Source organism: Haliotis rufescens, unplaced genomic scaffold, assembly GCF_023055435.1.
Source record: "Haliotis rufescens isolate VD_foot unplaced genomic scaffold, xgHalRufe1.0.p SCAF_17, whole genome shotgun sequence".
NCBI lineage: Eukaryota > Metazoa > Mollusca > Gastropoda > Lepetellida > Haliotidae > Haliotis > Haliotis rufescens.
In genome coordinates this window covers 31,846,000-31,906,743 of record NW_025963857.1, presented here as the reverse complement: position 1 = coordinate 31,906,743, position 60,744 = coordinate 31,846,000, and the positions used below count along the sequence as shown (strand labels likewise).

The following is a 60,744-nucleotide window of genomic DNA, read 5'->3' as shown; positions in this document are numbered from 1 at the left end:
TTGGTGAGTTTGCCGATTGATGGTATCGGCTGATGGAAAGTTGCTGATCAAAATTAGCATTATTACAACTGTAACAGACGTTTTCATGGTTTTTACTTTATATCATCCGACTACTGGGACCGGAGACTGATTAAAAAACATCAGGTTGGAATGATAGTCTGACACCAAGTTCCACTCACCCGTATATGTATCTTGATAAACAGCAATAAAGTTTGTGCAGGGTTTCATCATTTAGACGTATTTGATTATCCCCTCTCCTGACAATAACGCCTTCACAATAACTCATACGTCCATGAAGTGCAGTACATACATCAATCCGAATACCCTTAATAAGTCCATTAACCTGATTTTGCAGACATGAGGTTGTTGTGTGTCCGTATGACCTGCGATGCATAAATCCCTTTTCTATAGAATGCGAAAATCTATATTTCATTATGTTAAAGTCCGACACATTTTTGTCATTACGAAAACAATGAAACAACCAAAAGAATCAGTCGAACGTATCCGAACTTTATTGGAACATAACAATAAGTTATACCCTATACATTTACATTTAACATATAAATATTTACGTTTTATTTATTATTTTTGACTATCAGTATCTATATTATTATATGATAGTGGACACACATTTAGAGATAAAGTACTGTTTTTTACGAACGTTAAAATCAGAGCTGATTCATTTATTGTTGTTGAAAACATTCGACTGACCATGGTAGACCCGCTTCACCCGCAATCTTCACAACAGGCGGTATGTGATGTGATATTGCGAACGTTAAAATCAGAGCTGATTCATTTATTGTTGTTGAAAACATTCGACTGACCATGGTAGACCCGCTTCACCCGCAATCTTCACAACAGGCGGTATGTGATGTGTGCAACACCACAATGTAGGTTTTCCCTAGAACGTCCAACCTGGTGTTTCAAATATTTAGTTTAGCATGGGTTACAAAATTGAACACAAACTATTTGGTGTTGCGTTGTTAGCGAAGACAAGTGAAGCGGCATGAGTGAAGTCCATTGTTTTTATTCGAAACCCTGAAAACATGTCCATTCTCCATTCTTCTTTTGTACTGGATTCCAAATTTCCATACAATTCGGTTCAACGAGAGAAATATTGCTGGGTCCAGCACATGATCAAAAACCGTTCAAAAATGGTCATATTGCCAGTTGCCTTCCACCGATTTTGCCAATTTGAAACAGTGAATTCAGTGAAAGTGCCAAAACGATCCACAATACTGTATGACAAGAAAGATGAGTCCAGCTCAATTTCCCCTTTCTGTCGAGCAATATTCCAGCAGATCCAACCTCTGGTGTCTTCATTTTACAACTTTCGGCTGAGAGGATCATAACCTGAAATTTCTAATTCAGAAAGCTCTTCTAACAGTGTGCAGTAATAGATTGAAGCATATATTTAGATTTAGCAATATTCATATAGTTTGTTTCTGAATACAGTCCTTTTACTTTTAGATATTTACAGCAACTTTTACAACTGAGGGTATTGAAGGTACAGCATTAGTTTGTTTACTTTAAAACGTAAATGCAAAATATAATTAACTTTATAAATGGTCGACTTCCTGTCCTATTATGAGAAATGTATCACTACAATCAATCATCATCGACAGTTTTACGTTATTTTATGTAATAATAAGAGTATAAATTGAAGACAAATTAAATCATGTATTACATCAAACAATGAAGACGGCATATGCACCCACTTCATCCGCCTTGTAACAATTAAAGGAACGTACAGTAAAAATCCTGTGAACAAAAACGACATAGGAGATTAATTCCAGTACGTATGGCTATCCATACATATGCCCAGTTTATGAATCAGAAAGACAAATCCATGTGTGTTACCTATTTAATACAAATGAAACAGGAAAATATGTTAAGAAAGCTCTCAAAATGGTGAGAAAATAGCACTGCGCTTGTAAAATATATTATTGAAACTGTAAACAAAACACAGTTCTTGAGAATATACTCCGAAACCGCATTATCGGGGGTTCATATTAGAAAAGTGAGATCATGTTATTGTGACACCACCCACAAGTAATCATTCAGCATCTCAAGATCATGTATCACACTGTGACACCACGCACCAGTAGGCATGCAGCATCTCAAGATCATGTATCACACTGTGACACCACGCACCAGTAGGCATGCAGCATCTCAAGATCATGTATCACACTGTGACACCACGCACCAGTAGGCATGCAGCATCTCAAGATCATGTATCACACTGTGACACCACGCACCAGTAGGCATGCAGCATCTCAAGATCATGTATCACACTGTGACACCACGCACAAGTAATCATCGGCATCTCAAGATCATGTATCACACTGTGACACCACGCACCAGTAGGCATGCAGCATCTCAAGATCATGTATCACGCCGTGACACCACCCACAAGTAATCATTCATCATGTCAAGATCATGTATCAGACAGTGATACCACGCACAAGTAATCATGCAGCATCTCAAGATCATGTATCACACTGTGACACCACGCACAAGTAATCATGCAGCATCTCAAGATCATGTATCACGCTGTGACACCACCCACAAGTAATCATGCAGCATGTCAAGATCATGTATCAGACAGTGATACCACGCACAAGTAATCATGCTCCATGTCAAGATCATGTATCAGACAGTGATACCACGCACAAGTAATCATGCAGCATCTCAAGATCTTGAATCACACTGTGACACCTTCCACAAGTACACATGCAGCATGTCAAGATCATGTATCAGACAGTGACACCACGCAAAAGTAATCATGCTCCATGTCAAGATCATGTATCAGACGGTGATACCACGCACAAGTAATCACGCAGCATGTCAAGATCATGTATCACACTGTGACACCACCCACAAGTAATCATGCAGCATGTCAAGATCATGTATCACACTGTGACACCACCCAAAAGTAGTCGTGCAGCATGTCAAGATCATGTATCACACTGTGACACCACCCACAAGTAATCATGCAGCATGTCAAGATCATGTATCAGACAGTGATACCACTCACGTGTAATCATGCAGCATCTCAAGATCATGTATCACACTGTGACACCACCCACAAGTTAACATGCAGCATGTCAAGATCATGTATCAGACAGTGATACCACCCACAAGTAAACATGCAGCATATCAAGATCATGTACCAGACTGTGATACTACACAACAGTAAGCATGCAACATATCAAGATCATGTACAAGACTGTGATACCATGCACCAGTAAACATGCTGCATATCAAGATCGTGTACCAGACTGTGATACTACACAACAGTAAGCATGCAGCGTATCAAGATCGTGTACCAGACTGTGATACTACACAACGGTAAACATGCAGCATGTCAAGATCATGTATCAGACTGTGATACTACACAACAGTAAGCATGCAGCATATCAAGATCGTGTACCAGACTGTGATACTACACAACAGTAAGCATGCAGCATATCAAGATCATGTATCAGACTGTGATACTACACAACAGTAAGCATGCTGCATATCAAGATCGTGTACCAGACTGTGATACTACACAACAGTAAGCATGCAGCGTATCAAGATCTAGTACCAGACTGTGATACTACACAACAGTAAGCATGCTGCATATCAAGATCATGTATCAGACTGTGATACCATGCACCAGTAAACATCCTGCATATCAAGATCGTGTACCAGACTGTGATACTACACAACAGTAAGCATGCAGCATATCAAGATCATGTATCAGACAGTGATACCACGCACTAGTAAACATGCTGCATATCAAGATCGTGTACCAGACTGTGATACTACACAACGGTAAACATGCAGCATATCAAGATCATGTATCAGACTGTGATACTACACAACAGTAAGCATGCCGCATATCAAGATCGTGTACCAGACTGTGATACTACACAACAGTAAGCATGCAGCATATCAAGATCATGTATCAGACTGTGATACTACACAACAGTAAGCATGCAGCATATCAAGATCGTGTACCAGACTGTGATACTACACAACAGTAAGCATGCAGCATATCAAGATCATGTACAAGACTGTGATACTACACAATAGTAAGCATGCAGCATATCAAGATTGTGTACCAGACTGTGATACTACACAACAGTAAGCATGCAGCATATCATGATCATGTATCAGACTGTGATACCATGCACCAGTAAACATGCTGCATATCAAGATCGTGTACCAGACTGTGATACTACACAACAGTAAGCATGCTGCATATCATTATCATGTATCAGACTGTGATACTACACAACAGTAAGCATGCAACATATCAAGATCGTGTACCAGACTGTGATACTACACAACAGTAAGCATGCAGCATATCAAGATCATGTATCAGACTATGATACCATGCACCAGTAAACATGCAGCATATCAAGATCGTGTACCAGACTGTGATACTACACAACAGTAAGCATGCAGAATATCAAGATCATGTATCAGACAGTGATACCACGCACCAGTAAACATGCTGCACATCAAGATCATGTATCAGACTGTGTCGCCATGCAACCGTGAATATGCTGCATATCAAGATCATGTATCAGACTGTGACACCACGCACCAGTAAACATGCAGCATCTCAACATCATGTATCAGACTGTGTCGCCATGCAACAGTGAACATGCTGCATATCAAGATCATGTACCAGACTGTGATACCATGCAACAGTTAGCATGCAGCATATCGAGATCATGTATCACAATGTGACACCATGCACGAGTAAACATGGTGCATCTAAAGATTATGTCCCAGTCTCTAACACCACGCACTAGTAAACATGTACCATCTCAAGAAAATATGTACCAGACTTTGACACCATGCACCAGCTCAAGATCATGTATCAGAAAGTGACACCACGCACTAGTAAACATGCTGCATCTGAAGATCATGTATCAGACTGTGAAACCAAGCACCAGTAACACGCAGCACCTCAAGATCGTGTACCAGATTGTGAAACAACGCACCAGTAACACGCAGCATCTCAAGATCTTGTATCAAACTGTGACATCAATCACCAGTAAACATCTTGCATCTGGCGATCTTATCAATCAACATCCAGTCGCCGAGGATACAACAAACATCTGATACATTCCATTCAGCATCTGGAGATCCTGTTCTTGTTTGACACCACGCACCTGTTTCCATGCATCATCAGAAGGTACTGTATCAAACTGTGACACCATACATCAGTACACATCCATTATCTAAAGTTCCGGTTACCGGCCGGATAATGCGTGTCAATATACATGCATTAACAATCTTGTTTCTGCACTGTTTCCTCCAGTTTGAAAATAGTATAAGTTATTCGTAGTTGATAGTCATTTAATCGCATTGTCCGTAACAATTCTTGTGTTGTATTAATCCAGTGTTGTTTAATATACTCCTCAAACAAACCCACATCTGGATATTTTGTGTGGGATGTATACGTAACACACATTTTCTGCACATTTGGACACCAGATGCGTTATAATATATTGGAAACTGGACAACGTGGGACACGAGTCTGACATGAAACATTACACGGAATTAAAAATGACAAATAAAAGCTACAAAACCCTTTCCAAATAATTAAGAAATCTGTACAAGCAGTGCGATTGTCATTGGAACTGGTGTCGAGATAGAACTATCCGTCAAATTATAATTACGGGATAATGATAAAAACGTATTCTCAACGTCACCATTTAAATGCATTTTGGGTAAATACTGGAAAATAAAAGAGCAGTGTACAGTCGGGTTTTTTAAGTCTCTCATTAACATCAGACCCGGGTATTCTAGAAACAAAGACTATGTGCTAATGTCATCTTCCCGAGGCAAGAGCGTTAACTGACTTTAAAAGTCCAGTTTCCATCCTTGCCGGCTGGAATTCCTGGGATCGATCGTAGCGCCACCAGTGGCTATTACGAGTTATGTCAAATTCTATGCCTCTCCCATATGGACCAATCAGATTCACCCTCTCGTATCACATGCATTTTGCTTCAAACAAAATGGTGGCGCCCAGTTAAGACGATCTGATCTACCATCATGATCTATTTGGTGATAAAACGGTTATTACTTCGCGAAGTACACCAAATCACGTGTGCACCTTGATTAAAAACATGAAAAGATTTGGAAAATATCTGTTGACAACGAATTGGCGGTGCACATGCTTTGCAAATCCTGCAATCGACCGAACTGTTTACGAACCGGATTTCGATTTCGGTGCGCGATTTTGATTGGACTATGCATAGACTTGTTAGTCCAGCCAAAATGTAACTCCATAATCCCAGCCTAGTTCGGCAAGGGTGGAAACTGGACTTTTATAGTCAGTTAACTCTCTTGCCTCGGGAAGATGGCTAATGTAAACAACCATGTGAGTGACGAACATTGTAAATAAAAGTGACAAAATAGTTACCATAATCAGAAGAAACCTCTGTTAAAGCCTACCCCATTGTACGATTTCGACTTTATCATAAGCATGTTTATGAATCACTGTGGTAATGATACCAGTTGTTCGCGAAAAGGTGAGCACATCCTGTTCTTCCAGTTGCAAACACATGTAAAGACGAGGCAAGTGTCCACTTAAACAAAGAATGGGACATACTAGTGCCAGTCAAACATCCTTTGGTCGTTGATGCTTTACATTTAGAAATGTCTCCACACATATCTACCATAAAATTCTAGCATAATAGATTTACTGAGGCATTGAATGTTAAAACCCAGGTCAAACACCTTTTAATAAGGCGTCGTCTTCAAACACGCTACAATATAAAGAAACAGGTCACGTACAGTTCTATTTCAAAATATCAACACAATTACTTTTTAACCAACTCTGGTGAGATATTTCTGCAAGACTGTTTTCCTATATGCAGCGCTTTCAAATATGACAGATTAGATCTCTGATCTTCAATAGAGCATTGTCGTATCAACTATTATAGCATTTGCATTACAAGAAAATGAGAAATATGCAACTCAAAACCACATGATATTAAAAGGTGAAAATGTATGTGATTGAACAGAAGTATAAGGACATTAAAGACATTAAAGAAGTCTCATTTTTGCCCCTGCACCTAGTTATAAGTGCAATCATACAATAATTATTAGATATAAAAAACAAGTATGCTCAGACCCCACCATAAAAGGAAAACGACAAAGCACACTCTGTCAAGAGTATAAGTACGACAAGCATGACATCTCCGTCCTGTTGGTGAGACACGGGCTTGGTCTGTAGTTGTAGTTGTGATACTTCGAGCACACACACATAGTCCGCCACGGTTGTAGTGTTGCAGGTTTATGATTATCAGGGTTGTTATGATGGAGAGACAACTCTGACTGAGAACCAGGATCAGGTACACAGCCATTCTAGACAGGGACCCCGACCTGGGCATCACATCAATAATGAAGACAAGAAACACAGAATAGGACATGCATATGGAGATGAGGTACGACATCCTTTCTCCCGAGCCGATGGGCAGTGGGAAGGAGCAGACGTTCAGGAGAGACAACAGACACATGGGAAACAAAATGGTGGTCACATAAAACGTTTACTGACGTGTCATATGCATTGTAAAAGATTTCAAGCCAGAGTCGGATTTTGTAGACACATTTATAAGACGCCACTCCGAAGAGCTGTCCATCACCGTCACATCAGTGACCGCATCATATGATACAGACGGTAGTATTCGGCATAAAGCGGGAGGTATCATGTTCAGATGACAAATCTGACTGTCAAATGGAAATGATGTGCTGTCAACCTTGCAACTGGTTTGAAACGTGCCAACAACACTTTGGTAAATAGTACCGTTATTAAACACTCCCAAAACTGTTTCACCTTCAAGCAAAGTCTTTGAATTGACACTGTTGATTAGAATATGTTTTGGTGTCCAGATATCTATTGGAGAGTGCAGAATCACGTCGAGCTTGTCATAGTCGTCGATATCCCATGTCAAATCAGGATCTATCCATTGTGATGTAAACACTGAAGCAAATGTAAACACAGAGTTAGCAAAGTCAAGTCCTAGAATGGCAAATGGCCGAAACAAGACAGAGATGTTAAGAAGTTCCAGTTTCTCAGTTGACGGCATTATCTCTGCTATATAGTTGGTGAGCAGTTTGCTTCTCAGTTGTTGGTGAGTTTGCCGATTGATGGTATCGGCTGATGGGACGTTACTGATCAAAATGACCATTGCTACAACTCTAACAGACGTTTTCATGTTTTTTACTTTATACCATGCGACTACTGGGACCGGAGACTGATTAAAAAACACCAGGTTGGAATAGTGATCAGTTGCCAAGTTCTACTGATCTGTTCACATACCCTAAGAGCAATAAATCATGATTATTTTGGGAAGTGTTAACATCAAATTAACATTGTTTGATTGCCATTCTCCTGGCAATAAGTCACTTAACTATTACGTCAATGAAGTGCAGTACATACATTGTACATCAATCCGGACGCCCTTAATTAGTTTTTATTACCGTGTTTTGTGCACACAATGCGGTTTACACATGCTTTCAATATTGAAGTAAATATGTGTTTTATAATCTACAACTGTACATATCATTATTTCAAACTGTCCATCGACAATGATTCAGTAGGAAGCATTTAAAGTACGTCTCATTGATTTGATTTTACGTGGCGATGCGAACGTTGTTATTTGGGTCCTTTGATTGACTATGGTTTTGAGAATGATTCAACCTTCAGTTTCGGGATTTCATAGGATTCCTGTCACTGCAACAAATGCGGTTATCAAAAGCAAGCATGGTGTTTGTCGATTCAAGTAGGTATTTCATCCTTCGAGATATGATACGATACAACATGCTTATGAAATTATCCCCTTTGTAGTTTCTAGGATAAGTACGAAAATGAAAGGCAATCATGTACAATTATCGCTGTTGTGACAACAAACCGAATTCGAAGTGTTACATTTGACCTATAGAGAGCAGCTGTATTCAACATAATAATATGGATTCAATTCACATTAGCAGATTGAACAAAGTTCGTCGTAAAAATATATGTTTCGAGATCAGAGTAATTGTGTTTGGTTCGGGATGTTGGCGATTTACAGTCAATATTGATTATTTTGGAACTACACAAATATACCTAAAACTTGATTTTAGTTGTAAATAAGAAATTAGATATCACGATAATATGCCCCTGATTCCAGCAGTTCATTGGAAGCCATTCCATGCAATCGTTTGTGCTAGTGTTTGATGTTGACACAACATCGGTGAATCAAAGTGATTGCAATAAGACTATTAGATAGTTTAACCTTGGTGAAAAGCAAACCCGCGCTCTTATATATGACACAATGTGTTGGCTTTCTTAACTAGTCTTTGGTGTATTAGTGTGGCTTACTGCTGAACGAAACACCTATCCAGATTATAAGCATGGAAAGTAATACACATTTACTGCACATCCGAACACTTCGTGAGTGACGACATATTGCAAACAGGACAACAGGATGATGACACGTGTCACATCGGTAATGTCAAAAGTATTTTCAAACATTTCATTTCGTTCTTGCATATTAAGACTACCTGGCATAAACATTGTGTTTGACCATTTCATGTCCGCAATGACATTCACGCGATTCTATCTGAAAACATTTACATTTACTGGGAATATTACAATCAGCTATGTAATCATTTAAGACATGAAAAAGATCATATAACCTGGAAGTAAAGAAGAACTACCCACATTTTCATTTTTTTTATTCATTTTTTTTACCCATATTTTCACTTGCAGCCTAGTGCAAAATGCGTTCGAGATAACAGTATCCATTGATGTTTACTCCTTACCAGAGTCATCAGTGATGAAGAAAACAAGGATTTGAATTGGAACAATGACATTTACTCTAATCTGTTAGCATTTTGAAGAAAGGCGTTATGTTTAATAAAGAGAGGAAATTACTATTGCCTCACGATACTTACTGAACACGAACGACTGCCGCCAGACGCTTCGACATTCAATGAACCGACTTTGCACTTGTGGTTTGGGTATTCTGCATGAAACGCAACAGAAAGTTAAGGTAAATTTTGGTCAGGTGGGTCTCTTTGTTGAACATGACGGCCTGAGATGTCCCATAGATGTTCTATTGGATTAAGATCTGGACTTCATGCTGGCCAAGGAAGTGTCACGATGCCATTCTGACGTAAGCATTTCAGAACAGCACGTGATCTGTGAGGTCTTGCATTACCATTCTTGAAGACAGGTCTAGTGGCCAACGCATGATTTATCAAAATTGGGGACAACTGCCGTCTCCATGCTGATATCGAGGTCCGTTCAGGTTACTTTGCCCAGTGATCAAGTAAAGTTTACAACTGAATGAAACACAACTCTATACCATCACCGATCCCCATTGATAGGGGGCGGTCGGGTAGCCCAGTGGTTAAAGCGCTCGCTCGTCATGCCGAAAACCCGGGTTCGATTCCCGATATGGGTACAATGTGTGAAGCCCATTTCTGGTGTCCCCCGCCGTGATATTGCTGGAATATTGCTAAAAGCGGCGTAAAACCATACTCACTCACTCACTCACCCATTGATGGTTCTGGTTGAAATCGCTCTGCCTGGTAGAAATGTGCCTTTAAAACTGTACTGTTGTCTAATAGACGTCACTTAACGCGGTTGGGTCAGGCTCGATGACTTGGTTGACTCATCACATCACATCCATATCTAATAGAAAACTCTGCATAAAGCGTGGTCGATTGTACGATTTCGACTCTATCATGAGCATGTGTTTATGAATCACTATCAAATAGAAATGACACCAGGTGGTGCCCGTCACAAACACATGCAAAGGCAATTATTTGTTCACCTGAAAAAAACACGAGAATATATGGTACAAGTCAAAATAGGGAATTGCATCTGACATCATTTTTGTCACTGGTGCGTTAAACATACGATCGTATTCTGCCCCACCGGTGCATCACACACACATGCAGGGGCAAGTCAAATGAGCAAGGAGGCATAGCTTATTATGAGCTTAAGTAGTTCATGCTAAATGACTAAACTGACCTTGTTCGAAATATGTCTCTGTTCACCCAGCAGTGAAAGGGTACACGATAGGATGATACGGCAATGTGACTGGTAACATTCTAGCGTCTCAGAGGCAGCTTGGGCTGTAGACATCCTAGGGAGCTAAAAATGAAATCGCGTACACACTCATCCATTCATCGAGGTAAGAATAATGTAGCTTCATGAGCTTTCCCTGTGTGGTGTGGGAATATAGCATAATACATGGACTATTAATATTTGCATATTTATCGGATCGAGATACCAAGTGTATCGATTGGTTTATATGACAAATGCCAGGATTATGGACCTACTTCTATTACCTATTTATCTATGTTTGGGGGGCCTATATAACAGACGTGTTTTATAGTGTTGGTAGCGTTGTATTGTTTGAATTGGATAATAGTAGCCTACATGTGTAACATATGATGGAATATAGCCTTGAGTGTATTTATGTGTGCTTGCTATTGGTCAAACCATCGTTTACGTTAATGATTGTCAGTGCTACCGATTCTATAATTAAATCTGTTACTCATTGATAGTGATACTATATATAGTTTCACACATGAACGACATATGGCAGATGAAGTATTCACTTAAGATCTCAAATGAACAATATAGTCTGTTGGATGACATCATGTCTTATGTGTTAACGTGTATGTGCTTTGTGTAATCTGCTCTACTCTGCTCCGTTTAATCTGATCTACTTTATCCGATCTGCTTTGCTCAATCTGTTATGCTTTGTTTAATCCGTTCTGCTTGATTGGTTATTGATAATATTAAAAGTGAGTTTGGTATATCACGCTCATGTAACCTCAGTGCCTATTTATTCGTCTACACTTGCAAACTGCTTATCCCGAAATAATACGAGTGATCCTTGACGCAGATGTTGTATACGGAAGGTGTATTGCAGCCGAGGAGTTATGTCCCTTCAAGCAGTGTTCCGACTGTCCAGTGTTCACCATGACTGTGACTGTAATAGGTTGTGAAGGCTGTGTGAGTTGCAGAACACGTGGCAGTCAAAATACAAAGAGATCACACACGAAGCGCCGTGTGACTAGGTATACGTATACGAATATCATATGCACATAATTCGTTTTGTTCATTTTTTGTAGGGGAATACGCGTAGCCCAGTCGTCCAAGGCGCTGCAATTTATGGCATCCATCAGGTTTCCCAGAAGCTTAAGGTCGAGGGCTCGAATCTCGGTTTGCCCTGATTTTGTTTCTAGGTTATATAGCAACATATCCGTGCTCGTGAGTTTCACCATAGGGGTAAATGTCTAAGACTTGCATCATTTCGGACTTTCCTACCACATAAAGCTTGTAAAGTAATATACCTCATATACTGTTCAAAGCAGCGTTAACCAAAATAACTCACTCACTCTTTGTAAACCACTTAACACGTGATTCCATAATGCCCGTACATCTAGACGTCTAGCGTTTGGATGAGTGAGTAAATATGATATCAACAGCTATATCACTTCGGTTTGAAAGGTAACGTAGCCTTGACAAAACAACTGGTTGAATACAATTCCAATTTCATTTTTTAGCATTAACGTAATAATCACATGATGTTAACATTGTAGACGATTGTCAGTCGAACTCGAGTGTTGAGTCGTTCGTAAGGTGTAACGGTGCCGAGGGTTGTTGCTACCATTAAACAAAGCAGGTGTTAGTCGGGGTTGAGACGAATGAATTTGTATACACTGTGCAGAAAGACGTGTATACAACTTGCTGTTCATTCAACCCATGCTTCAAAACAGAGCTGGGCCGGTTTGGTGGCCTAGTGGTGAAAGGGCCGTTATATTGGGCTAGAATTTACATTTGAAACATCATGCTGTGCATTCTATTCCATATTCAATAAAATTAAATCTACTGGTAACCTTGCTCTACATTGAACACGCAGTATGTTTATCTCCTAATTGCCATTATAACAGGCCACTTGGTAAAATAACCCATTGCTATCATAACTAAGCCCCTTGGAATATTACCCATCGTCAATATAACCACTCCCATTTGAATAATGCCCATTGTTTAACCCTAACCCCATGGAAATATTATCCATTGACATTACAACTAGAACCTTTGGAATATTACACAAAGTCATTTTAACCTAACTCTTGGGAATATTACCCATTGTCATTATCACTAACCCTTTGGGAATATCACTCAATGCCATTTTAACTAGCCCCATGAGAATAACACACATTGTCATTATCACTCATCGCTTGGGAATATCACCCATTGTCATAATCGCTTGCCCCTCGGAAATAATAATTATTACTCATTGTCATTATGACTGTCTCCTAGGGAATATTACATACTGTCATTGATAATCTGTGTCTTCGGAATATTACATATCGTCATTATGCCTATCACCTAGGGAATAATTAAACATTGTCATTATGACTGTCTCCTAGGGAATATTACCCATTGTCATTATAACAAGCCTCTTGGGAATGTTATCCATTGTCATTATAACTAACTCCTTCGGAATATTACCCGTTGTAATTATAACCAGCCCCTAGGGGGGCCATTACCCATTGTCTTTATAACAAGCCTCTTGGGAATGTTATCCATTGTCATTATAACTAATTCCTTGGGAGTATTATTCATTAACATAATACATGTTATTTCTATTAATTATATTTTCCTTTCAGTAGATTCCTTGTCTTACACGTTGCCATAAATACTTTAATTTAGTTAAGTTTGATAAGTGTTTAGTCTCAAATCTTGTTTTACTGTTGTAATAAAATTACCATTTTCTTTACATGTATCTTTTTTATACGTTGTCATACACATGGACATAGACACTAAAACATTGCATACAGAAGTCTAATGTAACTTGATCAGGTTGAGATAGCAGGAATTTTACAAAGACACAAAAACATTATGTCTGATACAGAGAGGGCTGCTTATACATTTCACCGAGACACCAGCATTGGAAATAAGTATTCCGTTATAAAGAGTGAGAATCTTTTTCAATATTAAGTCAGGGCTAAATAACATAACAACTGTAAAAGTCCAGTATTGTGTATTCGTATAACTGTACACACTGTGACTTTTGCATTTAAATTTGAGAAACATGTTTCATTTAAGAAAAGGAGAGTCAAGAATTATTTCCAATATATCGGCAGACCCTCTCTGATCAGTTTTACAATACGTTATTGCCCACAGGGACAGAAATGACTTTTCTATTCCTGCACAATGAGTATCCAAGCGTAGCCGTTACTATGGGCTGCAAATGTGGCTCTCCTTCAGAAATAACAAGTGAATATATATTGTAAGCGCCTTGAAAGTGACATTACACTTAAGAATCATATTCAATTTGAGTTGAATCAGATCAGTTGACGTATTGAAGCCAGTTAAGTGTCTAGTGCGCTTTGAGTGATACATGGGCTTCTTTTCGGGATAGGTGATCGATCAACATGTTTGAATGAATGCACGGTTTGTCAGCTAGAGTGGTCAAATTGCCAGTATGTGTAATGTTGTTCGTTGTTTAAAGCCTTGAGCTTTCTATAATACCTGCTTGCCGACGACATGCGTGATCACGGATTGACACTTTGTGTACTGTGTATATTGTGCTAATCGGAGTAGACTCTAGAAATAACATAGTTTGTTTAAACATGTTTCAGTTATTACTGCAAACTGTCACTTAATGTCCGCCCGTCTGTGTTCTTGAATTGTTGCGTATGAACTCAACAACTTGTAACCAATAAACCTGTTCACTGTTTGTATTTGACGTACACGTAGGTGTATGTCATGACTAACGAATGAACCAAATCGTAAAAATTGTATATACCAATATTAGTACAGATATAGAGGTAACAGCACATATTCTGAAATGTTAAAATGTCAGCCACCTCTTCAGACCCATTGGCAACACTGGCAATGCAGTGATTTGTGTAAACTGTCGACATTATTATCAGGTGAATATTAATTGTGATTAAAACTGTGATGAAAGACTTTCAATGATTATTAGTTGCAATAACCTATTTTGATATGTAAGTAATTACAATATATATTGGTATGAATGATTATCGGTATCGATAACGTGTTAGAATCTTGCCCCATACGGTGATCCACAAAAACAGGTCAAAACCATACGGCTCGAAATGTACTTTTCACCTGCTGCGGGCGGAAGGCAGCCCAGAAGTTAAAGTGTTCACTCGTCACGCCAAAAGCAGGTTCCCCTTCCCTGATAATACTGTGATATTGCTGAAAGGGGCGTTAAACCGTACTCACTCACTCAGACGGATGAATATATGTTTGACTGATACAACTATACACTGATACAAATAATAAACGTTATAGGTTATTGAATCACAATATCCTCGCCACCCAGATAAAACACTTCAATACTCGACATCCTCATGGCCTTTCTGTCAAAACAGCTATCTGTGATTAATATACAAAATATGCCATGTGAACTGAATTCGAGGAATTACTTCAAATATAACTAAATAAATGAATGCGTAAACTATACATAATCAGTGTTTGTTTGTGTGCAGATAGTATTTGTCTCTGAAAGGCAATCAAACGGATATACGATCGAAAGTGACACGTGCTTATCATCACTGTTTTTCAGTGGTCCATTCATATAATTTCCACAGCTATTTGTACTTTACGCCAAGTGGAATCTGTTTTCGCAGAAACTCTAGGCTGGTTATCCTCTTGCATTGACAATTCATATTTACAATGAGAAAGTTCACGGCAAGGACCAACGTGCAGACAGTATTTAGGTAATCCTTGAAAAGATCTTGTCACGTACCTCCTTACTGGCGTATTCAAAATTACAAAAGCAGGTTGAACGTTTGAAGATCGTGTCAGCATTTAAGGACCAACCATTTTATATTCTGAGGGTGGGGAATGAGGGTGATGACTTGGGACTATGAGATTTTGGGGGGGACAAATTATTTTTTTCAGGCAGCGCTTTAAGAAACTACATTTTTCTCTGAAAAAAGGAGCAATTTTTGACACCTGCAATCCATTATTTTGGGATCAACTATTTTTCCTAAAATATATGAAATGGTCGGCCCCTTAAATCCATATAATCGGTCCATTTGATGGAGAAGTTATATACCTATATACTTTTACCGAAAGTACTACTTTACCGTATATCACAGTTGGTCGCTGAACGTTAAATAGAAACAAGGAGAAATTATGTTCATTTATATATAAACTTTATTCATTGTTAAGATATAAATGCCCAAATATCACATATATATTAATCTTGCTTTATGTTGTTTTTTCTCGATTCGCCTTTTAATACTCCTCGCCCTCTTCCTCGCCTTCTCCCTCGACGGAGTCAACTCCGACCTCCTCGTAGTCCTTCTCCAGAGCTGCCAAGTCCTCACGGGCCTCGGAAAACTCGCCCTCCTCCATACCCTCACCAACGTACCAGTGGACGAAGGCACGCTTGGCGTACATCAGATCGAACTTATGGTCAAGACGAGCCCATGCCTCAGCAATGGCAGTGGTGTTGCTCAACATGCACACAGCTCTCTGGACCTTGGCCAAGTCACCGCCGGGAACAACAGTCGGTGGCTGATAGTTGATTCCGACCTTGAAACCAGTGGGACACCAGTCGACAAACTGGATGGTTCTCTTGGTTTTGATGGTAGCGATGGCAGCGTTGACATCCTTAGGGACGACGTCACCACGGTACAGCATGCAGCATGCCATGTACTTGCCGTGACGGGGATCACACTTGACCATCTGGTTGGCGGGCTCGAAAGTGGCGTTGGTGATTTCAGCCACTGTAAGCTGCTCGTGGTAGGCCTTCTCTGCAGAGATGACAGGGGCGTAGGTAGCCAGAGGGAAGTGGATACGTGGGTAGGGCACCAAATTGGTCTGGAACTCTGTCAGGTCAACGTTCAGGGCACCGTCAAAGCGGAGAGACGCAGTGATGGAGCTGACGATCTGACCAATCAGACGGTTCAAGTTGGTGTAAGTTGGACGCTCGATGTCGAGGTTACGACGGCATATGTCGTAGATGGCCTCGTTGTCGACCATGAAGGCGCAGTCCGAGTGCTCCAGAGTGGTATGGGTTGTCAGGATGGAGTTGTAAGGCTCGACCACAGCAGTGGAAATCTGAGGAGCAGGGTAGACGGCGAACTCCAGCTTGGACTTCTTTCCGTAGTCAACACTCAGACGCTCCATCAACAGAGAGGTGAAACCAGAGCCAGTGCCACCACCAAAGCTGTGGAAGATGAGGAAGCCCTGGAGTCCAGTGCATTGGTCAGCCAGTTTGCGGATGCGGTCAAGGACGAGGTCAACGATCTCCTTGCCAATGGTGTAGTGACCACGTGCATAGTTGTTGGCGGCGTCCTCCTTACCGGTGATCAGCTGTTCTGGGTGGAACAGCTGGCGGTAAGTACCGGTACGAACCTCATCTGAAAGAAACAAGCATGAAGATTTTGTCCTTTCACAATTTATAATTTAGTTTGCTATCTGCTTATATGACAAAGGCGGCAGTTTTGCCCAAAGCACTAAACATGAAAATTAAATAAAGCAGTGTAATAATATATATTATTTCATTGCTTTGACTAAATTTTCATGTTCAGTGCTTTTGGCAAGAAACTAATAATGACACAAAACGAATGAAAACAATTTGTGTCGTGTGATTATTTGGTGAATTTCTGTATATATGTGCTACAGTGTACTTGGGAATCTCATACTTTATTTATAGATATAGATATAGATAACGATATAGATTTAGATTTAGATTTGATATAGATGATATAGATGTAGATAAAGATATTAGATATTAAATACAGATTAAATATATAGAGATTAAATATATATAGCTACATAGAGATATACATGGCAAATATATAACCTCACCAATAACAGTTGGTTCGAGATCAACGAAGACAGCCCTGGGGACGTGTTTCCCTGCTCCAGTCTCGCTGAAGAAGGTGTTGAAGGAATCGTCACCACCCCCGATGGTCTTGTCAGAGGGCATCTGACCATCAGGCTGGATACCGTGCTCTAAACAGTACAACTCCCAGCAGGCATTGCCCATCTGGACACCGGCTTGACCAACATGGATGGAGATGCATTCCCTCTACAGACCAAAATATATACTCATGAGTATGTTTTATATAACGCCTATTTACATTTGATGTTCTAGTTTTCAAGATCCACCTTAGCTTGTTTAACTTACCATTACAGGTTGATAAAACAATTGAAAGCATTTCAAATATGCAGGGACTGCAGATCAAATTCGCTTTTTCTGTTTTGATTAAATTCTATGTCACGTTCTTATGAGAAAATACTATACAGTTTGATAAAGCATTTGTATTTCAAAGTATCATCACCAGGTGACCTTTTACTGGATATAAAATATTAACGCCAGAGAATAAAAGTATTGACTATCTGCCGAAAGAGATGCCATTCGGCGTAAAATGCAAAACAGAGGTCAAAAGTATATGACTGGTCACTGAAATTTAGTGTAGAAGCCAGGTTTCGCGAAATGTATAATCATGTCCTGTCCTACCTGAGATATGTGATCCATACATCATACATAAACTCGAATTTGGTGTCACCATGGCAAATATCATCAGATTGTACCTTTCCAAAAGTGGTGCACACCATGGTGCTCTTGTTTGTAATGGCTAAAAAATACGACTCTTAAACTTCGTATCTAAATGGCTTTTTTCACTTTTCTCTCAAGAGATAAACTCACATGTTTGACATTTAGCCAAAAAAAACACGTATTAATCTGTGTAAAGCACTAAAATGTCACACGCGTTAGTCCATACCCCACATTTCAAAATATCAAATTCCTAGAAATGACCCTTGTAACGGTCAAGAATGTATTCAGATTTTATCATCATAGTATACCATACATTTACCTATTAAAATTTGAAAATTTCAACTCACCATCGTGCTTTAGTTGTTGATGACGCTGTACTCACTAGGACGGTTACGAGTCAAGGGAGACAAGACAGGATGAGAGTTTGACGGAACACGGGGTTTTATTGCGAAAAGAACGCGTTGCTAATCATGTGACAACAACCTCTAGCGACGACTGGTCACGTCTGGGGTTACCAATGACGCTACTATGATACACATCATAAACTCATAACTTATAACCTTTCGAAAGTGTTTCATTGAAATGAATGTTTATAGCTCTTATACCAAATACGCCCGAAGAATACATACACAGGACCATGACACAACCCTTATAATGCTCTGGCGTGAGATCTAAGGCGTATTATTATAGGCTATACACACCGGCGAACTCATTACCATTTTATGAAATATTTACAATAGAGGGGGCGCTAGGGTCGTATGGAGGTTATACCATATAACGGCTGTTATATTGGGGAACTGTATAACTCACAATCATGATTGATGTATGTCATGTAGTGATATTAATTAAACAGTTTGACTATGGAATAAACGATGTGTGTGTTGGAAATATATTTTAGACATTGCATAAGTTTCCAATGACATGAAGAAGACTGTGTACAGAATGTATATCATCATCTCTGGTTATTATACCCACCTTATGAACTTGGAAATGATATTTATTTATTTTAAATTGTATCCCGTGTCTGTGGAAATTGTTAACTTTTAGAATGATCCATCGGAGTCCATTGGAGTGTGGCCATAACAGGTACAGCGTCAACTTAGTGTGAAACAATTTTCATGAAAGTTTATATCTCATTTGATCTGTTCATCGTTCGATAAAACCGAATTCGACAAACTGGTCATATAACCAAAGTAGACACAATGTATGCCTATCAAACAAGTCATATAACCACATGCTGGATCTCGGAGTAAATTATTGTATTTTGGTTACAACAAATAGGTTTGAGAAATAGAAGTATTATATGAGCATTTCCGTGAATAACCATCTCAGAAGTAATTTACATTTTCAGTAAAATACACAACGTCAAAATGTCCGCCACGATAAACGCGACAGGATGTTTACGAATACGATATTTAATCATTTATCATATAGTGCCATGTTTGTCGACGGAATCGCCCAAACATTTGAAAACTAGACTGTGAAGGGAACGTCAGCCAATAGCTTATTTCACCGATCTCGAAAGACGTTCGCTGCGATGTTACCTCAAGTAATAGTGATGCCTTTTTTTGGATTGGTTTATCTTACCCATTACACTATCTGTTATATGATTAAGGTAATATATTACAAAAGAGAAATAAATGTTAATTCAATTATCTCTGCCGAAAGATGGTGACATTTTGTCGATGGCATTGCGTTTATGTCTTTCGTGGTTTTTACGCATCATGAACAAAATTATGTCAGATGACATTCCCTAGTTTGACCATTTGTTCGCGAGTTTTTTTAGTAAACACTTGACTTGCTTTTGCATGTGTTTGTGACGAATGCCACCGATGGGGCATACACACTCACTTTTTGGTCATGATATAGTTGGAACCGTACAACACTTTCAATAATCATAAGAAATCTCAACTTGAAGCAGAATCTATTGTTCGATTCCGACTATATGATAGGCAAGTGCTTCTGAAAGCCTCAGGGTCCCCTTGCTGTTTAATAATTACATACACAAGCTCAAAAACGATTAGCACCACCCTTCCTTTATTTTCATATATCCCTAATTGGCAAAATCTACATATTTTCTCATCTAATCTTGATAAATGTCTAAGATCACAAGTTCTACGTCATATCATATGATGCAAACAGGCAGATGAAGCAAGTTAAAAGGTCGTTAAATTCTATTGCCATGGAACTGTTACAATACATGTCATTATATTATAGATTTTTATTTCTATATTTCAATATGAGTATGTCAATAAGTAAACAAAACAAAATAGCTTTAAATGGCTACATTAGTGCTTAATTACTTCCAAGTGTATATTTCACGTGAACACTTTTTGTATCCACTGTACAGTGAATATAATGATAAACCAGTTGCTACCTGTAAATCTCAACTGCATTTTTTAACTTGACATCATTGTAATTTCTCATATATAATGCTTGTCACAATGAAAGCTATACTTTAAATGTATTCTAATACTCGTCATCTAACTCTTCCTGTGTTGTCTGTTGGGTGTCGATTCCGATTTCTTCGTAGTCCTTCTCCAGGGCAGCTAAATCAGAACGGGCGTCCGACAACTCAGACTCCTCCAGACCTTCTCCCACATACCAGTGCACGAAGGCACGTTTGGCAAACATGAGGTCAAACTTGTGGTCAAGACGAGCCCAGGCTTCAGCGATGGCAGTGGTGTTGCTCAACATGCACACAGCTTTCTCAACCTTGGCCAGATCGCCACCGGGAACAGCAGTTGGTGGTTGGTAGTTAATACCGACCTTGAAACCAGTGGGACACCAGTCCACGAACTGGATGGTTTTCTTGGTCTTGATAGCAGCGATGGCAGCGTTGACGTCTTTCGGGACAACATCACCGCGAAACAGCATGCAGCAGCTCATATACAAAGCCTTTGTGGGATTACATTTAACCATCTGGTTGGCGGGCTCGAACGCGGCGTTGGTGATTTCAGCAACTGTCAGCTGTTCATGGTGTACCCTCTCAGCAGACACAACAGGGGCGTAGGTAGCCAGGGGGAAGTGGATACGTGGGTAGGGCACCAAGTTGGTCTGGAACTCTGTCAGATCCACGTTCAGGGCACCTTCGAAGCGTAATGAGGCTGTGATGGAGCTGATTATTTGACCAATCAGACGGTTCAAGTTGGTGTAGGAGGGACGATCGACGTCCAGGTTTCGGCGACAGATATCATAGATGGCCTCGTTGTCGACCATGAAGGCGCAATCCGAGTGCTCCAGGGTGGTGTGAGTGGTCAGGATGGAGTTGTAAGGTTCCACCATTGCAGTGGAGATGTTTGGAGCCGGGTACACAGAAAACTGTAGTTTAGACTTCTTACCATAGTTGCTACTGAGGCGCTCCATCAGCAGAGCCGTGAAGCCAGAACCAGTTCCACCACCGAAGCTGTGGAAGACGAGGAAACCCTGGAGACCATTGCAGTGTTCAGCGAGATTCCGGATGCGGTCAAGAACAGGGTCGATTATTTCTTTCCCTGTCGAGTTGTACCCTCGTGCATAGTTGTTGGCTGCATCTTCTTTGCCTGAGATCAAGTTCTCTGGGTGGAACAGTTTACTGTACGTGCCGGTACGGACCTCATCTGTCGAGAACAATTTAATTGGTTAAAATGCTATAGAAATCTGAAGATAATAATTTTACGAACATGTGATTTCACATACTGCGACCTTCAAAACTTGAACCACTGTTGTTAGAGTTACTTCCCCTTTGTTTCCGAATTGTCTACCATAAAATTGGCCTCGGTGAGTCAGTAGTTTCTGACATCAGATACAAAATACATAATAAATATAGTCGACTATTATTTCAAGTTGCAAGTTGCAAGTTATCACAACTCTCCAAATGAATATTCAAATCCTTTAGAATAATTTGAAAGCTTTTACGACATCAATATTTTGAACAAGACGAATATTTACACATGACATCAAATCCATATCAATATCCTCTGAGTTGCTAAAATTAATAAACTTTAATGTCGCTCAGTGGTGTATTTTACATAAACTGACGTCCAAAAGAATTTTACCAGAGTTTGAAATCCCTCTTGCTCAAAAACAACAAAAAATATATGCATGAAGTAAAGTGTATTGAGAAGATCAATATATCAACATAATCAACACTGAAAATGACAATCATACCGCGACCGAGAATGACGTCAGAGCCCCCCAAAGTTGGGTGTGATACAAAACTCGAGCTTTCAGAATCATGGACAATAGGCAGGGTACATAAACAATCGCTCACGTTCAATAACAAGTCATTAGTAGCGTGTGTGGCCACCAAATGCCTCAATACACGCCAAAATTCTTTGACGCACAGAAAAAGTCAGTCGTCTGATGAGGTCACGTGGGATTTGACGCCATTCTTCTTGGAGGGCCAAGATCAGTTCTTGCCGGTTGGCTGGAGAGTGTGGTCGTTGTCGAACACGACGATCCATCAAGTGCCAGAGGTGTTCTATGGGGGACATGTCGGGTGAGCGTGCAGGCCACGGCAGGGCGTTGACGTTGTTGGCTGCGAGGAAGTTAGTGACAATTCTGGCTGTATGGGCTCTAGCGTTGTCATGCCGATAAATGACACCACGTGGCTGCTGTTGGAGAAATGGTAGGACAACTGGACGAAGAATGTTATCCATGTAACGTTGAGCTGTCAAGTTTCCGTCAACGATGACCAGCGGTGTCCTCTCCTGCCCACAGATCCCTCCCCACACCATGACACTCCCCCCACCATATGGTACGACCTCCTGCACGCAACACGCCGCCGTTCGTTCACCCCTTCGGCGGTAAACACGTTGTCTTCCATCAGCCCTAAACATATAGAATCGACTTTCGTCAGTAAAGACAACCCTCTGCCAGTCACGTCGTTGCCAACGTCGTACAGTCCGGGCCCATCTCAGTCGCAGACGACGATGTTGCGCTGTCAACAGCTGTCCTCTGTATGGTCTAAAAGCCCTGATTCCATGAGCCCTGAGTCTCCTGGCCACTGTCTGTCGACTAACCCTGTGACCTAAGGCATTTGTCGCCGATGACGTCACTGTCAGGAAGCGATTTCGGGGGTGCAAGGTACGCAAGTACCGGTCATCATGGGGCGTGGTCACCCTGGGTCTGCCTGTTCTTGGCCTGTCAACGGGCCGCCCTGTCTGTCTGTAACGTTGTATCAAGTTGGTAACGGCAACACGGGAGCAACCGAAGGTTCGTGCAATATGGGCGTGGGTGGCTCCAGTCTGTACCATAGTACAAGGCTCGTTCACGTTGTTCGACTGTGAGTCGTGGCATTTCTTTTGTGTTTTTTTTATCACTGTGGATGTCTGACTTGCCGTTGCAATCGTTTTATACCCTTACCCGCACGTGCATTTGCAGTTGCCCGTGGTGCACGTGTTTTTCACTTTTACGCGTGTTATCTCGCAAACATGTAACAGACGATTAACATTTTCTGCATACACTATTGTTGTATTTAGGTAATGTGTTTTAGATAGACTTCATCGAAAAAAAAATTATACTTTGTCTGAAATTTATATTTTCAGTTGGTAAAGTTTCTTTTGGACGTCAGTTTATTTGCTTATTTCTGATTTATTATGCAAGCAGACATTTGTCTGCAACATTATTATGTGGTCTCTTACGATTTCAGCATATTTGACACAGAAACATATTTCCTTACCAACAACAGTTGGTTCAAGATCAGCGAGGACAGCCCTAGGAACAAGTTTCCCTTCGTCAGATTCCATGAAGAAGGTGTTGAAGGAATCGTCCGCGTCACCGATGGTCCTGTCAGAGGGCATCTGACCATCAGACTGGATACCGTGCTCCAAACAGTACAACTCCCAGCAGGCATTGCCCATCTGGACACCGGCTTGACCAACATGGATGGAGATGCATTCCCTCTGGGGAGATAATTTAACTTTTATCGAAAGTGCAAGGTTTAAAGAGCAGCAGTCTTAATATGTCCCGAGTAAATTCAGTTAATGTACTGTTCTCACTGTGCGAAGTTTATGAAAGTGTTAAAGGTAGGGAGCCACTGAATAGGTTGGACATGTGTCACGTGGGCTGCGCTCACGGTATGAGACAAGAAGCGAATTGAGGTCCTGGAGTTTGGCGTTAACACATGTATGCACAAACAAACAATTATCTAGTCACGATAGCTGGCCCGTATATGAACGCAAGTGGCTGTGTTTAGCGTCATCTAAGAAGTATGTAAGAACTTCTGATTAAAAATTAGTGTGGAGACCTAAATTGCTTATAAAAAATACACGAAAGAAATACCAAAATATCATTCCTTTGTAACTCAAATTGTGGACTAATACATTCTGAACTCATTTAGAGTAAGCATACTGAAAACAAGACTGAACATGTATTGCATTTGACAGCAACAATATTATTCCCACTATAGCTCACGACTAGAGAGGTGACAAATATCAAAACGAAGGAGCACCTCTAATTCCTTCATGCACTCTAGAGCACTAGTGGCGTTATGCAAATACCATTGTTTAAGTAAACAGGCATACTTGCCAGCATGATGAGTAATAATTAATCTCTGAATGTGTAGTCTAAACACCCAACGTTTGTTATAACAAACAATAGAATCTTTCACAAAGAAAATTACCTAAAATATGTCATCAGTGTCACAAGCAAAAAAGGGCCTATAATGCGTTCGAGAATGTGCACATCCCCTGGGATTTCGGGAAGGGGGTTAGGGGTATGCAGACTATACCTTCTAGAGTGAGTGAGTGAATATTGCTTAAAGCCGCATCAGCAATTTTGCAGCTATTCGCGGCGATATACTTACTAGATTAGAGCATTTTAGATGTCTAGCAACCCTGCACAAACCCCAATCCCCACCTCTGGATCCGCCAGTACTCCTTCACGTGTTCATTTCTGATAACAAAGCAGATACTCCATTGTAATTTACATGATACTGCAAAATACGAGCATTCAACACTGATCATTGATACAAAAATGCATATACTCCGTGAAATTGGAAGAAACAAATCAAAGATATAGTTACATCAATAAAATATGTCTTACCATGGTGCTATGGACAAAGCTGATTCTTTAATCTGAACGACGGTTACGAAACACTATTGAATTAGTCCTGCTGAAGGAATCGTGTTCTCAACGCAGTTGTACATTGAAGTAATAGTGTTTACTACACCGGTTATCACAGACGTTGCGAGGGACGCTTTATTTTTTTTGCTCAAAGACATGTAACGTGTTCATTGCAGCGAAACGTTATTACAACTCTTGAACATCGCCTTTTGAAAAGTACAGTATTGTATTATAATACCTTACATGTCTTGTGTGTCCGGGTACATAGCGTTAAACGGAGGTATTATCAGTCCACTCTGTGCCACCGGGTCCTCTTAGTCAGCAGTGCGTCATGTATGACCGTATATCCGGAAATACCAGTTACATGCATTGTCTGAGTGTTGGGGACTGGTTGTATGTTCACTGGGGGTGACTATGGGTCTGGAAATCACTATTGCGATAACTATTGATATTGCAAGCAACTATTGAGATAAATATCGATAGTTTTCAGTCTAGTGTTTAAATGGATTTTAAAGTTGAATTAAACTTTGGAACAGAGTTTCCTTTGAATGTGATAACCATAACAACAAATATAAAGTAAAGTTTAAGATATGACTGATTTGTTTTTTCTTTACCCTAATAATTAAAGAAAAAAGGACCTTCAACATTACCATGTGTAAATTACTACCACTCATGATCAAAAGAAAAACACATTTGAACAGCATTGCATTTATTTTATTGAAACTGTACAACTATGGTAAATACAAAACTATCGATATTCCTAACTGAAATCGATACTATTGATCGGAAACTGATTTAAAAAACGATATATTCACTTTAAGTGCTTACCAATAGCAATATATCGATATTTCGATTTATCGTAAAACCCCGAATGTGCACGTCCTTTGTGAGTACTACTGTTTATGTCTAGAATCTCCTTTCTGCAAATGTTTTCGAGACATGTTCACACGGAACTAAGTAATTATCATAATTATACATCTTTACACAAGTAACAACTGTAATGGCGTTTATTCTGCACCCACGTGGATGCTGGACCTTCAAAGTGGTATTGTGGATATAGTCTATTGGCTATCCCAAAGTCTCTTATGTGTTCACATGAAAAGGAATACAGCGTTTCGGTCGCGACATTTTAAAACTGGCGGGGGAATTCATACACATTGTCTTATAGGTTTATATATCAAAGGTCATCTTTCACGGAATAAGTCTTATATAAATATAAACATTTGTAAAAATGAGAAGTGACATAGTTGCAAGGCTCGTTCAGGGTGGCTGACAATCAATGTAAAATACAGTGTGGATTAACCATTGGGATCAGCATAATATTGTTGCAGACACATGGCAGCAATTAAGTGTTCTAGACATATACATGTCTTGGCTACATGGTATTTAACCTTTGGAATTAAACTTTCATTCTGATTAAAGGTTGTCCCAACTCGGTCGCTATGACAACTGTATTCCGATTAGGACGATCAATGCTCATGATATCAATCACAGGATTGACGCGAATATTTTTGACCGCCGTCATATAGCTGGAATACTTCTTGTGCGGCGTAAACAAACAGTAACAAACAACAGTGCACGAGATCCACTATTTATACAGAAAACACAACAATAAGAATAATGAAAGCAATACTGCAAAACAAACTGTGTCTATTATATGAATACTCATAAAATGAAATGCTTTCTGGGGTTCGTAGGCTTCATGTGTGTGTGTGTGTGTGTGTGTGTGTGTGTGTGCGTGCGTGCGTGCGTGCGTGCGTGCGTGCGTGCGTGCGTGCGTGCGTGTGTGTGTGTGTGTGTGTTTTGTTGCGCAAGCATATTTAAAAAATATTTCCTTTCTTGTCGTGTTGCTTGGTGTGGAAGCGAATGAGAACTTAAAATGACCATGGTATAGCCGAAACTGAACACAGGGAAATGAGAGTTGTGACGGGTTGTGACATCACGTACAAGATTATATTGCTCATACACTGATATGCATGCAACAGGGGGCGGATGCTCGTACTGGTCCGAATATTTGCCGGTTCTGTAGTGCTAGCCACTGAGATACAATTACTCTAAACTTACCAGTCCTTGTTTCTAACCCTTAATGCAGAGCAGGGTAACAGGGTTGTTTTGAAAGTATCGCTCGGCAAGGGGAACGAACCACCGGCGCGCTCCAGGCATACGCGTTAGCTTCCTACTCTTGCTTTAAAGCAACATTTGTGTTTAGACTGGGAATGCGTCGTCTTCAACGTGATGAATGCCTAAGGGTTTTTTGGCATGCTTCAAACTGGTGGAACGCAGCGAGAGGTAGCCAATATGTTCAGTGTGTCCGAGTCTGTGGTGATTTTCAGACTTTTGAACATGTTTCTGCGAACACAAGGGCGCCATGGGTCACAAACACAAGTTTAAGATCGAATAATCAGAAACCAGGCTTTAAGAAATTGAGCCCAAACATCCAATCAATTCGCTGGTTACTTTTCTAGCTAGTCGTGAACGTGTCTGCTGGCGTCATACGAATTCAACGTTAGGCAACATGACAGGTTCGAGGGTTGGTCGTTGATGGTATGGGGCTGGATCATGACAAAATGCCACTCCGTATCGTCCACGGAGAGGTCACTCTACAGTACTACCGAGACAACATGCTGGCGCCATACGTTGTGCCGTTTCCGCCCCATGCTTGTCCATGTTTTGTCTTTCTAGGCGATAACACCCGTGCCCACCGTGTACGTTTGTAACTGACTATCACCAGACATTATCACAATGCAGGGGCCAACCATGTGTCCTGACATTTCCCCTGCAGAGCATTTCTGGGGACATGATTGGGAGACGTGTACCCCGACGTCAGAGACCATCAGCTAAGTTAGCCAAACTAGGCCAGGTATTGCAAGAGAATGGACAAGACTGCCTCAAAATGTCATTGAAGATATATTCGGACATCCCACGGGATAAACACAAGTGTTTGCCCAACCATGGGGTGATGACCAATTATTTATCAAGTCATCAAAAACTTTCATCTTTTATTTCACATCCCAGTCATCTTTTTTCGTCGCTTGCACCTTTACACTACAAGACCAACATGTTCTGTTTGTTGTCATCTTACAAATTAGTCCTTATTTTTTCTAGTCCATCCATTACACTGCTCCATACCTCTTTGTATTTCTGTGATCATGTTACTTTTTAATATCCCCTTCATTTTATGGAGAGTATAGGCTTTACACAGATAAATATATGTTAAAACAGTGATCCTTTAGGGCATGCCCAAGGTTAGCTAAAACAGCAAAACAGTCTACGTACGTCGATGGTAGCTATTTGGATTGTGGTAGCAATAAGGAATCAAATTTGCTCACTATTACATGCAAAGGGGTTAACGTGTACATTTTCAAATATGCATTGTAAACATAGGTCCACGCATGCATACGGGGCAAGGGTGGTAATTCGCTGTGCAGAGTTGTGTCCCTGAGTCGTGCCAAAACCCTACGATCGTAGTTTGATCCCGGTACGTGTGTCGTGGGTTTCGCCAATGTGGTAATCATCCAAAACCTGTGTCGCAGGTGATCCGTTGCAGATCTAGTGTTAATCGGTACACACACGGGCATATATGGTACAGGTCATGGTATTGAACATCATTTTTGTCCCTTATGCGTGAAATTTGAAAATATCGTCCAGAGGTCAACCATGAAACCGTTTGAAAGGTTTACGTAAGCCTTGAATGTTGTAATGCTGATTAAACATCTTTTGTGCAAGAGTCATATGGTGCTCTTTGAAACCTTCGATTGTACCTTAAACTATTTGGTATGTAGCTAATCAAGGCTGGGACTGATGGAATATATCTCGGAATAAAGGGACAGTTGACAATTGGCTATCCTTCTTGTCACACAGACTTGTGGATATTTTTTTGTCACTTTGAATCTTTATGCATATATCTAAATATAAAACAGATGGTTTTACTGGTCTCTAGTTAATGGTTAAATCAATAGAAGGGAATTATCGAATGATATCAAGACACGATTATAGAATTACGCCAGTGATCATTCGCGATAACGTTGTCATGGTTTCCATCGCTCCTTAGCATCGAATAAAATACTGAATGACAGTAAAGAGCCAATGTTTTGTTGATTCTTCCGCCCACATGGTTTGTGCTAATTGCTGACTTCAATTGTTCATCTATCTGTTCGTTCGGATCAAAGTTCCTGTGTTATTATTTATAAGTACAAAGCACTGAATAAACGTTATTCTAAATCCTCGTATATTCTGGAGAATGTTGATCGATGTTCGAACATTTTGTAGCATAGCCAATAACGTGTTTGAGTGGAGTATCCATGTAAAACTGCGCATGGTATCTCAATGGACCAGCACTATACAACCGGCACAGGTATAGACAAGTACACACAGACACACACCCGTACACATGCATGTACGTCGGTTTAAGTACAATAATCATGAATGTGACGTTAAAATTCACCTCCCCTCATTATCCTTCAAGGTATTGGTTTTGGTGTCAGTTTCATCGTTGTCCCATACCCAGCGCTATGAAACCGGGGAAAGCTATGACTAGTACAAGCAGTGACAATCATACACATGCATGCACGTCCCTAGACCTTATATTATCAAGCATTATAATTAGCAAATTAAGATGTATTAGTCGGATGTAGTTCGTGATATATGCAGTGTGAATGTATCATTTGATCACTTTATGCCTGTAATACTCTCTCTCTCCACTGTGTCGTCACTTCCGCAGGCATGGCGATTCTGGAACGCCTACTTTGCCCATATAGGAGCGAGACGAGGAAGGTTCGAGCCCACCCTTCCACCACCTGACTTGCGTCTGTCAACTTGCGCATTACCGAAATGATACCTTTCGGAAAAACACCGACTTTTCTACCTGTTTCCATCGCACTCAATACTTGATTTAAGTCGGACTTCATGCTTCAACCAAGCTTTGCGAGTGTGATAATGCTGAACATTCATGAGTGCACGTATTTTGCGATTTAAGTTTATTATTGTAAATTACAACTGACACATATTTTTTCCATTGAAACATTGATATCCTATGTGTGACCAGTCTGTGAAAGTACATTCTGCTTTCTCCTGAAAAAAACACATGCCAAATAAAAAATTGTACCCGTTTCTATATTTCTCTCCATCAGTATGTTGTCGCTCTTTTCAGAAAACAGGGCAATGGTGAAGTCAATTCCTATAATTACATAAGTCAACAATAACTGCTTATTTAATAATTGACATAAAAATGTTGACAAAGATAAGAAATCAGTGAAATCGATCAGTGCTAAAACCCGCCTACTCTATTATCAGCCAACCAAGAAACAGTAGTCCGTTAGCGAACATGGCTTAATTATTTTAGATTTATTAAACAATTTAAGCAGAAAATATTGCTTGGTTAGCCAACCTAATGCCATGGAATCACTCGATTTTTATTATCTTTTTATTGTGTATGTATATGCGCCTATATGTGTTTTCCTCCTCCATACGTTGCTGTACACAACATGCGCTGACTCTTCAGGTACTAGTACAAACATACCACAGTAATCAAACGAAAAGGAGGTCAACACAGTTCATCGGATAAGCCAAAGAAATATTGTGTAAAACTAGGGTATCAAACTGAGCAGAGAGCATGTGTATCATAGTAGGAACATCAAGTCAGTATATCGTTGTGAGGCTAGTTATATTGCAAATGATAAGGTACCAATCGGGAACACCTGGTGTCATCACTGATTTTCACCACTCATTTGCCTTTAAGGACAAAACAAGTGATATAGGGGTGGGGGATTTTGTAAGGAGGCTGGATATTAATTCAGCCACAGCTGCAAACCCAGATTATTCTTTCAAACTATGAGCCTAATTATGTTGTAAACACACCTTGGAAGAATGTAAGGTTTGTACCAGCAATTTGGTTTTTCTCAGCAGTTTGAAGCATTATAATTTGTTGTTTCAAGAAGTTTTCTGGGACAATAACTGGTGGAAAATACCAGCCACCACTGTCCCTGCTGCCAGATTATGAAACAATAACACACACAAAATGTTATGTTTACATCAACTATTACTGTTTCGTTACTTTTTCATTTGCATTTGCATTCATTTTTCATCAGTCCCTTAATCCGAAATCTGATCTTCCATACTAGAGACACCTATCACAAAGTCATTTTACTCCGTAACTCTACTTCCCTGTGTGAAGATCTGGCATCCCATCAATAGTAGATCACGTCATAAAATAATACCACACAAAACACATCTATTCCTTTGATTGTACTCCGGTTTGGGTGCGATTCCTGAATGCTTCCCTGGCCGTGTCCCGAATTTAGAATCATCTACGCTGATTGGCTGACTAGAAAGTTCTGTTAACGCGACCTCCTAACGAGTGGTTGACTTATCTCAACGTTGAAAGGTACCGTTTCAGAGAACTATGATTTTAATAAGATTGAACAGACACAACAAACTACTTCCAAGCAGTTCATTGATACACCCTTTACCGTGACCTCCCTAAAGTCCTTAAAGTGTTTCATTGAAAAGAAATCAAATAACATTGATCATCTTGCTTTTCAACATGCCAGCAGTACGTGGTCCTCCCCATTTACAAGTTGACGACGGAGGCAGACTGGAACAGGTACCCGGTCCCCTTCAGTCTCTTACTCTTGGAGTTGAGTTTTTCCACCCTGGAGGAAGCTCCGCACACCTTTGCTGTAAGACTTTTCCTAAGTTTTCTCCTTATTTTTCCTTTGATGTCCCTCTTAATTCTTCTTGCTGCTAACAAACCAATTGAAGCCGACATGAATATAAAGCTTGAAGTGGTTTGAAGCTTGATGTAATTTGACTTGAATCCTTCTTTTCAAAGCTGGTGCCTTTTCTACGCAAGACAAGTCATGAGGAGTCAACAGGTCAATGAATGGTAATTAAAGGTCTATAAACCCTATTCAAATCTGCAGACAATTAACTTTCACTCATTATCGACCGATGAATCTGAATTCAAATATACAAAATGGCGGACAACGCCATGGAAACGTGAATCAGTTTCGTACTTGCACAAGCTATTTGGTACAACCTTGAACAGAAACGGATGGGTATTTTGGGACATACATTTCAACCCGTATTTGCCCATTGACATTGTCCTGAACAGATCAGAGAATATGAACGAGTTATGGTTCGGAAATTATATACATATTCTCGTCTGGGAAAAGAAGTGTTTCATAATTCTTCGTTCGTTCATCTCTTTTTAAGTTGCCAACTTTGAAAATCAATCGCATATTTTGTAATCATATGTCTGATATACAAATCCAGGTACCAATTTCTCAACGGTGACTCCAAGAAAGATTCTTTCCACGATTACTGTTTTAATTGCACACATGTTTACAGTACATACATGTAGTAGTCATTGACTCTTTTTTCACCCCTTTGTGTCTTGTCCTCTCCCTTTCTGTTTTGCAATGCGATGAATAACATGATATAGAGAACTTCCGTATGATTGCAGGTGACCGTTATGAGTTGTCGGTCCATCGAGAAAAGTTAAAGAATTTATCCTGTCTGCATGATCGAGGTATAATTTATAGCTGTATACTAGTATATATCTTTCCCATTATGCGTGCCATCAACATACACATCGACTACAACCAACGCCATCTGGACTCGGTGACACCCTATTGACGACCCCCGATCAATTTAAGTCACCTCTTTAGGAACCGACCATTTAATCTTTCTGGAGGCGGGTGATTTATGCAGAAGACAAAATATGTTTCGTCACTGTTTCAAGATATACAATTGTTTTCACCATAAGGATGTGCCAAACAAGTTGAGGAAACACCACTTTTACAAGACATCCAGCATGTCCAATGAATATTCAGTGAACAATATGTTGACTTTCCTTAACAGCCTGAGGCCAAATTATTTTTGCATCTTTTTCTGAATTTTCTTTTTATCAAATCCCTACCTGACCCCGCCCCCGCGGGTTGTGTCAGATGCACCATGATGAAGTATCTTGCCACACCCACTGTTCGCCTGCACGTCGCCTGCTTGTGGATTGCCACATGGCCTGTGGGCGTGTCCGGCGTCCGCCATACCTTGGAGCTGACGTCGGACGTATTCATCACGACTTTGTAGGACATGTTGGCATCTTTCAGGTGGATGTTGATCTCTTGTAGCAACACCCTTGACGATACTCGCTTAAGAGTCGCTTGCACGTATATGTCTGTAATGAACGCGTTACACCAGTGAGAGAAACAACAAGTGGAAGTTTAAGTCTGTACCAATCTAAAACAATAACAAAATATTAACACAAATACTGTATACAATGCTTACTCGTCCAGATCCTATCTATACTCTCCAATACAATACAATAAGCTCATCCAAGTCTCATATATGATGACCAAAGTACCATCTATACTCTTTAAAATACTATCAAGTACTATCTATGTTCATCCAAGTCTTATATATGATGACCAAAGTACCATCTATACTCTTTAAAATACTATCAAGTACTATCTATGTTCATCCAAGTCTTATATATGATGACCAAAGTGCTATCTATACTCTTTAAAATACTATCAAGTACTATCTATGTTCATCCAAGTCTTATATATGATGACCAAAGTGCTATCTATACTCTTTAAAATACTATCAAGTACTATCCATGCTCATTCAAGTCTCATCCATGTACCGCCTATTCTCTTCAAATACTATTTGATACTCAACAAAATATCATCTATACTCGTCCAAGTAGTATATATACTCAACCAAATAGTATCTATACTCAACCAAGTTTTATGTTTGTTCAGCAAAGTACCATCTCTACTATTCAAATAATATCAGTATTCTACCAGTTTCCGTTGTTTGTCTCCCTCTGGGGTTAACGAGGCAGAACAGATGTCCAGTACCCCATGTTTGTCTCCCCGTTGGGAGAACAGGACAGTATAGGCGCCCAGTACCTTACGTTTGTCTCCCTCTGGAGTTAACGAGGCAGAACAGATGTCCAGTACCCCATGTTTGTCTCCCCGTTGGGAGAACAGGACAGTATAGGCGCCCAGTACCTTACGTTTGTCTCCCTCTGGAGTTAACGAGGCAGAACAGATGTCCAGTACTCCATGTTTGTCTCCCCGTTGGGAGAACAGGACAGTATAGGCGCCCAGTACCTTACGTTTGTCTCCCTGGGAGGATAACTAGGCAGAGTAGATCCTGTCTCTGACCTCCTTGGTAGGTATGTTTTTCCTTTGGTATAATGCAGGATGTATAAATATATGTTTATGAGAGAATGTACCAGGAGATAAAGGATTGATTCAATCAGAAGGAACGTCATAGAGATATGTACAGTACGTTATCAGCATATTGTCAATATATATCATTACTGAATACAGAAAAAAAAGATTTGTTTCATTGTAATAACAGAAAGTGTCAAGTATCACTGTTTTGCCTTAGACGTTCGAGGCATAGACTGCTATAGAGGAACATTTAAGATGGTGCAAGTTTGTAAATCGAAGGAAGTGGGTGTTGTTGGAAAAGAATTCCCATTAAAATTCCTTCTTCAGAAGTGAATCTTATATTCCATTTGTGCACACATCCTTTCCCAGTAGTGTATATCCAATGAGTGTTATGGTTTAACAATAGTTTAATGTGGGAGGAAAGCCACTTTGGTGGAACCCACATAGGTATGGTGCTGACTAGAGCTAATGAAATAAGGACATATATATTTATAACTTACACTTTAAGAAATGAATTTTTACTTGATAGATGTATACGTATATGTTTATATTGTAAACTACTGTTAAAATATGCATGCACGTTACGTGTTACAACTGTCATAACTGACATCTTCAATATTCCGATGGCCTGATACGTTGCTCATGAAACATCCTGATATACAATTATAGTTTTGAATGTTGAGTCGTTAATTACTAGCACGTAACACGTGTTAATCGTATCCAAAATATGTTTTCTCCCTTAGACCCGATATATTTGGTTATTTTTTAACCAAAGGGCAGACTGTAATTGTTGTTTCAGGTGTCTTCTAATTTGCATCTGGTCCTGTGCTGCTCCTGGTGTGCAAATGTGGCGTAAACTCACAACAGCGATGTATGTCAAAGTACCACGTTTATGTATTTGCAGTAGAGTGTAAATGTGATGCCTACACATCAACACTACTAGTTCGCAAGCTGAAATGGGTACATTAGATAAATACGCACATCTGGCACATTATGCTAATTGGTTTTGAAGGTTGAATTTTGATGCGCGTTTGTACGTTTGTATGATTTACATTGCGTATTTTACGCATATACGCAGCTTATCTTGAGTTCAGTCGGATATCTTTCTGTGCAAATATGCGACCAGGATATTGTTCGTAATTTTATTTTGTATATGTACTCCACCTACGAGATTCAGTCGGTATTGTGGATGGAGCTGGGTAGATCTGGAATGTTCCTGGTTGAACTCTGAGCGCTCTTGAACACATTTGTTTGTCTGTTGTTGTCCCAAACCCGTCCAGAAACATTTTCACTGAAAACCGAAATAACAAATGTTCACTCGGTGAACTATAAAACAAGGAATATTGTACAGTCTGAGATATTACACTTTCCAATATGTTGAGATATACACATACACGGAGCAGGTTACCTATGACACATACACATTGAGCAGGTTAGCTGTGAGACATACACATTGAGCAGGTCAGATGTGAGACATACACATTAAGCAGGTTAGCTGTGAGACATACACATTGAGCAGGTTAGCTGTGAGACATACACATTGAGCAGGTTAGCTGTGAGACATACACATTGAGCAGGTTAGCTGTGAGACATACACATTGAGCAGGTAAGCTGTGAGACATACACATTGAGCAGGTTAGCTGTGAGACATAGATATAGAGCACGTAGGCTGTGAGACATAGATATAGAGCAGGTAAGCTGTGAAATAAGCTGTGAGACATAGATATAGAGCAGGTAAGCTGTGAAATAAGCTGTGAGACAAACGCGTTGTGAAGGTAAGCATTGAGACATACACGTTAAACAGGAGAGGGAACACATATATTTCAGGAGAAGATAAACAGTGATATATGCACCTTCACCAGGAGATAAGCAGCAAGACATATAACTTGAGTAGGAGATAAGCAGCAAGACATATAACTTGAGAAGGAGATAAGCAGCAAGACATATAACTTGAGTAGGAGATAAGCAGCAAGACATATAACTTGAGAAGGAGATAAGCAGCAAGACATATAACTTGAGAAGGAGATAAGCAGCAAGACATATAACTTGAGTAGGAGATAAGCAGCAAGACATATAACTTGAGTAGGAGATAAGTAGCAAGATATATAACTTGTGTAGGAGATAAGTAACAAGACATATAACTTAAGTAGGAGATAAGCAGCAAGAAATATATCTTGAGTAGGAGATAAGCAGCAAGACATATAACTTGAGTAGGAGATAAGTAGCAAGACATATAACTTGAGTAGGAGATAAGCAGCAAGACATACAACTTGAGTAGGAGATAAGCAGCAAGACATATAACTTGAGTAGGAGATAAGTAGCAAGACATATAACTTGATTTAGGAGAAAAGCAGCAAGACATATAACTTGAGTAGGAGATAAGCAGCAAGACATATAACTTGAGTAGGAGATAAGTAGCAAGACATATAACTTGAGTAGGAGATAAGTAGCAAGACATATTACTTGAGTAGGAGATAAGCAGCAAGACATATAACTTGAGTAGGAGATAAGCAGCAAGACATATAACTTGAGTAGGAGATAAGTAGCAAGACATATAACTTGAGTAGGAGATAAGCAGCAAGACATAACTTGAGTAAGAGATACATAGCAAGACATATAACTTGAGTAGGAGATAAGCAGCAAGACATATATTTTGAATAGGAGATAAGCAGCAAGACATATAACTTGAGTAGGAGATGAGCAGCAAGATATATAACTTGAGTAGGAGATAAGTAGCAAGACATATAACTTGAGTAGGAGATAAGCAGCAAGACATATAACTTGAGTAGGAGATAAGCAGCAAGACACATAACTTGAGTAGGAGATAAGCAGCAAGACATATAACTTGAGTAGGAGATAAGCAGCAAGACATATAACTTGAGTAGGAGATAAGCAGCAAGACATATACCTTGAGTAGGAGATAAGCAGCAAGACATATGACTTGAGTAGGAGATAAGCAGCAAGACATATAACTTGAGTAGGAGATAAGCAGCAAGACATATACCTTGAGTAGGAGATAAGCAGCAAGACATACAACTTGAGTAGGAGATAAGTAGCGTGACAGACGTCTCGAGCAAGATAGAAGCAGGGGATCAACACCTTGAACTGCAGAGAGGCAATGAGGCCTACATTGATCAAGAGATAAGCAAAGAGGCGTATACCTTGAGCAGGAGATATAGTGAGATATATACTTCAAACAGAACTTGAGCAGTAAGGCACAGGCGTCGAACAGCGGATGACCAAGTGATGTGCAGTAAGACATACATACAAAGACATAACCAGTGAGACGCATGTGTACACAGGAGGTGAGAAGTGTGACATATGTGTAGAGCAGAAGATGAGAAGTGTGACATATGTGTAGAGAAGGAGATGAGAAGTGTGACATATGTGTAGAGCAGAAGATGAGAAGTGTGACATATGTGTAGAGCAGAAGATGAGAAGTGTGACATTTGTGTAGAGCAGAAGATGAGAAGTGAGACATATGTGTAGAGAAGGGGATGAGAAGTGTGAGATATGTGTAGAGCAGAAGATGAGAAGTGTGACATATGTGTAGAGCAGAAGATGAGAAGTGTGACATATGTGTAGAGCAGAAGATGAGAAGTGTGACATTTGTGTAGAGCAGAAGATGAGAAGTGAGACATATGTGTAGAGAAGGGGATGAGAAGTGTGACATATGTGTAGAGCAGAAGATGAGAAGTGTGACATTTGTGTAGAGCAGGAGGTGAGAAGTGTGAGATATGTGTAGAGCAGAAGATGAGAAGTGTGACATATGTGTAGAGCAGAAGATGAGAAGTGTGACATTTGTGTAGAGCAGAAGATGAGAAGTGTGACATTTGTGTAGAGCAGAAGGTGAGAAGTGTGACATTTGTGTAGAGCAGAAGGTGAGAAGTGTGACATTTGTGTAGAGCAGGAGATGAGAAGTGTGACATTTGTGTAGAGCAGAAGACGAGAAGTGTGACATTTGTGTAGAGAAGGAGATGAGAAGTGTGATATTTGTGTAGAGAAGGGGATGACGACTGAGACATTATGCTTGTTATGCTTTCGTGCAAATTGAAACATCTGAATTATTGGAAATACCAATTTTGCATCTCATATTTCGCTTCTTTGATTTGTTCTTAAGTGATTTTCTTCTTGATTTCTTCCGCCTGCCCTTGCCAGTCCTCGGGCCAGTCGACGGGCGAATCATCGGATCAATCGTGGGGTCAGTCGTCGGGCCTGTCGTCCGGCCAGTCGTCGGGACTGTCGTCGGGGCAGTCGTTGGGACAGTCGTCGGGACTGTCGTCGGGGCAGTCGTCGGGACAGTCGTCAGGGCAGTCGTCGCGACAGTCGTCAGGATTATAGTCGACCTAGTCATCGGGACAATCCTCGGGGCAGTCCTCAAGACAGTCATCGGGCCAGTTCTTGGGCGAGTCCTCATGCCATATCTTTGTCTCTTGAAATATCTGCGTACTGAACTAGCCCCTGAAACATGGCCAAGATCAATCATGATGATATTGCTAGTAATTATTATACTTCAGAAGGACATACAAGTTCATTACATTTCGGTTACGGTATTTCCAACAAATTTCGAACCAACCAGCCTGTTCGAAAGAGATGATGAACTAAAACATTATTTTCTACATAACGAGTTATTATTTCTAAATACTAATTTTCAAAGTCTGATAGGGGATGCGACGGATGCCAGGAATGCGATTGGCGAAAATGGAGCTGTTGGAGTGCTTGATTCTAACGTAGCTCTCCTGTGCATGGGCGGTCCTCTTGGGGTAACAAACACGGGCTCTTTTGGTGGTGGTGTGTTGTATCCACACCATGTTGTTGGTATCCCTCGACACATTCATGGTCCTGGAAACATCCTGCTGTGTTAGCTCAGCCCACAAATATCCGATGACATTGTAACGATGGCCTTTTGTCAGGCAGTATTTCCCGGCGTAGAAATTGTAAGCGTATACCGGGATGTTCATCTTTGGCAGTGGATAACTGATGTTGAATGAGCAAAGAACGTGCGGTGCCTTTTAACGTCAAACGTTCTCTGTCTCTGCTGTCTAAGCATATAATACAGGCCAATAGTTGATTCTGAGCCTGTCTATATACATGCAGTGGCAATAGTTACCCTAATATTTCTTGTGTATTTTCTCTTTCTTAGAGTATGAAGTCATATAGCCTTCGCTGTCAGATAACATTCAGTAAAATGACACAAGAGGTAGGACTCATTCGTATTCATTGAAAATGTTAAGATACAAAATAACAATGAAATAAATAGTTATTATTTACGAGGCCAGAACTGACTGTTGGTTTGTTGTTATACGCCACAGTCAACCATATTCCAATATGTGTGTGTTTGAGTCATACTACGGCTGCTGATGACGGAGATTACCATTTGAGGCGGCGTGGTTGGATTTCCCGAAGCAATACACGGCAGTGTGGAGCTCAGTTATAGCTTCGAATGGACGCTTAATTTCGACATATATGATTTGTCTGGCCTCAAAGCCCGCATCGTTCATGCCTGAATCGATGCCGTTGTCCCCAATGATTTTCATGTTATTTTTAGACATTGAGGAATTCCCCTAAAGTAGTTCTGTATGACTCCGATCGATTGACAACGTAATCACGTGACATTCTGACGTTAATCGAGAAATGAACGACAGTCAGCTTGGTAGTGTTCACCTGGGCGAGGTCACCCGCTGCTGTCAATATTGTACTGTGACAGTACATAATGTTGTAAGTTTATTTCTGTCGATTGTCAGTGACAGCAAATTAATCAAACGCTCGACAGTGACAAAATCTGGACATTTGTGAGTGCACTGACATATATTGTTGGGCCCGATACTTATGGTTGTTGCTGTGTTTTACCAATTGTATGGCCGTTTGTGATTGTAAAGCTAAAACTGTGAGTTTCAATATTAATTGTTGATTACTCATAATTCGTGTCTGTCTAGTGTCTGGGTTACACTTAGCGTTTCGATTTATGACTTAACACATAACAATATATTGTAGATAGTTCGGTTCTCCTTTTACACACTGAAAGTCTTTTCGCATCTTCCGTCTTAAATTAGCCCGATGCTTACATTTTTCTTTTGTTTAAAGCGCTGTGAAGAAACGACATATTCAACTCAACATTTGTTTTAGCATCAAATTCCGGAATTTTGTGCCTCCCATGCCAATTATAGTTTGCAGATTCAGATAGGAACGCCGAGGCCTCGAGGCCGCCGAGGCCTACAAATGAACTTTGATCCGTAGGGGTGGGTGAGCGAGATAAGGGGTGACGAAAATTGGTCACGTGGTAAATAAACAGTTTTCTATATATAGATAACCTAGTGAAGAAATAAAATGTACTGTAAAATCACCCCTCTCTTCTTAGTCAGTGTTTACACAAAACCCGAGAAACAAGATTACAAAAAACATTATCCGGTTTATTTTAAGTTGCAATAATGAAGAAGACAGTGTCATGTACGCAGTGGCGAAGTGTTGCGTGTCTTTCCTTGCTTCCGAGCGAATCAAGAATCATAAGAAAAGGAGAATCTGGGATTCGAACCCACCATAACAGTGAGCCTTAGACACTTCTTGGAAAATGCATGCAGTTGTATAATTAAAAACCATGTAACAATTGATTTTAAAAATGCATTTATCGCGTTCGTTTTATGTCCGCATTCGCGATTTAGAGAAGGGTGTATCTTGTAAGATGTAGAACCAGCAATGACAGAATTGGTTTATAAACTTGTTTCATTCTTTCAATGATACGTTTCAAATGAGATAGTAGTAGTATATGTGCCCTCTTTATATTATATCGCTAACATGTTAAGATATTAAATAAAGTTCTAAACAGTTCGGGATAAAAGGATTTGGAAATGTGTTTCGATGTGTGTTTAGGATCTAAAACACATTTTTTTGCAGTTTATGAAGTGCCCAGAGAATATGGATTATGATATGCATAAACACTGACCATAACCGAATGTTGTTCATTCAAACGATCTACTGTCTTTTACGACATTGTTTCAAGATAATGTGCAGATGATTGTACTCAACTTGCCGCCACCGAAATTGTAGACAGCTGAAGTGAAATAGGTAACATCTTAAACCCGCGTCCACCTAATCATGCATAACACATGTTATTATAACAACAATTAACACAATTTTTATTCATCCCGAATTTGAATTGTTAAATACCAATCTTGAAATTCAATTCACTTATCATGCACATTGTATATTTATATTTTTCTTATAGGTTATAACATATATTACTCCCTTGGTTCTGGTCTATCGGGTATTCTTTAACTAATGGGTAGACCTTTATATATTGATATTCTATTTTAAATAATGTTCAGGTGACTTTTAATTTGCTTCTGTTCATGTTTTTGCCCCACGTGTGTTATACTGGCGTAAGCGCCCCCGCAGCCATATACACGTCTAAGTTACAAGAAGCGAGAAGTATTCATTACCCACTCCTGTCGATTTCATGTATATGTGATCCCTGCCATACATAACGATTGCAAAGCAATAACAATACGCAAGCTGAATATGATACATTGGGTAATAATTATAACGCTCAGTGTAGTTGTACTGCTGGGTTATCTGGAGCTCTGCTATTATTGTTTAAACATATGCACACCTAAACAGTTGTATCTTCAACGGGCAAGTACTGAGCACATATGCACACCCTTTGTACGGTGCTTACAAATGAAATAAAAGAAGTATAATAATAGAATTTGAATAAACTCATAATCCTTTCTTTTTCTATTGTGCCTAATCTTTGAAACAATATGCACCATGAAGTGTATGGGTCTTAACCCTAATGAAAAGATTTTATTCCAAGCGAGCTATTTCTTTAAGGTAATGTTTAGATAATAATACTCGACTTACCCCCACCGTTGTATTTTGGTCTAGGTTGTATTGCAGAAGCTGAAACAAATTAGATTATTCACTGAAGAGATTTTAGGAGTCGTTTTTCTTTCCAACTCCACCAGTTATCATATATCTGTACATGTACATAACAAGACATCACTTCTGTATTGCAAAACATTACACTGACGCGTTACCAAACTGTAGTTGTTTGCCAGTATAGAAGCAGCTGATTTACCCTAAAGGGGTATTTCCTTTATATAGTATGCATATACTCACGGAATGATTGTTGTCCAGATAGTATTCCAGAAGCTGAAACAAATATTCACTGAATAGATTTTTCTTTCCAACTCCACCAGTTATCATATAGCTGTACATTTCACAACATGACTTCCATATTGCAAAACATTAAGCTGACGCGTCACCAATCTGGAGTTCTTTCCAAATATAGAAGCAGCCCATTCTCCGTCATTTCCTCAAAGCTCCAAACATTGTAACACACAACGTACTTCCAGTCCGAAAACAGCTGATTTACCCTGAAGGGGTATTTCCTTTACATACATATACTCACGGAATGATTGTTGTCCAGATTGTATTCCATAAGCTGAAACAAATTAGATTATTCACTGAAGAGATTTTGGGGAGACGTTTTCCAAAAATAGAAGCAGCCCATGCTCCGTCATTTCCTCAAAACTCCTCACATAGTAACACACCACGTAATTCCAGTCCGAAAACATTACGACCAGACCTTGGCCTTGATAAACACAACTGTTTACGATCCAGCAATTATCCACGCCTCTTACGACCAGCATATGTTGCTGGGGACCTAGTCTAATTCGGAATTCCCTCGGAGTGTATTTGAAGAGATACATGAAGATATATAGTTTCATGTTATGATATATCCGCAATAGATACTTACTTTATGCATATTGAGTGAATGGTGGGTGTCGGGTAGAACATGCTTAACCTTTTCGCGAACACCAGGTGCCATCCTTGATGTTCAGTGGTTCGTTCATATAATTATTACAGCTGTTTTTTCCTATGCTTTTGTTACAGTAGATAATCTAGAGTGGTTATTCTGTTGCATTGACAATATGTATTTACGAAAACCTGAACAACGACTTCGACTTTATATCTATTGTGACTAAAATCCTTCCAAATCTTAATATATGATAGTTTAATGGTTAATACATTAATACATTCTTTTAGAAAGTGTAACCACTTTGAGATTGTTCTGCCACGTGACCCTGGCCTTTGAACATGCCAGCATGTGGCAAAAGAATTCCTAAGGTCCGTGTGGAATAAACGTTTATTGTATTATATCCTCTAATGCCAAGTCTTTCGCCGTATTCAAGAGAAAAGATGATACAACTACATTTCAAACTTTGCTCCAAAGTGACATTGACCTTTGACATAAATGCAAATAAAATGATGTAGATATTTAGTTCCATGCCGTTTAGGTACCATTACCTCAGAACCAGACAACGATATAGCCACCTCTTACAGGTAACAGAATGTGATCTTGACCTTTTACTAACCTTAACTTTAAACTTTTGCCAAATAAATTCCCCATGGTTATGACGAACTCGATGGATGATGTTATTATGTCAATAAAGTGTGTCTAGTACACATTAAATAAAACACCGGCAGCAGCGGTCAAATTCAAACGAAATCTCAGGACCGACTATTTAATATTATAGGGCCCGGGAATATCTGTTAGGGAGGGGGAATTTTGTTTCGACCCTGCTTTAAGACACACAAATCAGTATGACTGTATACAGAGTTGAAGAGTATCATTACAATCATTGAATAAAACAAATGATCAAGTCTTTCGCATGTGTGCCCAATCTTTGAAACAGTGTCATCAACACCATCGATCAACAGTGATCTGTCATGCTTCGGAGCATTGTTTATTGACCTTGAATAACTTAAGTAATGTTTGCTACTTTTATGATTTGAGGATAGATTACCAGTATTGAACCTCAAGATTCACCTTTATACTTGTGAAATGAGAGAGAGGTGCCAGGTTCAGCAGAATGTTTGGAGTAGACTACTCAATGAATCGTATTTTCCACCACCGTCAATACTTCAAGGGCATGATCCTCCATCACCCGTGAATAAATGCGACCGTTTTGCAGTGTAGTCTCCAGATTGTAACCAATGAACGGAGCATAAACCTGGTTTCAGCAAATGTGATGCCAGCTCAGACTAATGAGCGTTCAGCTTATATCAGCAATATTTCTCGAGCAACGCGTGGTTTCTTCTACTCCACACATTGCGTCAATGTCAGGCAGCGGTGGGGTTCGCGCACAGTTCGTGCATGGAGAAGGTCTCATTTGACCCTCCGGTTGTTACAGACGACCTCATTTCATTCCTGACTAAAACAGACGTACACGTCACAACACGCAAATCAGCTGTGTGTATTCAAGGGTGATGGGGGAACGTAGTATACACACATCCGTGATGACGATTTCTATAAACTTGTTAAAACTCACCTACAGCAGGGTTGACGATCTTGCGACTCACCATGGAGTTATAGCGTGGTACACTTGCTTGTGGGAAATAAGCCCGTTCTGCAGGACCAGAATGTGTTGACAAAATTGCATTCGTAATTACCTATTTACGGGATATACATATTTGTAATCTGATCAGTGTTATAGAGGTCGTGAAAACACCTGCAATCTAGATAATATAACTGTGAAGGCGAATAAGGGGCAAGTGTTGAGTTTCTAGAGTTGTCTCCCTTGTAAATAAATTAACGTTTTGTCTGTTTGTCTCTAGGCACACAGTGGCCAGCATGTTATAATTGACAAAGAAGAGAAAATAGGAAAATTGCTCGACATCCTGGTTATAACGTTATTAATACATAAACAGCCTGAAAGTTGAAGTAATGTCAAAGCTTAAGCCTACGATGTGACCGATGAACGGGCCTCTCCTTCTTGTAATCGTCGCCGCGTATGTTCGTCTTTGTTGCCTGTTGCTCTGGCTTCGTTGCCACCATTGACGTCAGAGGAGTGACAAAATTATACTGAAACATATAAACTTAGGTCTTTTACAAAACAATTGGACATATTTTTAATTTCTCTCTTAAAACAATTGAAATATTAATGTAGTTTTAAAAATCCGATGATCTCAAAGTATAGTTTGCATACAATCTTATTTATTTCAGATCTTTTACTCCTTTATGATATCTCTCTACTTGAAGATCCTTCCATGAGAGGTCAGGTCAGCAAAAGAACTTTGACAGCCCAATCTAAAATGACATATATCTGGGCTGTTGGGTCAGCTTCAGCTCGGTTTCTTTACAAAATCGATTCCGAATTTCGATCTTAACAATAGGAACTTGTAAAAAAAAAAAAAAATTCCTTCGAAAGTTTTACCTAAAGGGTGAAGATGCCATGACAATCAGAAACGACATGGTGTATGAAACATCCACAACTATTTAATAGTGCGGTCTTCATTATTTCCATTCGTAACAGCCCGTTTACGTTTCGGGTTTTTTCTACATGCAGACGTCAGATATTCTGCTTCGTGTGAAATACATATTGGATTTAAATGAAATTATGTTTGGATTCCCCAGGAATATGAGTTATCTTCGCCTGAAAGTTTCGCTAAATAGCCGCAGAGAGTTTAGGTATAATTGGAGGTCATGTTCGTGTGAAGATAAATATATATATATGAACCAAACGGAGCATACGTTGTTGCCATAGCTACATACTATCCAGATACCAAAACCCGCTTTGCCCTCTGAATAGATGGCCAACTGTTTTAGGTTAAGGTATTGTGTTCTATCTGTCTGAGTCAATCAGTAAAGACCATGCATCATCATAAATTATACATTAATATAACTCTGACCTCAAAATACATTCATCACCATATGCATTCTTGCAACTCTGGTCTCAAAGTCCATTCACCATCATATGCATGCACGCAACCCTGATATACATCACATATACTCATGCAACTCTGGCCTCAAAGTCCATTCATCATCATATGCATACATACAACCCTGATATACATCACATATACTCATGCAACTCTGGTCTCAAAGTCCATTCATCATCATATGCATACACAGAACCTTGATATACATCACATATACTCATGCAACTCTGGTGTCAAAGTCCATTCATCATCATATGCATACACACAACCCTGATATACATCACATATACTCATGCAACTCTGGTCTCAAAGTCCATTAACCACCATACGGATTCACACAACACATTGACTCATACAACTCGTTGACTCGTTTGATTGCATGTAAAGGTACCTGCACCTCATGGGTGATGGGTGAAATGGGGTTTAACGTCGCGTCCAAGATAATTGCACTTATATAGCGTCGTGCATGTACGTGTTATGTTTGTGTGGCTGCTTGTACTAGTCCGGACTGATGCCGATTTATAGTGCAAGCTCACTGAGATACCATGCCGTGGTTTTACATGAACACCCCACTCAGACACAGTATACTGACTCCGAGCCGACCAGTCCTTGTTTAGCCCCTTAATGCCGAGCGCCAGACAGAGTGACAACAAATACCATCTTTTAACGTCTTTTGTTATGACGCGGCCGGGGATCGAACCCCGGACCTTCCGCTCTCCGGGCGGACGCTCTACCACATTTCTCAAAATCAATTACTTGGTTGTCGTCTCTGACCTGGCCTTATGCTTATGGTACGAGGCGACTTTATGGTTCGAGTAACTTTGTTGATGGCATGTCATCTTACCCCGATGGCATGGGACGTTGCTTTATAACAATCCAAACACTCGTTTATCTGGCCCAGACTAGATTAAATACAGGTCGCCGTCATATAGATGGATGCTAAACGTGTACGTACTTTGAGGGCTAACTCCGTAATCTTCCGGTCAACATCGGACTTCTCGTTCTTATACTCGTCCTTCCTCTTCTGCAGTAGCAGATCCTTGATCCTCAGGTATGCCCAGCTCCTTTCAATAACAGACGCGAAGTCCATTGGAATAGTAAAATAGGGGTTGTTTGTCGATGGCTCAATGGGTTGTGTGCTGTGGTTATCCAGAACCACATTCAATTTTCCTGTGCCGATGTCTGCAGTCAGTGAAGCACCAATCAAGGTATTGATGAAGTCACTCATACGACCGGCTACGACCACGTCATTGCCCCTGAAAACGTTCCTGAAGACCGTCGTCGTCAGGGTGTCGGGATCGACTGTGCCGTTGAGATATTTGATGTTCAAGTTCCGTAGCACAGTGGTGGAAATGTCATCATAGAATCCCTCTACCTGATCAGCTGCATCGGCAGCTTCGTATATTCTCCGAGCAAAACCGCTGTTCTGGGCGGAGACCACCTTCAACAGGTAATAATCAGCTCCATTACCAAACGCCAGTCCGAACAGAGACACAACATCCTCATTGAGGCGTTCGACATTCTTAGCAATGGAGCCGGGGTCCTTGGTGCCAACCGTGGGCTGACCGTCTGTGAGGAAGAACATCACAGGCGTGTGCTCCTTGTACCTTTCTTCCAGCATGAAGGAAATGCCGTCGGTCAAGGCCATGTTCAGGTTAGTTGCTGAAAGTCAAGACAGTGCAGCTGTAGTTTCGCTGGTATATATATCAAATCGGCATTTTGGGTGAGTTTCTCCTTTTGAAATCAACCAGGTGTCACTCATAAAAAACAATGTACCACGTGTGTTGCATTTCCCTTGGGTACTACGTGTTTCGCTCACCAAGGGCGCTACCTATTCCCAGGTAACCATGCACCATCTCTTACAATCCCCATGGACCACTTATTTCTCTAACACTCCCCAAGGATACTACGTGTCTCTTTCGCAATCCCCTCAGAGAGCCACGAGTCTCACTTACATGTCGCTATTACAATCCCACATGCACCATGTGTACAATCCATAGGGCACCTGAGTCTATCTGACAATCTCCCAGAGCACTGTGTATCTTTATTGCAATACCACATGCACATTTGTTTCCCAGACAATACCTAGGGCACAATGTGTCTCTCGAACAATCCCCCTGACACGCCGTGTGTCTCTTTTACCACCATATGACTTACAATCCCCCATGGCATCACATGTCTCACTTACTATCCCCCATGGCATCACATGTCTCACTTACAATCCCAAGGGCATCATGTGTCTCACTTACAATCCCAAGGGCATCATGTGTCTCACTTACAATCCCAAGGGCATCATGTGTCTCACTTACAATCCCAAGGACACAGGAAATCACTTGTCTCACTTACAGGGCACCACGTATCTCACTTATAATCCCCCAGGGCACTACGTGTCTCACTTACAATCCCCAGTGCACCACGTTTCTCACTTACAATTCCCCAGGGCAACACGTTTCTCACTTACAATCTCCCAGGGCAACACGTATATCTCATTTACAATCCATCATGTGTGTTTCCATATTACTGCCCTTCAGGGCCCCACGTGTCTCTCTAGCATGCACCACCTGTCCCCCATGGACCACTTATTTCTACCTCAGGATTCTACATGTCCCTTTCACAATCCCCTCAGAGCGCCACGAGTCGCACTTTCCTATTTGTTTCTCCCCAGGGTACGACGTGCCGCTGTTACATGCACTACGTGTCTCTTGGACACCCAAGCCTATCTGACAATCTCCCAGCGGATTATGTGTCTCTATTCATGTCTCTATTACAATCAATCCACTAGGGTACCACGTGTCTCTATTACATTCCCACAAGCACCACATCTTTCTATTACAATCCCACATGCACCATGTCTCTTGTACAACCCTCTAGAGCAACCGATTCTATCAATCTCGCTGAGCATCGCGTGTCTCTGTTACAATCCCACGTGTGCCACATGTCTCTGATACAACCCCACATGCAGAGTGTGTCTCACTTACAGTCTTCCGCTTCCAGTCGACTAACATAGTCGAGTGCTTCATCGATGGTACTCGACTCAACGGGGACAAGCGCCGTCTTCCATTTCTTAAGTCTGTCATCAAAGAGGAAAATGTTGAACCTGTCGGTTTTGCTCAGCTCTTTAAGAATAACCGTCATGGCTGCCTTCAGTTGCGCTATCTTGGTTCCTGACATTGAACCGCTGATGTCAAGGACAAACAGTATGTCCTTGGGGACCGGGAGGATGTCTTCACCAGCGTTCTCGGGGGCAAAGAAGTGAACGAAGTACCCGTCAACTACCTGAAATGTATTTGTGGTAGATGGTCTTGTTCCACAAAACGACCTTAGCTACGTCCATCTTAAAGAATAGAAGTAGCTCTGAGTTCGCCTTGTGCAATGGAACCCTAACTGCCTCTTACTCCGAGACAGACATGTGTACAATATGTGTACACAATCTAGCAAGTAAATCTAATCTTGTTAATTGTTAGTTACTGAAAACAGTGTAGCGGGTAAATCTAAGACTCGTTATATGTTAGTTACAGTAAGCAACCTAGCGGGTGAATCTCAGGCGTGTTCTATATGAGTTACTGTGAACAAAATAATGGGTAATTCTAAAACTTGTTCTATATTAGTTATAGTAAAAAATATAGCGGGTAAATTTAAGACTTGTTCTATTGCAGTGACAGTCAACAATCTAGCGGGTAAAGAAAGCTAAGGCTTGTTCTATATTAGTGACAGTAAAAAATCTTGCTGGTAAATCTAAGGCTTGTTTTCCATTATTTACTGTAAACAATCGAACGGATAAATTCTGACACAAGTTCTAGGTTACTCACAGTGAACAATCTAACGGATAAATTCAAAGAGATGTTCTATGTTACTTACAGTGGACAATCTATCGGGAAAATTCTAACACATGTTCTATGTTACTTACAGTGGACAATCCAGCGGGTAAATTCTAACACATGTTCTATGTTGCTTACAGTGGACAATCTATCGGGTAAATTCTAACACATGTTCTATGTTACTTACAGTGGACAATCCAGCGGGTAAATTCTAACACATGTTCTATGTTACTTACAGTTGACAATCTATCGGGTAAAATCTAACACATGTTCTATGTTACTTACAGTGGACAATCTAACGGATAAATTCAAAGACATGTTCTATGTTATTTACAGTGGACAATCTAACGGATAAATTCTAACACATGTTCTATGTTACTTACAGTGGACAATCCAGCGGGTAAATTCTAACACATGTTCTAAGCTACTTACAGTTGACAATCTATCGGGTAAAATCTAACAGGCCCTGTGCTGAAAACGATATTATATGTGTTTTGATTATTAGGATGAAAGATATATTATGGTGATAAAACACCTACTCACCAAAACCTCCCCTGCGTTCTGATCTCTGTCCACGTCATACTTGATAAGCAGCTCTTTGTTGACCCCGTTCTTGCCAAGAAGTTTCTGTTGGTCAAGTGACGGGTTGTATACGATGTATCGGCTGTTAGGACTTGGTGACAATACGGACACACCAATCTCCTCTGTGAAAACACAGTGAGTGAGACATGACAATGAGTAAGTCATGACATGACAAGGAGTAAGTCATGATATGACAATGAGTAAGTCATGACATGACAATGAGTAAGTCATGACATGACAATGAGTAAGTCATGACATGACAATGCGGAAATTCAGGTTTGAAGAACGTTGAAGTGTGCCCATCTTATTATTGATATCTGGCTCAGTTAATTTAGGGTAGGTGGACGGTTGGGTGGAGTTTGGGGGAGAGGTGGAAGTCGATATATGCAACGAAATATGCCATGCAAAGTTGCGTCTCCTTGGCCTAGAAAGCATTTGATCAAGGGTTCGAATGCCAGATTCGCCCTAACTATAGTCATTGGGTTGTCAGTACTATATGCGGTAGAGCACCTGCACAACTTCGTGCTTTACTCCGCCGTAATAGAACTGAAATGCACCTCAACGATATGTTAAACTCACTCACTCACACATTTAGGGCTTAGCTGTATTAGCTACGGGTGGACAGGGGTGTGTAAAGGGATTTCGTCAAAGATAAATATTTGCTTAGGCCATTCTTGCGACTCACGAATTGTATTGATCTATCTATTTATCTAGGAGTTTATGATGTTAACATTAACTGATGCTTGATAAGTACTGCACTTACATAATGCACTCAACACCTGCATGAAGTACTAAGATCTTACATGATGCACTCAACACCTGCATGAAGTACTAAGATCTTACATGATGCACTCAACACTTACATGACGTACAAAGATCTTACATGATGCACTCAACACCCGCATGAAGTACTAAGATCTTACATGATGCACTCAACACTTACATGACGTACAAAGGTCTTACATAATGCACTCAACACCCGCATGACGTACAAAGATCTTACATGATCCACTCAACACCTGCATGACGTACCAAGATCTTACATGATGCACTCAACACCTGCATGACGTACACAGATCTTACATGATGCACTCAACACCTGCATGAAGTACCAAGATCTTACATGATGCACTCAACACCTGCATGAAGTACTAAGATCTTACATGATGCACTCAACACCTGCATGGCGTACCAAGATCTTACATGATGTACTAAACACTAAATGGAGTTCTCAAAAATAAACTTTAACATGGTGAACCCAACACCTGCAGAGAACAGCGTGACGTTTAAAAAACCTGCATGACGTACCAAACACATTGCTGTTTTCCCCACTTGGAAACTCGGTTGTCGCTGCCGTGATGACCCGGCTGTCCTCGATGAAGACCTCAACCTTCACCTCACGCACCAGTTGACCCGGGTTCACGTGAATTCTCTGTTCATACATCCCCTTGCAACGTGGCAACAGCTGCTGATAGGTCAGATTGAAGGTCACACTACTTCCAGGCTTCAAGTTCACCGACACGTCAAACTTGTTTGAATGTCTCGCACTATAACAAAACAATATTCAGTTCCATTAGCACAGTGTACAACCCCACAGATCACGTGGCATTCCAGCTCCCAACTTGGAATCTAACCTAACCCAAATCGACAAATCTATCTACAGACAAGTGCTCTCTATCTTCAGGTACTTCTGCCGTAGGCTTGTGGTCGACGTCGAAATATTACCTAGAAAATAGGCAAAACTGTAATACAAAATGATCTCCACTTTCACCTGAATGTAATGCCTATCCGTAGCTGAGGAAGAATATATGCAAAATCGATACAATGTTAACCCTAAACATAACAATTTTATCGAATTGTTGTCATCAACGTACAAAAAACTGCTGAAATAGCTTTGTTGTCATAGGCATATTTTGTTTTAAAACGCGCAATTGTCTCTGAACTGATTACTTAACCGCAAAGTATAGAGTGTGTGATGTCAACCAATGCGATTTGTTAACACACTCAATGATGCGATTTAATCATTTTGTTGTGTTCCTCTTTATACATGCATACAAGTTGTTCTATGGAACAATACCCTGCAGCATCATGAATATAACACTTTATCATACCTCCATGTCAGAATGGTGAGATTGGTCACGTGATTGGTCACGTGATCTTCATACTATATTATGTATCCGCCAGCGAGGGAAATAAATGACTGAGCGGAAGAATGAATCCCTTATACCCCACAACGAAGAAGACAGGTTGAAACATGGACTTTTCAGCGGGAGAATAAATCCTTTACACACCCCGCTTCGAAGCAAACACCCTCACGCTTTTTCCGAGTCAATGAAAGTCACGTGACATAGCAAATGTTGACCTCAACTCATTCAAAGAGCTGTCAAATTTGTATTTATTTATTTTTACATTATCAGATTGAAACTTGTCGGTAAGGTAAATCGAGGGTTACGCATAAACCGCATGTACCCTTGGTGATACTGTTACAATTTATAAAGTGATGGAAATGCTTTTCTTCCGGAAAACCCATGATATGAAGGAGCTAGTCATGATTAGGGGTTGATAGTCCTGCACCATGACCGTGGAATATATTTATTTTATGAATAAAATAAATCTAGAAACGCATACAAAAGCAAGTCTAGCCAGCTCAAGCTAGCTCTGAAATCAGCATAGGGTGGGTTTTTTAGAGTCAAGAAGGATATTGTGTAATATATGATTTCAGAGACTAAATGTTAGTCTAAGGGGTTGACTTTTAAGTTTGATATTCTGGTCAGAGCGGTAAAAAATACAATTAATACGCCCGTAATTAATAGGAACAATAAGCTAAGAGGTTCACTATTAATGATGCTTTTCCGTTCAAAGCGATAATAAACACAATAAACACACCTGCAATTAGGGAATAATAAGCTGTTTTGGTTTTTGGTACTCTAGAGGCTTTTTATTTTTAAAAAGTTGTCATTAGGTTTTATACAAAGACAACAATTTCATGTCATAAAATGTCTCAAACAGATACTAGAGGATAATACAGGGTGTGCTGACGGTAGCGTCAAACAACAAACAAGCAGGGTATGAATGAATTAACATAGGGCGGTTACACTGACGTTGATTTGATGTAGCCAGCACTCTCCCCGCGGTCCTTGGCCTGTTGATAGGAAGTCAAGGCCTTTTGTTTCTCCTCCACGCGACCGACGTACACCTCTCCATCCACAGTCCTACAAGGAAAATGTTCACCATGTGACAATACATCGTCAATAGTTCAAGGGATTGTATACAGCACGTCCCTCCATCAGTCTATGGGGGACTACACAGTGACCTGCGGCACCTTAGACAAATAAGACACAAATGAAATAATTTCTGAACATTTAAGTCCAAATTTATAATTTAAATTCAAGATTTATTATACTTGGTCCTGCTCTCTTTGGGTTTTCCTTTACCACAGGGAGAAGCTGGCAAACATTAAACCAACTTAAAGATGTAAAGAATTATCTATGTATACTACTCAACATTTCATAAGCATAATCAGATTTATCATTCAAATTAAATATGCACTTGACATACATATATTATGAGAACCAGTTTTGTGTATCATGGAGAGATAACAAATATCCCTATCAAAAGTCGAGAAGTATATTTACACGAACAAGAGACTTCTAAATGCCCCGGGATCTTAGTCTTTGTGCAGATGTTTCCAAAATATACGGGGCGGTCGGAAGCTTAATGGTTAAAGCGTTCGCTCGTCACGCCGAAGACACGGGTTCCATTCTCGACATGGGTACAATGTGTAAAGCCCATTTCTGATGTCCCCCGCCGTGATATTGCTGGGATATTGTTAAATGCGGCGTAAAACCATACTCACTCACTCCAAAATATACATGGAAGTCGTATGATTATAACAATTGAGTGAGTTGTATTTAACGCCACTTTTAACAGTATTACAGTTATATCGCGGCGTGTCAGCTTAATGTGGGAGGAAAGCCCGAAGTGATACCGGTCTCAGACGTTAACCATTCGGTGAAACCCACGAACACGGGTATGGTGCTGACAAACCTAGAAACATAATCGGGGCGAACCGGGATTCGAACCCACAATCATAGGTTTCTGGCGTGCCCAGAGGACGCAACTCTGCACGGCGAATCGCGGCGCCTTAGATGACATGGCCATCGGTGCCCCCCATGCGTATAACAATGGGAATAGTGCTTAACTTAATCAGATTGTATATGAGAGCCATAAATCTTACATGGAGAAGTTGGAGATAAAGGCTTCCTCGGGCAACACGACTTCAAACACTGCCTCGCGGCTCTGTGTTCCATCGTCGTTGATGACGGTGCTTGCGACTACGGTGGAGGCAAACCGGTAACGGATGTGAGAGCGAACCAGGAAGGATTTCACGGTCAGCTGAAACACGAAGAGAATGGAATGAACTTGCACGTGTGTACAGGTAGTGAAACACGGTAATTATCTGTATAATGACATCATATCCAAGGATTCCACGACCTGCCGGAACTCGGAGGGAGTGACCGGGAACTTGGACGTGTGTACGGGAGGAGTAGCAAGGTTTTATGTAAGTATGACAACACTATTTAAATGGGGATTTCACATTAAGCTGAAACACAAAGAAGTTGATCGTGAACGGTCACGTGTGTACAGGAGGTGCAATGACGATGTTGTAACATGATGACATTCTGAAATTCAACGTTATTTTCACTTATTTAATTAGTCTTTATGCATTAATCAACAATATTGGGTCAGCACATTCACTATAAGAGGGTTGAAATTAATTAAGTGACTTCGTAACGGAATTCATTGAACTATGTATTTGTATATTTAAGAGTGTAAGCGATACTGGACGTTGCCAACGACTCTATGACGTACTCACTCGGTGATATGTTTTAAAATAAGTAACACGACTGCTAAACACAGTTTGCTTCACTAATTAGTTACATACATCTATCACTAAGTCTTGTACATAAATTGTGATCACCAAATGTACCACCTACCCTTTCTAGAAAGCTGAAATTAAGAAATTACAGCTGTACATAATTATATTGATTCTCACACTTGTAACAGTTGTTTACATCTTTTCCTTCTCGGAAGAGATGTTGTCATGTGATATTACTGGCGAAGAAGTTCTTAAAATGGAACAAAGCAGCGGATGATGACGATTTTCCTCTTGGATTTGTTAAATCTTTGGGTGATTTCTTATTTCCTTATTTGACAGACGCATTTAATTTAATGAGGTACTTAGTGATGCACATCCCGAGTTCAGGCCCGGCTATTTACAACTGAAAATATATTGACGTTAAATGCTCTGTGTTCTAATATTTCTGTAAGCTCAAAGGCCGTCCTTACTGCGCCTCTATATACTGAAGTAGGCGTTCGACCTTGTAGATAGGAAAAAGCGCGTATATTTGTTACATATCAAAGGATGTCATGGGACAACGTATTTTATTTTAAAAGCAGTTATGAGTGAGTTGCTCTGTGTGTGAAAACTTTTGTGAGACAAAGGGCTATAATGCCACATCAGGTGTGCACCAGGGCTGCGTCCTGAGTCCGCTACTTTTCATTGTATTTTAAAAATGATACTATTTATGTGACATGCAGTAATGGGATATTTGTAACTCGGGAAAATTGGGATCTACATTTATTTTTTTCTCTTTATGATGATATAGGTGTTTTCTTATACTGTGAATTGTCTAGTAAGCAACTTGACACTCTGCAGCAGGTTTGTAACACTTTGGTGCCTTGAGTTCAACTTAGGCAAGTCATAAGTATTTAGGAATGGTGATACAGTTGCACAAAAGGAAAAGTGGTCGTTTCGTAAAGTTGTTTCTTATCATATATATTTAGGTTAATGTTTTCTTGTCGGCTAAATTGATCAATGGGCTGCAAAAGGCTAAGGAAGCTCGAATCCCAATGCAGAAACTATGTAAAAAAACAAGTTTGTTACATTTTTAACAGCCAGTATGCTTCTTGTAGACAAATATCACCAATTCTTGTACATGGTGTCGAGATTTGGGGCACCAGGTCTTTTGAAGAAATTTAAAAGGTTCATGCGTCATATCTTAAAAGAAATCTTGCTGTTGCAATTGGAAAAGTTTGCTTCGAGTAAGCCTATACTTTGGGAGACGCGCTACACCATGTTTACTCAAACCCAGATTAAATTCTGATTACACTTATACATATGCCACATTATCGGTACGCTTACCAGCGTTATCGGTCGCAATATCTTTAGATAATAGTGGCAAACACACATGGGCATCTGATGTCAGAACACTTATTTTCTTGTGTTTTTTCTTATGCTTGGATTGCTCAAGATGTTGGGGATAAGTTATTATTTGTTTATGTCTCTGTAAACGACTCGTTGATATTTTCGTTCAAGGTTGGTCAGAAAGTGCTAGATCTTCTCATTTTCTTTCACATTATGCTTCCATTACATCTGTTTATACATGAGACATATTTGCCATTACATGATACACCCCTTCCATGAGCTGTGTATGTGTTTAGAAACTGTTTACAATGTTTCAAAACACAAAACATTAGTAAGAACAAAGATATAGACCATTCACATATTATTTGTAACATTGTAAATCTAAATGATGAAAATACTATTAAGTCAGTAGCTATACATTTTCCGTCACATTTCTAAACCTTGTTAATTTAGCAAATGTCCTTTCAGTCAACTGACTACAACTATATATTGTCGTTTCAACTATCCTCTGGGCCACGAGGCGGAAATACTGAATGCACATGTCTGTCTGTCTGACTGTCTGTCTGTATGTCTGACTGTCTGTCTGTCTGTCAGTGGTTGAATGAAATAGCTAGGGCATTATTTCATTGAAGTCACAGCGTGTCTGTTTAAAGGAGGAGGAAAGTGCTATAGACGTGTTCCGTGTTAGTGTAACCTTAAGCACGGGTATAGCAATGTGCAGGCGATTTGATGACATTAATCAGGTTGAAACACGCACGGATAAATAATCACTACCCTAAACAGCCCAACGTTGCCAGTCAATTACGCAGTATGAAATTCACTCACATGAGTGCGTGCCGCGACATCGCCAGGGCAGGAAATGCATACGATAACACTAAAGCCTTTCAGATGTCTCTCATGCGCGTTTCCCTCACTGTGTGTAACAGTCAAATATTGTTCATCGCCGAAGCGAGAATCCGTATGGACAATGGTATATTATTATATTGATATTGATAAATGTGCTTGCATTACGTTGGGAATACGGTTTAGAATAGTTCCTTTGTAACCTATGTATTGTTGTCGTTGGGGGCAACTAAATGGATCAGGTAGTCATACTCTGTGACTCGGTTGATTGCATGCCATCCTACACCGACGGTGTTGAACGGTGTTCATGGTATCAACCACTGATTTGAAAGGGTAGATTAATGATGTTCTAAACAACATCTAAATGGATCAGATTTAATGACTTGGCTCTTTGCGCGTCATCCCACGGCAACGCCGTTGAATGGTGCTCACCATATCAACCACTGATTTGAGAAACAAGAGTATTGAATGGTCGTCTTAAAGTATATATTAAAGTATATATTCAACACAACCAGTCAAACAGAAGAAATAGAGCATTACCTGATTTGCGAACACTGGTCCAATATAAACCACCGTTCCCAGCAATGCAAGGGTCACGTGACCAAACGCCTGCAGCATCTTAGACTGAACCAAGCTCCAGTGGCTGACTGTGTCAAACTGATTCCCAGCCCTCACTACATCAACATTTATAGCCGGGAATCCTCAAGGCCGACGACTTGAATTTCAGGATATGATTCAAACAATGAACAACATTCGGTGGGAATGGGTGAATTTGTCCAATGGGAGACTGATCACGTGGAGGTCAGCGGTCACGTGGAGCAGCTAGGATGTAATAATCAACGCACTCCGTTTGTACATGTGACATGACCGAATTTCGCTGCCTTTATCGTCTGGCGTGTATGATCTTACATCAACACTCCAGCCAGGCTTTGGTTCGTTTGAGACCTACAATTCTATCATCCCTTTTTCTTTAAAACCCTCTTAGTGTGTGAGTGTGTGTGTGTGTGTTAGTGTGTTTGTGTTAGTGTTAGTGTTAGTGTGTGTTAGTGTGTGTGTGTGTGCGTGCGTGCGTGCGTGCGTGCGTGCGTGCGTGCGTGCGTGCGTGCGTGCGTGCGTGCGAATGTGTATGTGTGTCTGTGTGGGTTTGAGGGGAGGGGAGAGGGGAAAGATTGGTATTTCTGTATGTCTGTCGCCTTATTATACCCTTTCATATCTATTGTGTAATAAATATTTCGTTCGCAAATACAAGTTGCAAAGTTTACAATAGTTAGAGGTGGGCGAGGTGAAACGAGGTGTAAAGTCGCGTTGAAGATTATTGCACTTGTAATCATATATAGATGTACAATCACGCATGTTGTGGCTGCTTGTAATAGTCCAGATTAATGCTAGTTTTCTGTGCTGGCCCACTAAGATACCATGCAGCAACATTGCACTCAGACACAGAATTCTGACTCCGACCCGGCCTTTCCTTGTTATATCCCCTTAATGCTGTTATAGTGCGCCATTTGGACTATTATTCCTTAAAGGCAATTTAGGAAATTTATAAAAATCAAATGTTTTGTGCTTAACATATTTGGACTATTTTCTATCATTGAAAATGTCACAATCAGTGTCACTGTCACGTCAGGGCAACTCTCAAGCAACTTGTCATGCAACAAAGTGGTCACTGTGAGTCACACATTCAATCCTTTATTTAACCCCTTAAGTACATTGCCGCCTTAATTAGCATAGCCTAGGGCTTAATCCCCTTCTGCTTCTTTAGGTAAATAAATTCAAGTTTCCTTCCAATGGAAATTTCTTAGGTTAACAATATGAGCATTGTTAAATCTAGGAACAACACATGAAAAGATAGTATTTGTCAATTCAATGTCAGCCATAAATATTAAACAATAAAGATACAGCTCGACCAATCAGAGCATTCTATCTCATTTACTTTTTGGGTGATATAAGAGAAAGGCAGAGCTATCCAAATCCAACTGTCCAGCTTATCATCTGTTTTGTGTATTACTCATACTTTGATATCACTGTAAACTTTTCTGTTTAAACTAATGATGAATATATAAGACTCTGCTCTTGTCGCACAGGGGGCACGGGTGGCCCAGTCGTCTTAGGCGCCGCGATTCGCTGTGCAGAGTTGCGTCCCTTTGGCACGCCAGAAATCTATGATTGTGGGTTCGAATCCCGGTTCGCCCCGATTATGTTTCTAGATTTGTCAGCACCATACCCGTGCCAGTGGGTTTCACCGAAGTGGTAAACGTCTATGACCTGCATCACTTCGGGCTTTCCTCCCACATTAAGCTGACACGCCGCGATGTAACTGGAATACTGTTAAAAGCGGCGTTAAACCAAACTCACTCACTCACTCACTCTTGTCGCACACGTTGCTCCATGTCATCTGTATCGCCATTATTCTTACTTCTACTTCAAGGACCAGTTAGCTTGAGACGAGCGGATTGGTGGAGAATGCGGGACGAGTAACCTTTGAGCTTACTTCTGATACAGTAATCACTCTTTTTGCCTACAATCCTGAAGGCTAATCATCAACTCAAGTCATGAAGAACAAAGAAACAAGATTAAAGAACCAACAAGAACCTAGATGAACTAGATCAAGAACATGCCTTTTTTACAGACAGTCAATTAAGGTAACAAATGAATGTGTCCGGTTCGGGAAAAGCTTGAAGCTGATATTATTGAACCAAGTGAATCTGAATGGAGATCTCCCATTGCCATGGTCCGCAAGAAAAATGGAAGCTACTGCTTTGCTGTAGACAACAGGA

At 40.3% G+C, this 60,744-nt stretch overlaps 3 protein-coding genes across 5 annotated transcripts; all 3 read right to left on the bottom strand.

Moving 5' to 3' along the window:
• Positions 1 to 16,194: 16,194 nt before the first annotated feature.
• Positions 16,195 to 19,068, bottom strand: LOC124142540 (tubulin alpha-1A chain-like). The gene is made up of 3 exons (XM_046511083.2): positions 18,914 to 19,068; positions 17,873 to 18,095; positions 16,195 to 17,421 (listed from the first exon to the last, which is right to left on the bottom strand). Exons 1-3 carry the CDS (start codon positions 18,914 to 18,916, stop codon positions 16,292 to 16,294), a joined length of 1,356 nt encoding a protein of 451 aa, XP_046367039.1. The 5' UTR covers positions 18,917 to 19,068; the 3' UTR covers positions 16,195 to 16,291.
• A 1,075-nt stretch (positions 19,069 to 20,143) lies between these two features.
• On the bottom strand, positions 20,144 to 25,749 carry LOC124142541 (tubulin alpha-1A chain-like). The gene is made up of 3 exons (XM_046511084.2): positions 25,593 to 25,749; positions 24,229 to 24,451; positions 20,144 to 22,165 (listed from the first exon to the last, which is right to left on the bottom strand). Exons 1-3 carry the CDS (start codon positions 25,593 to 25,595, stop codon positions 21,036 to 21,038), a joined length of 1,356 nt encoding a protein of 451 aa, XP_046367040.2. The 5' UTR covers positions 25,596 to 25,749; the 3' UTR covers positions 20,144 to 21,035.
• A 1,441-nt stretch (positions 25,750 to 27,190) lies between these two features.
• LOC124142539 (inter-alpha-trypsin inhibitor heavy chain H3-like) lies at positions 27,191 to 58,711 on the bottom strand. Of its 3 annotated transcripts, none has more exons than XM_046511080.2 (16): positions 58,508 to 58,710; positions 55,154 to 55,311; positions 54,018 to 54,128; positions 52,225 to 52,463; positions 50,878 to 51,038; positions 49,495 to 49,792; positions 47,472 to 48,178; positions 45,542 to 45,659; positions 45,127 to 45,204; positions 43,203 to 43,235; positions 42,911 to 42,943; positions 42,653 to 42,691; positions 38,873 to 39,256; positions 35,964 to 36,086; positions 33,532 to 33,789; positions 27,191 to 32,354 (listed from the first exon to the last, which is right to left on the bottom strand). In XM_046511080.2, the coding sequence occupies exons 1-16, from the start codon at positions 58,583 to 58,585 to the stop codon at positions 32,182 to 32,184; spliced, it is 2,991 nt and encodes a 996-aa protein (XP_046367036.2). In that variant the 5' UTR covers positions 58,586 to 58,710; the 3' UTR covers positions 27,191 to 32,181. The 3 variants fall into 3 exon arrangements, with proteins under 3 accessions (XP_046367036.2, XP_046367037.2, XP_046367038.2); XM_046511081.2 differs by having other exon boundaries at positions 27,191 to 32,351; XM_046511082.2 differs by lacking the exon at positions 42,911 to 42,943 and having other exon boundaries at positions 58,508 to 58,711.
• Between the last annotated feature and the right edge of the window lie 2,033 nt (positions 58,712 to 60,744).

Bases quoted from the DNA above. Each gene is read 5' to 3' on its own strand.
- LOC124142541 (XM_046511084.2), bottom strand. The intron at 22,166-24,228 runs GTAAGGAAATAT...TGTTCTCGACAG, and splicing joins TCTTGAACCAACTGTTGTTG to ATGAGGTCCGTACCGGCACG.
- LOC124142540 (XM_046511083.2), bottom strand. The intron at 17,422-17,872 runs GTGAGGTTATAT...TGTTTCTTTCAG, and splicing joins TCTCGAACCAACTGTTATTG to ATGAGGTTCGTACCGGTACT.
- LOC124142539 (XM_046511080.2), bottom strand. From the start codon at position 58,585: ATGCTGCAGGCGTTTGGTCACGTGACCCTTGCATTGCTGGGAACGGTG. The intron at 52,464-54,017 runs GTCAGTGTAACC...GTTTTGTTATAG, and splicing joins GCTGGCTACATCAAATCAAC to TGCGAGACATTCAAACAAGT. The intron at 33,790-35,963 runs GTAGGTGGAGTA...CGTTCATTACAG, and splicing joins CACAATACCGACTGAATCTC to ACATATACGTGCAAGCGACT.